We start from the raw sequence: 54,147 nt of genomic DNA on the forward strand, positions 1-54,147 counted from the left end.
CTTCCGTTTCATACACTCAAAGTAAATGTATCTAACAATACCTTGTCGACTCTTTAGAGAGAGTGAAATATGGGATATCTGTGAACCATGAGGCTGGGTTCCATGTACTATTTTGATCAGTATCTTTAAAGGGGTTATCCAGCACTACAAAACCATGGCTACTTTCTTCCAGAGACAGCCCAATCTTGTCTCCAGCTTGGGCGGGGTTTTGCTTCTCAATTCCATTGAAGTGAATGGAGCTTAAAGTGACTGTACCACCAGGCTCAGGCTGAAGAACTGGAGGCGGACCGACCCACCCTTAGTGGGAAGAAACCCCAGCCCCTCCATGACGTGACTCCATTAGAATCAATGGAACCCTATCATAGAGGGGCTAGGGTTTCCTCCCACTATGGGTGGGTCAGCCCGTCTCCAGTGCTTCAGCCTGGGCCTGGTGGTACCGCAGCTGAACTGAAGACCAGAATCATGTTGTCTGTGAAAGAAAGTGGCCATGTTTTTGTAGCATTGGATAATCCCTTTAACTAATGCTGCGTTTACACGGAACGATAATTCGCCTGATCGTACGATTAACGATTTCGAAGTAACGATTTTTTTTTTTATAATGATCAGCGTTTAGACGGAACGATATATTGTATGGAAAAATCGTTTTACGATCACTTAAGCCTATCTCGCACATAGGTAAAATCGGTGAACGACTGATTACACGGAACGATCTGCGAATTTTTTGCGAACGACGATTTTAGAACATGTAAGATCAAAATGAACGATTTCTCGCTCGTCGCTTGATCGTTCACTGCGTTTACACTTACGTTTATCGTTCGAATTCGATCGTTATAGTGCAAATTCGCACGATAATCGTTCCATGTAAACGCAGCATCAAACTAGTAAATGGTTCCGGTCCTGGATTTAGCTGAAAATACTGACAGTATACTATGTGTATACTCTGCTTTAGACTAGACTCAGCCATAGGGGGCGTTCACACATTCCGTAAACACAGACTATGGGGGAGATTTATCAAACATGGTGTAAAGTGAAACCGACTCAGTTGCCCCTAGCAACCAATCAGATTCCACGTTTCATTTTCCAAAGAGTTTGTGAGGAATGAAAGGTGGAATCTGATTGGTTGCTAGGGGCAACTGAGTTAGTTTCACTTTACACCAGTTTGATAAATCTCCCCTTATGTGCTACAGAGCGGAATTTGGAGTCCCTGGGGTCATAATAAAAGATGAAGCGGTGAACTCAGAATTCCTCTCTGTAGCACATTATCCGTATTTACGGACTATGCAAATAATGTGTGAATGCCCAGTTAACAGCAGTGGTGACCGAGTATGTGTTTGATACAGTTCCCTAAGGGTGTATCTAACTGTTCTGTAGAAGATTGATAGCAGTTATATTGCAAAACAGATCTTAGATCTGCACCTAAAATTAGAAGGCCACTAAAATGCACAGAGGACCCCGGTGTTGGGCACCTCTAAAACACAAGACCGTGAAAGGAGCCAGAAGCCCCCCCAGAAGCTGATCCCGCAGAAGCATCATCATCACTGTCCTTGTCAAAATCCTGCCACCACAGTGGGGACTTCAGCAGCGGAGAGATGTAGGCCGCCCTGTTCCTTGCTTCCTTCTCTTGCTCCTATAAAAAAGATACGGATAAAATATATACGTTTTAATAAAAATTTCACCTTTGTTTCCTCCTTCCTAAAACTCATAAATATCTTTATCACCGTCAATCCTGATCTTCCTGGTGCAGTAAAAAAAAAAACACACACTTGGTTGAAGTACAGCTGTGCAGGTAAGGGGGTATTAATGGAGAGGCATATGTCATTTAGGATCTGTGAAGAGCTTTTGATTGATTGATAACTTGAAATCATCCTTTGAAATCCATCTACAAACTTAGTGAACAAACCGTCAATAGAAATCAAAATCACACAGCTGACTACAGTGATATATATTATGGACGGTATAAAGTTTCTCCAAGCACCACTATGTATTATGGACTTGCACTGGCAATGCACATCACTCTCCATCTGTTGTTAGAAATGCATCAGTACTCTGGGAACCATCACACCATCAGGTTTTTAATCAACTGAAGATTAGCAGTGTTAAAGGGGTTATCCAGCGCTACAAAAACATGGCCGCTTTCTTCCAGAGACAGCACTACTCTTGTCTCCAGTAAGGTGTGGTTTGCAATTAAGCTCCATTCACTTCAATGGAACTGAGTTACAAACCCCACCTAAACTGGAGACAAGAGTGATACTGTCTCTAGAAGAAAGCGGCCATGTTTATGTAGGGCTGGATAACCCCTTTAAAGTGGTGCTATTAGGTAATTCGACTATATCTCGAACACTGGGCTTTATGGTAGAGTATTTGAGGAGAAAACAGGATTTATTGTACTAAAACGCATTTCATCCGCTGAGATATATTTGGCATAAAGCATATGGGGTAGTCTGTGCTCTTGCAGGACTTAACAGACTACAATGCAATTATATAGGCACAGAGTTGGGTTCTAGAAGGGGTGAAGAAGATGACTACCCTAACCTAAGGCCTCCATCCCTGAACGCATACATTATACACATGTTCTCCTATACTCAAGCTTGCTAACTTCAGCAGAGGGGAACTACACTTCTTGGCTATATAGAGCCCCCAAATGTCCAATGGCGGACCTGACTGAATACCTCCATTAGCTGGGCACTGCTATGTGTTCACTCTATGTTGATAGTATGGTATGGACACATTGGATGGAGGGTAGTTATTTGGTACTGTTTGGGAAATACCTGGGCCTTCTACAGATTTTTGGTGTAGGCAGATCTCCTCCCTCCCTAAATCCCTTGAACCCACCATTAAGCCAATAGTCACACAGTATGGGAACGTACCTGCAGATACTTGATATTGTCTTTCGAGATGGCTTCCATTAGCTCCTTGCTGAGGGCAACATCTCCATGCGACTTAAGTGACCCTAAGTCTATACCAGTGTCCGCCTGTCCATGAGGCCGGTGTCTGTAAAATAAAACATAGGCCGTATCCTTGGGGAAGAAGGAAGTGACGTTGCTGACAGATTCAAAGGATGAGAATGAGACTCGGGTGTCATTGAACAGATACCACTGGATCTCCATGTCTAGATGTTTGTCACTGGCAAACTTTTTAATCCCGGCACTTGCTGGTTTATGACCATCTTTGTCCATGCAGTCCCTCGAATAGCAATAATAATGTCCACTTTCTGAGGACAGTCCAGAATGCACGATGACGGTGCACAGGTCATAGGTTGTGGACTGGTGGGCGTTGGCTGAGATGGATCTACTGCTACTTTCTATACACACATTCTCCGTCCGATGAGGATTTATGTGGACTGGTAATTTGAGGATCAAAGGAATTTGCACATTGTCCAAGATCTTTCTTCTTCTCATGGCTTTCAAGTCGAAAGAGAATCTTAGCAAAGTCAAGATCAGATACTGTGGACCTGTCGAGAGCTCCACCACCTTCTCAGCATCTTGCAAGGAGGCACAGGTTTCACATCGATATTTATTATCCTCCGTCAGCATCTCAGGGCATAAGAAATGGTTGATCAAGTCCGATAGGGTGAGGGTGCATTTTTTTAACCCTGGTGCTTCACAAGATGAAGAAGAGGCCAAGCCTTGACTTCCAGCAAAAGAACAATTGTTCTCATCTTTGTCTTCAGAATTATTTTTATCCGATATCCCGACAGTTGTTACTTTTCCTTGGTCCTTGCTAGCTTTCTGTTTCCACGTCCCATGGTTGGGAGAACTTGTTGACCGCTGGTCTTGGCCTTCAAGATTTTTGGACCCTGTATTTCTAACTGTTACACTGGAAGGCACAGAAGTCTTGGTAAACTTGGTAGCCGAGTCATCTTGTGGTGGGAAAGCTAGAGACAAGTCAGTGAAGGCCTCCTCCCTAGCTGAGATACTGTGGCACTTCAAGCACCGAATTCTGGTGACGATACGGCCACCAAACATCTGCTCCACCAAGGTTCTGTTGCCCAAGATGGTTTTCTTCACTTGGAAACCGCAGTTGGTCTGGGCTAGAGTTTGGGATATCCTTTTGCCTGTTTTTTCCTCTTCATGAAGCCTTAGAATAAGGGGAATAGAGTGTAAGCTTAAAAAAGAAACTAATGCATCTAAAAGTATAAGCAGACAGTGGTGCCATTTGTTATAGAGAACAAGGCTGGTTTGATAAGTGAGTTGTAAATGCCGCTGCTATGAAGCCCTATAAACCTTTCCCATTTTCTGTCTGTGCCCATGGCTTGCAAAGCTTTTAATGAAACATTAAGAAGATCATCAACTTAACATATAACACATACAGCTAAACTAAGTATGTAAGAGATACAAAGCTGTACAACATGTCTGTCTCCACTCATCATTATAGGGAAATTGCACAGTTGTTTTCCCTGACAGGAGACACCAGGGGGCACCCAGGCTCTCCCAAACCCCCCAGACTTTATACCTACCCTGACTTCCAGCAGATGACTTACCGATCTAGAAGATATTTTAGATATTCTGAGCAGTCTTGCTGCACACCTGGTGTAAACCAAGGAGGCCAAGATGACGCCAGGAAACTTTCAGGTGAGATAGCCGGGCGCTAAACGAAGATAATGTTACACTCTGTATTATACTCCAGAGCTGCACTCACTATTCTTCTGGGGCAGTCACTGTGTACATACATTACATTACTGATCCTGTACTGATCCTGAGTTATATCCTGTTCTATACTCCAGAGCTGCACTCATTATTCTGCTGGTGGGGTCACTGTGTACATACATTACATTACTTATCATGTACTGATCCTGAGTTACATCCTGTATTATACTCCAGTGCTGCACTCACTATTCTGCTAATAACTATGTGAAACAGTCGACAATCTTGTCCTCAGACACAGCCCGAAAGGTTTGGCTGAGCTCCTATAATGAGGTTGATTGTTTTTCTTCCATTGGATTACTCTACAGCGCCTAATGTAATTCTCTGTGAAGAAACTAAACAAACAGAGAATTCTGGAAGATTTCAGCTCTGAAGCCAGTGAGTGCAGTTTCAAAAACTGTAAAAAAAAAAATAAACAAAAACAAATAGGAATAAAAGAACTGAATATTCTGGAGTCCTACCCACCTGACTGTGCTCTAGGAAGGCAAAGAGATGCTGCAGCTTCATCATCAGGGGCTGGGAGCTGCTGTCTCGTAAACAGAGGACCGAGTGCCTGAAACTGAGAGCAGGTGACATGTCAGACAGGGACTGTGCTGCAATCACACACATCTACATATAGCTCTGCCTGTGCTGCAGCTTGAGGAGTAACCAGAGTCACAGATGTTTTATAGAGTCTGCAAAAAACTGCCCCACTGCCACCCCTACGGTAAACATGGCCCAGGCATTGCCCACTAGCACCAAATATTCCTATTAGCCATGTTCTTGGTGCAATGAGCGCAGTTTAGTAGAAGAAGCCATCGCTCCCTTCCTGCTGGTAAAATCCATGAAGCTATTTTCAGCAGAAGTAAATTGTCATCTTAGAGTAAAATCGATGAACATGCAGCAGGCGTCCTACCATAGGGCTCTGGGGGATAGATGCCAGGGACTATTTAAAGGCGTATCGCTATTTTCATGCTATTTCACAAGGACATGTTGAACCTGCTGGGGTCTCAATTCTTGAAAGGGATAATATAAGGCTGAGGTGTATACATATGAAGGAGGCCCAATAGCCAAATCCAAAATTGGCACCACCCAGAAATATGCACCCTGCATAATACGGCATCCCGGGCCGTTCACTAAGGACCACTGTACACTTACTCAGAAGCCATAAATAAAGCCTGCAGGATGCTATTCATGTAACACGTGTTTCCCAGGTTTATCAGGCCGATCTTCCCGGTGTCTGACTTGGACACCAGTCTGGGATAATATGGCGCCAGCTCGTTCTTCTGTGATGTCCACGCATTCTGTCCAAGAAGTTGTTTTATCCGATCTTCATTGGGGACTGGTAACTTCTGCCAGAGAGAAGAACATGCAGTCAGTCCATGTCTCCACATGCTATTCCATTCTCCTGATACACAGGAGTGCTTAAGTGTGCTTAAAGGGGGTATCCAGGATTAGAAAAACATGGCAGCTATTTTCTAGAAGCAGCGCCACTCTTGTCCTTAGGTTAGGTGTGGCTTTTGCAGCTTGGTTTTTATTGAAGTGAATGGAATACAATTACAATACCACACACAACCTCTAATCCTGGATAACCCCTTTAAAGGGGCACGCCATCAAAAATGTTATTCTTTTAAATCATCTGGTTTTAGAAAGTGCCAAATATATGTTATTTATTTGTATTAAAAAAAAATCCAGTACTTATCAGCTGCGGTATGTCCTGCAGGAAGTCGTGTATTCTTTCCAGCCTGTGACAGTGCTCTCTGCTGCCACCTCTGTCCATGTCAGGAACTGGCCATAGAACTGTCTCTCCTGCTCTCTGAACTGGAAAGACTACACCACTTCCTGCAGGGCATACAGCAGCAAATACGTACTGGAAGACTTCAGATTTGAGATTAATAGAAGCAAATTACAAATCTCTGGAGCTTTCAGTTGATTTAAAAAAAAATAAAAAAATATTATATATATAATTTTATTTTTATTTTATTATATTGCTGGAGTACCCCTTCAAAGGGGTAATGTATAGTGCCCACCTTTATTGCTTCCATGACTGGCTCATACAGATCAGGATACCCCGAGAAGCGAAACACCATGCAATGGATGAGTTCTGCAAACTGCTCCACACAGCTGGTGGCTGAATTTGTGTTCTCATTGAAGAGGCAGGAAACCATCTGCGGGATGTGAGGAACGATCTGGAAGACAAAATGATGGCCATTCGGGTAATTCTGTCCAATGTTATACGGTATATATAAAGTATATGGAAATCTCTCATATGGCTAGCTAAAATGGTTTTCAGATTTTTTATCATTATAGACAGAGCGCAATTCCAGCATGCTCACATCCGAATGTTCAGAATTTGATTACCGGTGGCTGAAGAAGTTGGATGCGCCCTAGGGAGTCCTGGAAAACATGGATACAGCCTATGGCCTATAGCCATCCAACTTCTTCAGCCACTGATAATCAAATGCTGAACATTCAGACTCAAGTGTCTAATGTAGAGAGGGGGCAAATACGTTTGCACAGCACCATATTATGTTAGGTACCTTATCGGGAAAACATGTCTGTAGTAGTAAAGTGAAATGGTTGTGACTCTTACCAGATGAAAAGCTTCAGGTGAGTGCTGAAAGCTCAGGAGCATATACCTGAGCACAGACAGCGCCCCCTCTCGAACAACGGGGTATAATAACTTTGAGAATACCTGAAAAGAAAATATGTCAGGAATTGTCAGTACACGGGAGATTTGTGGTCATCTGTCACTTAGTGGAGCTCTCTAAACCCCTACCCGCATTGTGTCCCACACAAGCCCCATCTTAAATGAGAACTATGTTTGACAAAAACATCCAAAAAATATCCTAGGTTCATGATACTTGGACCTTTTGTATTTTCGATAGGGAAACTTCAGTCAGGATGCTGAACTTCTTCACAGCGGCGAGCCCCTTTAATAAAGCGATAATCCACTTGTCAATGTTCTTGCCGAGAGGCCATGACACCCAGTCAATCATCCTGCAAAGAGAAGACATTGGATGTCGTTTTATGCCTAACCTTTACTTTTCCTCTTGCCGTGCCTCCTCCTGGTGTGATGCCAGAACTGCCCTGTGTATCTAACCAATCAGATGTCTCGCCCTGCAGCTCCTCCTCCCCCTCACAGCATTCAGTCTCAGACAGGGAGACAATTTGCAGCTCCATACCCCTCCTCCTCCTCTCTATCTTCTATTTATGGATTTATTTGGTTACTTAAGTCAAAAAGCTAACAGCCACAGGCTTCTACAATGTAAAAAACATACTGCGATGGTAATACCTCTATTAAGGTATCTAAACCTCAATCTCAGTCATTCAGATCTGTGACATCACTACATAGCTAGGCCAGTAATTTATACCTGTTAATGGAGGTCATCATCTGGGCATCAGTCACGCTGTCTGCATTGGCCACGTTTCTTACAATGCCCTCCATGAGTTGTAGGGGTATATACTGCACCACGCTGGCCAGAGCATTGGATGGTGTCTCCATTTCATCTAGAAATCACAAGAATCGGCTTCAGAACAGACAATAAGGAATTACATATAGTTATATAATTGGAAAAGTGATTGGGTTGAACGGCACCGTCTACCTGCTTTATTCTAGTTATATAATTGATTACTTAGGCTGTTAAAGGGATTGTCTAGTAGAAAAACCCTATTGTCACAGAGGGGGATTCCCTGTTCTTTGCTTCCGAGGTCCGGTCTAAGGGCATATAGGGGAGTGCCTAGATAGTAACTAGTTTATAAAGCTAATAACGGCTAGCCCGTACTCTGGTGGGCATGGCATGTCCAAGCATTATATGGACATCCATTGATATCAATGGGTGGTCTGTAATGCCACCTACATATTCCCCTTTTAGCCAATGCAAAAAATTTTCCTTATACAGATGGAGCCAGCAGTAAAGATGCTGCATCTGCATGACATTTTATTGCCACAGCATATCGGCACAACATCCTTAGTGCTGGCTACACTGCAGAGCTCTACGCAGCTCCAGACATTGCCGCTCACAAAAGTTTCTGTGGTACCTATTTCCAAAATGGCCAATGAGGGGTGTTGCAGAGTTTTTTATTTCCACAAAGTTTAGGGTTTTTTTTTCTTTACTTATTACTAGCTTAGTAATGGAGCCATCTGGTAGGCAATGCCCATTAATAAGCTGGAGCATAGTGATAGCCCATAAAAGACTAGTACTAACCCTCTTATTACCCTGGTATCCAATGCTATCAGGGGATCTGAGAAGAGCCAGGTAGCATTAGGTCTTTGCTAGAGATGAGCGCAATTGGAAGATGTTCAAGTTCAATCGTTCAGCATTTGATTACCACTAGCTGAAGGAATTTGATGCAGCCCTAGAGAGTCTGGAAAATACATCCATGTTTTCCTGGACTCCCTAGGGCTGCATCTAACTTCTTTTGCCACTGGTAATCAAAGGCCAAACAATCGAACTCGAGCATGTTCCAGTTGCACTCATCTCTAGTCCTTGCATCAAAAATTATACTTGGGGTCTGGGCAGCAGCAGGCTGGTGTTATTTAGCTGGGAAAGGCAATGGATTTTGGTAATACCAGGCTGCTGCTGCTTGTATTGTAGCTGGCTGTTATGGAAAGCAGGGGGACACCACACTTTTTTCACCCTGTACTGCACTTTGTGATAGATGTAACATGTTAACTATCAAGTTGGCACTAGCTGCATCTGTGCAATAAAATTCTAAATAAATATTACTTGGACACACATTTGTGACTCCTTGGCTATGTGGTGACCTGTACTCTATATGTACTGTACTGCAGTTTTTCACTATGTTCTTACCTGGTAAAGATATAATAGTAAACAGTTCTTTAAGCGACGGAAGGACCAGGGAAGTCTGAAGCCTCCAGATACTTTGAAGGAGTGCACTGACTCTGTTCACTTGGTCCAGAAACTGTATGATCCCCTCCTCTCCTTCACAATGACAGTGGAACTGGCTGATGCATCTGATTAGCTGCTGGCACAACAGAAGTTGGTGGTTCCTATCTGGAATACACTGGGTGTATGAAGTCAGGAGCTTGCTGACCCTCATGCAGACCTTTAGACTTGGTCTTTCGCAGACAATTCTGAGGACTTCGATCCTCAAGAGCCTAAAGATCTCCTCTGTGGAAGGTTTGTCCAACACAAACTGTAGGCCGAGATGTATGTAATCCAAGATATAGGCATGTCTCTTTCCTAGAGAGCCATATCCTTCCTGAAGAAGACTCAGTATAAACCTAACATTGAAAAATTCTTCAAATTCTTCTGGGTGGTACTTGCCGTAGACTTCGAGAACTTCTCTGGCCGTTTCCCTGGCAAAGCGAGATTCGCCAAGAAAGAACAGCTTGGTGGAAAGTTCTAACATGGACCAGCACTGCTCAGTGTCAATAGGCTGCTTGGAAGCTTCAATTACTCTTCGTGCTAAGCTCTGCTTAACGTACATGGGATAGGAAGACTGCATGACAGCTTCTAGTATCTTATCCATAGCTTATGTTACTATCAGGCTTATTCGGTCTTATAAAGGGAAGATCAACAGAAGAGCTGGAACAAAGTTGGAGGAATAGAAAGCTTAAACAACAAACTTTAGAAAAGCTTAAGAAAAATCTGAGCAACAGTTCTACGCCATGACACAATCCACCACTGAACACATGGACCTGATGCTTTGTGGCATCAATAGGATCGAGAGGATTCAAGGAGCGGTAAGTAAATAGAGAGGTTTGGTCTGGGGTCTGAATATAGTTAGAGATTTGGCCCGAGGTGTAATTTAATGTCTGAGGTCTGAATTTGTTTAGGGTGTCTTAATAAATTTTTAGGAATTAAGGTACTATTACACTAAAGGATTATTGGCCTTACTTGGTTGACTACCTGCCATTCAGGCCGATAATTGTTCAGTGTAATAGCACATGTTGAAAGGCAACAATCAGCCAACTAGCACAGTGTCCACTGATTGTATTCTTCCAACATGCTGAAAGAACGCGATTTTGTCATCGTCGATCTGCAGCACTTTGCTCCACGTCATAGTAGTGGTGGCTGCAGACCACTGCTGACTTCAATGGGCCACCTAAACAATTTAAGGATTGTTCAGGTGGTCCCTCCCACTGCCTCTGTGTGTAATAGCACAAACAGCAAGGGGAGAACAAGGGGAAGCAAATGCTGAGCTGAAAGGTCCACACTCGCTTACCCCAGATTATCGGGCCGTGTAATAAGGCCTTTAGTCTGTATTAATTTTAGGGTGCGTCTGTTGTTATGAAATAATTTTAGGGTCTATTCTGCGGCATGGATTCATTTCAGGGTCTTGTCTGGGGAGTGGAATAATATAGGTCTAGCCTTGGGTCTGTAGAGTTTTTAGGATGTAGATTTATTCTTGGGTCTGCTTTGGGGTATGGATTCATTTTAGGCTCTGGTCTGGGGTATGACTTTATTTTTGATTTGGTCTGGATTAATGTTATGGTCTGCAGAAAACTGGGTTAATTTTTTGGTCTGGTGTGAAGTTTAAATTTGTGTAGTGGTTTAAAAAAAAATTCATTGATTTTAAGTTCTGGGCTGTGGAATAATAATGTAGTTTGAGCTGAGGTCTGGATAATTTTAGGGTCTCCTCTGGTGTATGGAATCATTTCAGGGTATGGTCTGGGGTCTGAATAATTTGTAGGCTCTGCTTTCGGGTAAGGTTTTTTTTTAGGGGCTGGGCTGGAGCATAGTAGATTTGGTCTTGATAAATGGGCTCTGAATTAATTTTGGGGTCTGGTCTGGGGTCTAAATACCGTTTAAGTCTGGATTTATTTTAGAGTCTGATCTGGGGTTATAGAATAATTTTAGTCTCTTCTTTTGGGCACAGATTCATTTTCTAATTCCAATTTTTTTTATCGGTTTTTATCAAGAAAAACCTCTATAAAAACTTCTTACAAAGTAAATAATCAAAGAAAACACTGAAATCGATAATAACATATAGAAATTGGTCAAACATAACCTAGCTGTCCTAAAATCTAACAATGTGTGATATAACATGAAGGTTATTAATACAAATATAAATTAACAGTAAACTAGAGTATGGATTATAGTGTCTAGTCTGGAGTATGAAATTATATCGGGGCCTGGTCTGGGGTCTTAATAGTGTTATGGTCTGGTTTCATGTCTAGGTTGATGTTAGGCTCTGCTCGGAGCTATGGATGAGATTTTGTAGTGTGCTGGTGCCAGGGTCCCTGTATAACAGCATCCGCAGCTTTTGGACCTTTAGGGTGAGTTGCTGCGGAGATAATTCTGTCTTTGCTGCGGTCGTCACTTCAGCCTTTCTGCACAATAATTACAATGAATAATAAAGCAGGGAGGGATCAGATTCCACCTTGATGCATATTTAATCAATTATTGCTCTGGATCCCAAAGGATCTGATTTTGCTGCTATGGTAAAGGCTCGGCCTGGTGAATATTGAATATTAGGTAATTGCCCCTTCAGCGATTCTCTAACCTATATCTGTCAGCTGACTCACAGCAGCCCTTAAAGGGAATGTATCAGCTACATTTTCAGTTTGTTTTTGTTTTTTTACTGATTAGACCCACATCCTGAAACAAGCTCTTTTTTCTCACCTGTTTCTATTTTCTCATTATAATTTATTTTATTTCATTTTTTGCACATTATTATGGGAGCAGCCATCTTGGATGAAGTGTTTTTAACAGTACTAGTGATATTCTTTACAGCAAGCCCTATAAACATAGTCAACAATGGACATAAGCTGTTAAATAAGTTTTAACATCTGGAATAACTCATGGTTTTTCTGGCCACTAGGGGTCACTGTGTCCCCTATTGTGTTTAATTAGGGAAAGGACCAGTACATATGGTGTAAATGCATTTTGACTGTAACACTGCCACCTGCAGGTAATTATCAGTACTACAGTGTTTTAAAAAATCAATTTAGAAAACTTAGGAATGTAAATGAGCCCCTACCCTTACATCCTTACATCTCCAAAGACATATGAGGCCACAATACTATACTCTTAGAAATGGATGGGGCCCTACTGCATATCTGTCTCTAATTTAGTACATAGACTAGCAGTCTTTTTTGTTGAAAACTGTAGCAGAGCTGAGTTTGTCCACACCATATAATATCACAGTGTGTCATTAGAGATTTGGCATAGGACTGCTGGTAAAAGGGCTGCATTATTTAATTGAATTTTGTTAATGATGACGAAAACAATAGGATTACAAACTTGGCTCTGCTACATCTGCAAGATGTTGGTGTTTAGTTTTCCTTTAAGAGGACTTATAATCTAACCCCCAGTTCTGTGCTAGTGCTAGTAGTCCCTCAATGACCTTGCACCTCCATGTTTTTCCCACTTTCTAAGTTAGAAACATATGTGCAGATGTAGCAGAGCTGAATTTGTCTAAACGTGTGATCTGGGATATTCCATAGGACTATAGATAATCCTTTCCCCATATACTCTGTAAACTCTTGGGCATCTGAGCGAGTAGACAATAGATAGTGACCCTTCTGTACTATATATATTCTGCAATGATGGGGTGACAATGAGGGGGTGACAATCTTCCGATGAGGGTGTGCAAGAATACAAACATAAAAATGAATAGAAACAACAAAAATTCAAAACAAATAAAAAAAAGGTAAACATGCACACAAATGAACAATTTAAAAAAAAGGAAAAGCAAAAACAAGGCAAATTTAAATTTTCAAATAAAAAAAAAAATAATCAGAATTTAGTATGCAAAAATGAATTGTTTCCTTTTAGTTAGTTTTTCGGGGATTGTTCCATGTGGCTCTGCACGCTCTGTGTTTACCAGGGGGACGGGCGGCTGAAACAATCGACTGGTTCCAGAATGGTCTGTGTCACATTCCCGCTGTAACTGCAGCCAGGGACATTGTGACCACATAAACAAGATTGTCTCCTATGTGCCACATAGAGATGCAGCAGAGCTGAACTTGCTACTGTGCTCATACCATATGGGGAGCATTTGTGTCATGCTGCAGTGAATGGATGTCATGGAAGCCGGTATGCTATTGCCATATGGTTACATTACAAACTCAGCTCTGCTACATCTTTATTATATATTCAATCTAATAATGTAAAAAAAGTTTTTATTATATGAAATCTTATTAGATGAAACTAACTTCTTTTTAGGTTCCAAAACCAATGGCGTATTTGTCCCACACTCATGGCTCGTGATTTGCTCCCTGCACCATAGATATAACAGAGATTACATAGGAATAGGTTTCAGACTAGATATTATTAGTTGTAGTAGTGCTCAGTTTGGTAAAACACATAGTAATATTGCTATGTATGTTATATGCTTAATGCTTAACCAACACTACATTCCAATATAGCTAAATGGCAAATTCAGCTCTGCTACAACTGCACATAACCAAGTTAAAAACAAATTGGAAAATCTATATTCGGAATGTCAACTTGTACTACTAGTCCCAGCACAATATTCCAGGCAGGATTATAATACCTCTTACCTTTAGGGTAGGTTGACACGGTTTTATTTTCTTTTTGGTGTTGTTTGTAATGTTACAGATGTAGCAGAGCTGAATTTGCCGGTTTGTTACTAGGATAACATAAACCAGGTAAAATAATGGAGCATGTTTACCTGCAACATCCCTGATGACACGTGGAGCGTTGTGCCCGATGACAAACTCTGCTCACCTACACCTGTATATAGGTAACTAATAACCCAATCAAATCTGTTATAGAACTACATGCCCCAGGACTGCAGAATTTTAGTTCCCAAGATGCCCAATAATTCAACAGCGTAATGGGATGTAGCAGAGCTGGAATTGTTATTTCGTTGTTTGCCCTAATAAGTCAATGAGATAGTATAATGGTTTAGTAGGTTTACCTGCAGTCCTACGTAAAACCACTGCTGGCATGTGCCAATGACAAACTCAGCTCTGCTGCATCTGCAGATGTTACATGCATGATGAGCGACCTCAGTCAGGGATGGTACTCACCACTAGATGAGGGATGTGTGCGGAGAGAATGGAGTGGGATGAGTGTGTGGGCGAGGAGATGCTGGTTCCGGGCAGGGGATGGATGCTGATGCTGGGAGGGACGCTGCGTCTCATCTATCTGCAGGACAGCACAGGCTTCTCCAGTGCCCAAACTTCCCCGATGTCTCTGCTGGTTGGCACAGTCCCTGGCATGCTGACCACACCCACTGCTATACTGTGCCACACACCTACACACAGCTCCATAGAATTACAACCTCCCTATGGGAATCAATGGAGAGAAGTTATACAGCATCCTGTACTAAACACATATATATCTGTATCTGTATCTGTAGCTGGGTAATAACATATAGGGCTACTAATGACAACTTTTCCAGAATCCAGAACGGCAAACCAGTCTAGGCAGCCAAAGGACTATTGCTTCTCCGCCAATATATATCTAGGAGGTAGGATTCATTATTGTCAGGATACTAGAAAAGTTGGGTGGCAATGATTTATGAAACAGTGACAACTTTTCCAGGATCCTGAATGGCAAACCTGCCTGCCACTCATGCAGCATAAGGTACACCACTCCTGCAGCAATATCTGGGAGGGATTGTTCAGGATTCTTAGAAAGCTAGGTGACAATGAATATGCATATCATGGTAGGAGGCTATTGCACCTTTCCCAGGATCCTGAATGGTAAACCAGCCAGTCTAGGCAGCCAAAGGTCTTTTGCTTCTGCACCAATGTATATCTAGGATTTATTTATTGTTCATGATTCTAGAAAAGCTGGGTGGCAACGGATATGAAACTGTGACAACTTTTCCAGGATCCTGAATGGGAAAACCCATCTGCCTATGGAGAGAAAGGTCCGACACTTCTGCAATAAAATGTACCAAGAGAGGAATTTATTGTTCAGGATTCTAGGAAAGCTGGGTACTAATACGGCAGCTGTGATAGAATCCCAAATAGCAAAGCAGCCTTGGTGTACAATGAAAGATTCCTGGTTGCTATGTGACTGTATAACTGGGTAGATTTATCTTTCAGGATTCTAGGAAAGCTGGGTTGTGCAGTAAGGGTTGTGATTTAACTCCTGTAACCCAGTTGTATAATGGAGTGACTTTATTGTAAAGGAAAGCTGGATGACTATTAACTAGTAAGGCTGCCATGACAAGTTGCAGTTCAGCTTTCCAAGAATCCCGAAAGGCAAATCTGCCTAGTTATACAGTGAAAGGTTCCTGCAATTCCATAGATGTAAAACTTGAACTATGTATCAATTAGGATTCCAGAAAAGCTGGTTGACAACTAGAATGGGGCTGTCCTGAGAGTAAGGCTGTGATTAAGCTTTTCCTGAATCCTGAATGGCAAAACAGCCTAAAATCATTGCATTACTACAGCTGTATAACAGGGCAAGCTGATCTTTCCAGATTCAAGGAAAGCTGGGTAATAATTCATTTGGCGGCCATGACAGTGGTCGTGACCCAGCTTTCCCGGAATACTGAATGGTAAAGAAGCCTTGGTTTGTATAGCTGTATTCTAGGAAGACTGGCTGGTATACCAATAGGGCTGTCATGACAGGTTCCTAGAATCCTGAATGGTAAAGCAGCATTGCTATGCAATGTATGTATCATTCAGGATCCTGGAAAAGCTGGGTGATACACAGATATGGGCTACACAACCCTATACACAGCAGGATGAGACGCGCTGTGTGTTCAGACATCTTTTCAGCAATTTGTGCCCCACAAGGCCCCACCCTGAAGAGAGTCACCTTTCAGTAGTGTCAGTGCTATAGCTGATCAGCGCAGTATATACACAATACAAGGAGAAGAGAAGAAGCTGCCTATTAATAGATCAATAACCAACATCTGTACATATCAATAAACTCCACCGCCATACACATATGCAAGAGAAAAAATATCAGAGGACGTGCATGAAGGTTATTCTATACCAGGAAGAAAGAAGAGAACCATCCAACCACCTCACCCCGAGGAAGAACATCTATTATTACTGCTCCCGGAAACCTCAGCCCTGGCCTCAGGAGCCCACAGTGTACTCAGCTACAGAGCACCATCACCAGGAGGATGGGGAGCTATAAAGATATGCTGCACTGTTATGTAGTACTCTGACTGGTAGAGGTAGTATTACAGTAGTTATATTCTTGTATATAGGGGCAGTATTATAGTAGTTATATTCTTGTATATAGGAGCAGTATTATAGCAGTTATATTCTTGTATATAGGAGCAGTATTATAGAAGTTATATTCTTGTATATAGGAGCAGTATTATAGTAGTTATATTCTTGTATATAGGGGGCAGTATTATAGTAGTTATATTCTTGTACATAGGAGCAGTATTATAGTAGTTATATTATTGTATATAGGAGCAGTATTATAGTAGTTATATTCTTGTATATAGGGGGCAGTATTATAGTAGTTATATTCTTGAATATAGGAGCAGTATTATAGTAGTTATATTATTATACATAGGAGCAGTATTATAGTAGTTATATTCTTGTATATAGAGGCAGTATTATAGTAGTTATATTCTTGTACATAGGAGCAGTATTATAGTAGTTATATTCTTGTATATAGGGACAGTATTATAGTAGTTATATTCTTGTATATAGGAGCAGTATTATAGTAGATATAGTCTTGTATATAGGAGCAGTATTATAGTAGTTATAGTCTTGTATATAGGGGCAGTATTATATTAGTTATAGTCTTGTACATAGGAGCAGTATTATAGTAGTTATATTCTTGTATATAGGAGCAGTATTATAGTAGTTATATTCTTGTATATAGGGAGCAGTATTATAGTAGTTATATTCTTGTGCATAGGGGGATCCCTGCCACAACACACATCCGTAACAAGTACAAATGTTTATATGGGGCTATAGTATTCTTTTTTTTAGAGATGAGTCTATCCAAACCCGAACTTTCGGCATTTGATGAGCGGCGGCTGCTGAACTTGGATAAAGCCCTAAGGCTATGTGGAAAACATGTAGTCATTGGCTGTATCCATGTTTTCCAGACAGCTACTCAAATGCTGATCGTTCGGGTTCAGATGGACTCGAACCTTAACCCGGTTCGCTCATCTCTATCTTTTTTCTTTAATTTTTCTAGTGTTTTTCACCCCCTTTAGAAGTCTATGGGGGGGATGGATGCCAATGTTTTTGTAGGAAAACACTGAATGCATAGTATTTCCGTCAGTCTTTTTCCAAACAAAACCAGGAGTGGAACTGACAGGGAAAATTATAATGGAAAGATTTGCACAGTTTCTGTGTTTTCAACCCACTCAGGGCTGTTTCTATGACCAGGCGGGACGGACCACCACACGGGGCTTCAACAGCTAGGGGGTGCCCCACGGGGCCTGACAGTCACCTGGAATCACTGCATCATTGGCAGGGGCACATTATTACTATGGGGGAACAGCAGGAGACATTATTACTATATAGGAGCACAGCAGGTGACATTATTACTATATGGAGGCACAGCAGGGGACATTATTATTATGGGGAACAGCAGGAGTCATTATTACTATATGGGACACAGCAGTGGACATTATTACTATATGGAGGGCACAGCAGGGGGCATTAATACTACATGGGGCACAGCAGGGGAAATTATTACGATATGGGGGCACAGCAGGATGCATTATTACTATATGCAGGGCACAGCAGGGGGCATTACTACTATATGGGGACACAGCAGGGGACATTATTAATAAATGGGCACAGCATGGGACATAATTACTATATGGAGAGCACAGCAGGAGACATTATTACTATATGGGGGCACAGCAGGGGGCATTATTACTATATAGGGGCACAGCATGGGACATTATTACTATATGGAGGGCACAGCAGGGGACATAACTACTATATGGGGCACAACAGGGGGCATTATTACAATATGGGGCACAGCAATGGGCATTATTACTACATGGGGCACAGCAGGGAACATCATTACTGTATGGGGGAGCAGGGGGCATTATTACTATATAGGGGCACAGCAGGGGGCATTATTACTATATGGGGGACACAGCAGGGGATATTATTACTATATGGGAGCACAGCAGGGGGCATTATTACTATATGGAGAAAGCAGGAGGTATTATTACTATATGGGAGCACAGCAGGGGGCATTATTACTATACGGGGGCACAGCAGTGGGGAATTATTACTATATGGGGGCACAGCAGGAGGCATTGTTACTATATGGGGCACAGCAGTAGACATTATTACTATATGGAAGCACAGCAGGGGACATTATTACTATGTGGGGACACAGCAGGGGACATTATTACTATATTGGGACACAGCAGGAGACATTATTACTATATGGAGGACACAGCAGGAGACATTATTACTATATGGGGACACAGCAGGAGGTATTATTATTATATGGAGGGCACAGTGGGGGGCATTATTACTATATGTGGGCACAGTAGGGAGCATTCTTACTATATTGAGGGCACAGGAGGGTATCCTACCTACAGGGGGCAACCCACATACCTACTAATTTTAGCGCACCAAAAAGAGGAATTACTACAGTTTGTGAGCCTATGAGTGGGAAAAGGGAAGGAAGTTGCTAGAAAAGTGCGGAGCCTGAGATGATTGTCTGGCAGGTTCTGAAGAGACGAATTGTAGCTGCAAGAAATCATAACGGTGGTCTCCGCCTGATGGAGAGGAAAAGGGAAAGTGCCGCCTCAGATCAAAGAAGACGTCACCTGTGAGTCACTGAATTATGTTTTTGTATTTAGTAGAACATTATTTGGTAGGGGTGCAACACCGCTCTATGCCATAATACACACACTGCTTCTTCCTAGTAACCCTAATCTTGATAAAAGGCCCCCTTCCTTCCCCCGGGCTGGGGGGGGGGGTTTATCAAGATTTACCCTGTTGCCAAAGTTACCTAGAAACTGCCCTGAACCTACTCATGGTTTTGATTAAAGGGGTACTCCAGCGGGGGGGCATTTTTTTCCTGGGACCGTGGAGGAGGCGGCTGAGGGAAACGACGTCCACTCACCTCCCCGGTTCCAGCGGCGGGTCACGCATCACAGCGCTCCGCTCGCTTCCTGGTGTCTGACGCGGCGTGACGTCTCAGGTCCGCTCAGCCAGTCAGTGACAGAGGCGGGATCCGTTTCAAGTCCGCTCGGATCCCGCCTCTGTCACTGACTGGCTGAGCAGACCTGAGACGTCACGTCTCGGGCCCGCGTCAGGCACCAGGAAGCGACCGGAGCGCTGTGATGCGGGACCCGCTGCTGGAACCGGGGAGGTGAGTGGACGTTGTTGCCCTATGCCACCTCCTACCTGGCCAGATCCCAAAATAGCCCCCACGCTGGAGTACCCCTTTAAGAAAAATACTGACTAAAAGACTGATAGAAACACTGTGTGTGAACATAGCCTTAAAGTGTAACTCTAGCCCTGATCTCCGGCCCATTTTGTAGATTTCAATAGGGAGTGATGCTGAACCTACTGGGTGGTGAATGGGTCACCAAGACAACCGTATGACGTCCCTTTAAGCTGTATCTAATAGATGCATGTTAAAGCTGGACATTTTTAATCAAATACCTTAAAAAGTCCCAGAATGCAATTAAAGAAAAATAATAAAAAAAAGAAACCTAAAACGCAGTATATAAGTGTATGGTATGGACGAGCTCCTGTCTCTTACTAGCGGTGCGCCCCACAGGTCACGTGACCTGCTGCAGACGGAACCTTTCATTCGGCGACTTCTATTTCCACCCGGAAGGAATAAGGTGTTCCTCCGCGTCCGGGCCTGATTGGTGTCCCCCGGTGTCCTTGGGCAGCAGAACCATGGGGCTGATTCCGGACGAGGCTCGGGCGTTACCGCCGCCCTCTCTGGTGAACAGGACCTCGGTGTACCTCGGCTTCCTCGGCTACTTGTCCTCCATCCTGCACAACGCCATCAACCAGTACCCGGTGCTGAAGGCGGGTGAGACGGACGTCCCGATCACAGGGCGCCCCCTCCTATCTATATAGCCAGCTACATCACCGGGGACCCCGATATATACACCCACCTATATAGTAACACTGACACCCCAACATTGTCCTAGCACCCCATCACTAACGTGTCATATATACACACCATATTACCTCTATAGTCAGACTGACACCCTAATATTATCATACCACCCCCATCACTATACAGTGTCATAAAACACCCCATATTACCTCTGTATACAGAATGACAACCTGATATTGTCATAGCACCACCATCACTATACAGTGTCACATATACACCCACCTCTATAGTCAGACTGACACCCTGACTATCATAGCACCCCCATCACTATACAGTGTCATATATGCACCCCATATTACCTCTATACAGACTGATACCCTGATATCAAAGCACCCCATACTATACAGTGTCATATATATATACCCCATATCATCTCTATAGTCAGACTGACACCCTGATATCATAGCAACCCCATCACAATACAGTGTCATATATGCACCCCATATTACCTCTATACAGACTGACACCCTGATATCATAGCACCCCATACTATACAGTGTCATATATATACACCCCATATCATCTCTATAGTCAGACTGACACCCTGATATCATAGCAACCCCATCACAATACAGTGTCATATATACAGTGTACACCCATCTCTATAGTCACACTGACACCCTGAGATCATAGCACCCCATCACTATACAGAGTCATATGTACACCCTATATTGCCTCTATAGACAGACTTACACCCTGATTGATATTGTTATAGCACCCCATACATAACAATGTGCTGGAGAGACCTACACCCCCAGCACTGTAATATTATAGATAGATATACACTGCATGTTACTTGAGACTAGACAGTGAAACAGACCCCTTGATATACTAGCCCCATATGTGTTCATCACCGCTTTGCTACAATTAATCAGTAACATACAAAACAGGCAGTGAATTGCCCTAATACAGTAACAGTACTTTGATAATACACCCCCATGTACCCCTATACCTCAGTCAGTTCTTTTGCCAGGTGATAGACAACTGTATATTATATATTGACACCCCAATACTTAGCTAGATGCCTCAATATTATCAGAGTTCTCACAACCCCCCCGCATAGGTAAAACATAATCCTCCTTCTTTATTTTTTTGGCAACCTGAATTCCCTATATTTTTATAATGTATCTATTTACATAGATACACTGTCTACTCTTTCTGTGGTACTGTGTGATGCAAACACCCCAGTATTACAGCTTGTCCAATAAATGTGTGCTGGTTCCCCCGTATAGGACAAAGTTGCCAGAAGGTGCAAGAGACACTGCCAATCATTATGCCGTATCACATATACAAAGTGATCACCCTATCATCACTGCTTAACATCTCTAGGCAGAGATAGTGTCGCCATATGTACCCCATCTCCACACTGTCACCCTACAACCTAAAACTCTGGCCAGGTGACAGTGATCACTGTAGTCTTCAGCCAGTACCTCTGTAGTACCCCAGTACCTGGTGGTTGTAGTATTGCCTCAATAATCTAGTTCACACACTTACACACCTCAGTCATTGAGTAACCACATAACTGAGCAGGTTTGCCATCCAGGAGCCTGAAATGTGTGTCCCTCGTGGTATAATATCTCATCTCTGACACTTCTTCTCCAGGTGTTCACCGCCAGATCCTGTTCACCACCGTTGGTATATTCGTTGGGTATCATTTAACCAAATATGAGAATTACAAATATGCCAAGCGGGACCGTGAGCTGTTTGACTACATTAGACGACATCCGGAGATACTGCCACATAAGGGTACGCTCACTGCTCATTGTACCTGGGGCTATGTTTTGGATTATCCCAGTTTATTAGTTCCTTGACTATAATTTAGCTTTAGGGATTTCGGATGCTGAGACTTTTGGGGGAACCTGGCAGTGATTTTTCTTTAGCACCACAAGAGGGTAAAAGATGCATTGCACAATGCTGGATGAAATCCTAGCCCTGTCCATGTAATGTCTGGATCTGAAGAGAAAAAGGTGCTTTGTGTAGCCACAGCTCTCTGCTCTAATAGATGAGGGTCCTGGATAGGGGATCCCCCTAGGAAACCTATCACCAGGTTTATGCTGCTGTGTAAATTACTTTTAGGGTGCCTTTACATGTACCGTATCGCTGCGTTTTTATCACTACATGTTTGGTGCGATTTTTTTTATTTTCACATGAAAATCATGTGAAAATCAAAACTCGCATGTAAAAATCGCACTAAAAACGCAGCGTTAAATACGCAGCGATACGGTATGTGTGAAGCTACCCTTGAAGGGCTTATCTAGGCTTGGGAAAACATGGCAGCTTTCTTTCAGAAACAGCACCCCTCTTGTCCTCAGTTTGGGTGTGTATTGCAGTTCAGTTCCATTAAAGTAAATGTAGTGGAGTTGTAATACCACACACAATCTGAGGACAGGGGTGGTGCAGTTTTTGCAAGAAATTAGCTGCGTTTGTTTTAAACCTGGAACCCCTTTAATACTATGGACTAAAGAGTACTCAAAGGCTTAGTAGGAGCGTCTGCTCTAGACTCCCCTTCCATCGATGAGTCACAGCTTTCTGTCTATGAGCAGTGTAGACAGAAAGCCGAGATCATTGGCCATATCTGACCATACTAGTGACTTGTTTTGTTAACCGCCTCATAAGAGTTTCAAAAGACTCCTTAAAGGGGTTTCCAATAGGGAAATAACAAACCTAAGAAAACTAATTAAATTCTGTCCCTCACCACTCCCTCCATTATGATTCCAGCAGAGGTAGATTACCATGAGCGTTACAGATTGCTGTGATATAGTTCACTAGTCTCTTCAGTGGAGACCCTGCTAGAGATGATTCCAAACAAACCAAATTTTTCCCTAAAATTGGATTAGTCTAAATCAGGATTTTTGGGGGGATTTGTTAAAGGTTGGAGCCTTTACACTATATGCCATAGTAACTTAGGAAACATTTGCTATGTGCATCACCCAAAAGGTAGGGGGTGATTCTGTATGTATTGTCACTGAACTCACTACATCTGTTGGGTTGGGCACTTAATAGTTTAGGGTGAGAACGGGAGATAAATATTGGAGCAGGGGCACCTATCAAAGACAGGAGTCCCTGCTCCTGTACAGAGTGATGAGAGGCACACTGTACTGTATGTCTAACAGTCACTTGGTCTAGCCATTCTGTGGAGCTGTCTAGAGGCAAATGACAATTCTTTATTCTTCACTCCTTACTGTACGTTCCATAGTACATTTGCTGGGCACCCTGCACACAGCCCAGTGAATTTGTACAGCTGAATCTGAGAGTGCTGTCAAATTCAAATTTACTTTTAATGGCTCAAACAATTCTGGACTCCAGATTCATACGAGTAGAAAGGAAATAGATTCACAGCTCCAATATTGTAATTTTTTTTTTCAAACCTTTTTGACTTTATTCAAACATCTTTGAACATCAAATGCAGTTAAGACAGGTGCAGGCGTGTTTCTGAGAAATGACTCCTTAATCATGGCATGCCATGATTATCGAGTCATTTTGCTGAGATGTGCCGGTGTGTTTTAATTGCATTGGATGTTTTAAGATGCTTGAATAAAAGTTTTACAATATTGGAGCTGTGGATGTATTTTTATGTCTGCTTGGATGATTGCCGGGGGCGGCCCAAGTGTGTAGCATTCACATGCTTTTTCCTGGGAACCAGTAACTCATTGGTACATATATGGTGAGCTGACAATCCTATATGGTTTCCTTGTACTCCAGACTGATACATTGTACATAGCCAGTCCTGCTCCCAGCTGAGGAGTGTATACAGCTGCATCCAGTCTGGGCAACACTCTGTGAGCTGCAGAGTAATACAGTGTAATACATATCCAGCTTTGTGCAGCTGCTGCTTATCTTTTTAGCTAATATATTTATACATCTTTTTTTTTTTTTTACAAATTCCCTCACATTATTTGTATCCCTTTATTTAGAGTCGAGAACCATGGCAGAAGTATACGAGAAGTTCTATCCTGTTCGCTAAGTAAAGATGTGTACTGGATAATTGATCCCAGAAGCAGCTGTAATGTTCCTTCTCCTCACTAGAGACCTGTTCCGAGTACTATCTTGTAGCTGTAATTTAAATCTGTAAAAATAAAAGTGTTAGAATTTGGACTTGTTGCATTTTTATTAACAACCAGTGATTACCATGTATGATGTTAACTTAAAGGGATACTCCGGACTGGGGTTATTTTCAGTGTATGGCCGGGGAGGGGGTGGATATAGAAGCCGCCAATCACTGGAACCGGGGAGGTAAGTGACTGGTGGCTTCTATATCCACCCCCTCCCCAGCCATACACTGAAAATAACTCCAGCCCGGAGTACCCCATTTAACTTCCTTTTTTTCCTTATATATGTGTCCTTTGTTCTCCCCTATTTCCATTGTTTCCTTGATTGAAATGCAGGCAGTACCTCTCATATAACTCTAAATACCTCAGTTGCTACTGACTGTGGCATCTAGGGAGTTTTCCAGCAATGAACTGATCTCTGATGCCGCCTACAGCAGGTGGCTGTCGGCCGCTGTATGGAGTGGCTTCAGCTCCTGAGCGTGCTCCATCTACCTGACGTGTGCTGCACATGTATGTCATACATCCAGAATAGGTTAAAGGGAATGTGTCACCTGCAGGTTTTTTTTTTTGTTAGAATGACTAGAGCCAAATATAAAACATGTTCCTTTTTCTGATTGTGATATTTCCTTTTTATGTATGGTTAGGGTGAGTCCTTTTGCCTGAAGTTTTTTTTCACAGCAAGCTCCGTGGGCATACAAGCAACAGAATGCAGTTGACCCTATGGAGTTTTGGGAGAGTTTTCTAGGCATGCTCTGTGCTGAGGTTAGTGTGCAGGAAGGAAGGGAGGTATGGGCATCATCTCTTGTGAACTGTGCATCCTGTGTTACCTATACACCTATATATACCTATACATGTCACCTTTCATTGTAATTTTGACTGTGATTATAGCGGGGAGTTTTGCACAAGGAAATAGAAAATACACCTGCTTGGAAAAATGAAGGAATAAGGAGGAGGGTCTTGGCCTGACTTTATGTAAGGGCCGTGTGAAGATGGGTCAGTGTTGGAACCTGCTGCCCTCCAGCTGTTGCAAATCTATAATTCCTATCATGCATGGACAGCTAAAGTTTAGCTTTTGGCTGTATAATGGGGCCTGTAATTTTGCAACAGCCGGAGGGAGGCAGGTTCCCATCACTGAGAGAGAACAACCTGTCATCTGAGCTCAGCACCTGTCTGATCGCTCTGTTACACTGGGCGGTAATCATCCTGTTATGCAAACAATCACCCCATAAGACAGACTGGAATTGCTACATTGTAGACCTGCACAGGGATAAATGAAAGCATATTGTATGATAGAAGTGTACAGTATGATGGAGATGTATGATGTGTATAGTATAATGGAGATGCATGTGTATAGTATGATGGAGATGCATGTGTATAGTATGATGGAGATGCATGATGTGTACAGTGTGATGGAGATGTATGATGGAGATGCATGATGTGTACTGTGTGATGGAGATGCATGATGTGTACAGTGTGGAGATGCATGATGTGTACAGTGTGGAGATGCATGATGTGTACAGTGTGATGGAGATGCATGAGGTGTACAGTGGGATGGAGATGCATGATGTGTACAGTGTGATGGAGATGCATGATGTGTACAGTGTGATGGAGATGCATGAGGTGTACAGTGGGATGGAGATGCATGATGTGTACAGTGTGATGGAGATGTGTGATGGAGATGCATGAGGTGTACAGTGGGATGGAGATGCATGAGGTGTACAGTGTGATGGAGATGCATGATGTGTACAGTGTGATGGAGATGCATGAGGTGTACAGTGGGATGGAGATGCATGAGGTGTACAGTGTGATGGAGATGTGGGATGGAGATGCATGATGTGTACAGTGGGATGGAGATGCATGAGGTGTACAGTGGGATGGAGATGTGGGATGGAGATGCATGATGTGTACAGTGGGATGGAGATGCATGATGTGTACAGTGTGATGGAGATGTGTGATGGAGATGCATGAGGTGTACAGTGGGATGGAGATGCATGAGGTGTACAGTGTGATGGAGATGCATGATGTGTACAGTGTGATGGAGATGCATGAGGTGTACAGTGGGATGGAGATGCATGAGGTGTACAGTGTGATGGAGATGTGGGATGGAGATGCATGATGTGTACAGTGGGATGGAGATGCATGAGGTGTACAGTGGGATGGAGATGCATGAGGTGTACAGTGGGATGGAGATGCATGATGTAGTAATTTTATTTATATAACAGATTCCGCAGCACTTTAGAATTCTGGATAAGAGCATGTAGTAGAACATTGTACAGGATAATAGAAGTGTACAGTATGATAGCAGAGTACAGTATAATGGAGATGTATGAGAGTGTACAGTAGGACTGTGTATAGGATGATGGTGCGTACAGTAGGACAGTGTACAGTAGGACAGTGTAAAGTATGATGGCGTGTACAGTATGATGGCGCGTACAGTAGGACAGTGTACAGTATGATGGCGCATACAGTAATACTACAGTATGATGGCGCGTACAGTAGGACAGTGTACAGTATGATGGCGCATACAGTAAGACTACAGTATGATGGTGTGAACAGTATGATGGAGCGTACAGTAGAACAGTGTACAGTATGATGGAGCGTACAGTAGGACTGTGTACAGTAGGATGGGCGCGTACAGTGGGACTGTGTACGGTAGGATGGGCATGTACAGTAGGACTGTTTACGGTATGATGGAGCGTACAGTAGGACAGTGTACGGTAGGATGGGAGCGTACAGTAGTATAGTGTACAGTGGGACTGTGTACGGTAGGATGGGCGCGTACAGTGGGACTGTGTACGGTAGGATGGGCGCGTACAGTGGGACTGTGTACGGTAGGATGGGCGCGTACAGTGGGACTGTGTACGGTAGGATGGGCGCGTACAGTGGGGCTGTGTACGGTAGGATGGGCGCGTACAGTGGGACTGTGTACGGTAGGATGGGCGCGTACAGTGGGGCTGTGTACGGTAGGATGGGCGCGTACAGTGGGGCTGTGTACGGTAGGATGGGCGCGTACAGTGGGGCTGTGTACGGTAGGATGGGCGCGTACAGTGGGGCTGTGTACGGTAGGATGGGCGCGTACAGTGGGGCTGTGTACGGTAGGATGGGCGCGTACAGTGGGGCTGTGTACGGTAGGATGGGCGCGTACAGTGGGGCTGTGTACGGTAGGATGGGCGCGTACAGTGGGGCTGTGTACGGTAGGATGGGCGCGTACAGTGGGGCTGTGTACGGTAGGATGGGCGCGTACAGTGGGGCTGTGTACGGTAGGATGGGCGCGTACAGTGGGGCTGTGTACGGTAGGATGGGCGCGTACAGTGGGGCTGTGTACGGTAGGATGGGCGCGTACAGTGGGGCTGTGTACGGTAGGATGGGCGCGTACAGTGGGACTGTGTACGGTAGGATGGGCGCGTACAGTGGGGCTGTGTACGGTAGGATGGGCGCGTACAGTGGGGCTGTGTACGGTAGGATGGGCGCGTACAGTGGGGCTGTGTACGGTAGGATGGGCGCGTACAGTGGGGCTGTGTACGGTAGGATGGGCGCGTACAGTGGGGCTGTGTACGGTAGGATGGGCGCGTACAGTGGGGCTGTGTACGGTAGGATGGGCGCGTACAGTGGGGCTGTGTACGGTAGGATGGGCGCGTACAGTGGGGCTGTGTACGGTAGGATGGGCGCGTACAGTGGGGCTGTGTACGGTAGGATGGGCGCGTACAGTGGGGCTGTGTACGGTAGGATGGGCGCGTACAGTGGGGCTGTGTACGGTAGGATGGGCGCGTACAGTGGGGCTGTGTACGATAGGATGGGCGCGTACAGTGGGGCTGTGTACGGTAGGATGGGCGCGTACAGTGGGGCTGTGTACGGTAGGATGGGCGCGTACAGTGGGGCTGTGTACGGTAGGATGGAGACCTCATACACCCCAAATTTTACAACTGCAGTTACAAGTGGGTGTGCTTTCCCAAAGACTTGGTGTGGTCTCCTGGTACAGGCCAGAACTTTGGTGCAGACATAGAGGGAGATTGATCAAACATGGTGTAACGTGAAACTGGCCCAGTTGCCCCTAGCAACCAATCAGATTCCACCTTTCATTCCTCGCAGACTCTTTGGAAAATGAAAAATGGAATCTGATTGGTTGCTAGGGGCAACTGAGCCAGTTTCACTTCACACCATGTTTGATCAATCTCTCCCATAATCTTTGTTTATTACAGATGTAAATTTATTTCTCTGCCTTTCAGGCTGGGTTCACACATAGTATTTTTGTCATTTTAACCATAACCACGAGTGAGTGCAAAACACAGGGAAAAAAAAAAATGCAAAGACTAATCCAACTAGCTGTCACCTATAGACACCCGTTCATTTCGGGGTTAACAGCAAGGCCAGATACCACGTGACCTGTGAAGGCAGCGATGCAGGGAGCAGAGCAGAGCAGAGCCGTGTAACCTGAGCTGTGCACATCTACCTGCAGGGGGAGCTCTGCCCGCAGCAGTGTGACGTCAGCACACGCCTACCGACTCGTCACAACGTGCTGTGAGCTGCACACCGGCTGCTGCAGGATCAGCCAGAGTGCCAGCTGGAGGGACAGGCTGCAGCCGCCAGGGAGAGGGACTGAGGAAGAGCCCAGGAGAGACTGTGCCCCTACACCCTGCACAGGAGGAGGAGAGACTGTGCCCCTACACCCTGCACAGAAGTGACTGCACCCTGCACAAGAGTAGTAGAGACTGTGCCCCTACACCCTGCACAGGAGGAGGAGAGACTGTGCCCCTACACCCTGCACAGAAGTGACTGCACCCTGCACAAGAGTAGTAGAGATTGTGCCCCTACACCCTGCACAGGAGGAGGAGAGACTGTGTCCCTACACCCAGCACAGGAGGAGAAGAGACTGTGCCCCTACACCCTGCACAGGAGGAGGAGAGACTGTGCCCCTACACCCAGCACAGAAGTGACTGCACCCTGCACAAGAGTAGTAGAGACTGTGCCCCTACACCCAGCACAGGAGGAGTAGACACTGTGCCCCTACAACCAGCCCAGGAGTAGAAGAGACTATGCCCCTACACCCAGCACAGCAGTGACTGCACCAAGCACAGGAGTAGTAGAGACAAGGAAGTGTAGGGACTGTGCCAACATATCAAGTCACCTGTGCCCCTTGACCCAGCACTGCAGCATTGGTGATTATACCTTGGACCCTGCACTGGAGGAGCAGTAACTGTGTCTCTGTACCCAGGAGAAGGGCACCATGCACCTGCTGCTGGGCTCTGCGGCCGTGGTTGCCTGCACAGTGTTGGTGTGTGAGCTGCTGCGCTCGGTGACCCGCTGGAAGGTGCGCCCAGGACTGGCACAGGATCTGCTCTTAGAAGTGGTGTGCACCCTTCAGCTGAGTTGCTGCACCAGAGAGATGATCCTGCTTGGCACTTTAGGTGGCATCCAGCTGTGGCTGGGACTGACCCTCACCTACCTGCTGACTGTGCTGCACTGTCTCACCTCCCTGGGCACAGCCTGTAACCCATGTGGCAGCTTGGAGCAGTGGCTGCGGGCATTGGCCCCTGGGTTACATCTCCCTCTAAAGGTGGCAGCACAGTTTGTGGGTGCTGCGCTGTCCCGGGTGCTGATGCCCAACATCTGGCTGCTGAGATTGTCCCCCCTACATGAGTGGGATGAGGGGTGCAGGAGCCCCCTGACTATAACACCCTGGCAGGGTGCCCTGGTGGAGATGACCTGTGCCCTGGGCCTCTACCTGACGCTGCACTTTCTTCCTCGAGTGAAATCCCAGTACAGGCCCCATGTGGTGGCGGTCACCATCACTGCCATTGTCTACCTAGGTAAGGAGCATAACACTAGGGGCGGAGTGCCAGTTTTTATGCCCATTAATGTAACGATTATGCACTTCCATTGGGAAACCTCCAGCTGTTGCAAAATTACAATTCCCATCATGCCTAAAGCCTAGACTGTCCAGGCATGATGGGAATTGTAGTTTTGCAGTAGCTGGAGAGCGAGAGGTTGCCCGTGCCTGGTATGTATGGTGCCTTATGGACTTAATATTACCAGATAAACAGGTTCAGCTCCTGTTTGTGTGAACTATGCCCTAAATCTGTCACATGACCCTAGATAACACAGATGGGGCCCTGACCTCAGTGACCACCTAAGTATATAGGCCGAAGCTCCCTCTTTGTCGTCATATAGTCATGGTATATCCTATCTATATCTGCACATGTACAAAATTAGCGCAACCTGATACGTGAGCCAGCAGAAATACCACCACATGTGCAAAGTGTCTATGTATTTAGGTTTAAAGGGGTTGTCCGGTGAAAATCTTTTTCTTTCAAATCAACGTTTTAGAATGTTATATATGAATTTGTAATTTACTTCTATGTAAAATTCTCAAGTTTTCCAGTACCTATCAGCTGCTGTATGTCCTACAGGAAGTTGTCTACTATTTTCAGTCTGACACAGTGCTCTCTGTTGCAACCTCTGTCCATGTCAGAAACTATCCAGAGCAGGAGAGGTTTTCTATGGGGATTTGCTGCTGCTCTGGACAGTTCCTGACATGGACAGAGGTGGCAGCAGAGAGCAGTGTGTCAGACTGGAAAGAATACATCACTTCCTGCAGGACATACAGCAGCTGATAAGTACTGGAAGACTAGAGATTTTTAAATAAAAGTAAATTACAAATTTATATAACTACGTTGTCTGAAACCACTTGATTTGAAAGAAAAAGATTTTCACCAGAGTACCTCTTTAATAATTAGGTAAACTGTATCCTATGTAATTATAATACAAGTAACTGAAGGTTGGTATACAGTCAGGTGTATGAGGATCCTGCAGGCGTATCATGCCAGCCGTTCCTGTAATAACCGGATACTGGACAATTGCTCACAGTGCAATTCCCTGATCTTTCATCTGGTGGATATCACAGTTCAGAGAACTTTGCCCTTTGTACATTATATCCCAGCACTATGCAGCAGGGGAGGATTACAGTCCTCTGTCTCTTGCCAGGAAGCAGCTTAGCCCCATGACTAGTATAATATGCAGATGATGAACTTATTGACTTAGCATTGTTAAAGTATAACTCCAGCCAAGACGTGAACATTTAGCCGAGACTGCATTAAAGGGGTTCTTTACCCAAAAAAATTTTCTTTTAAATCAACTGGTGCCAAAAAGCGCCAGAGATTTGTTATTTACTTCTATTTAAAAAATCTCAAGACTTCAAGACCTTTCAGCTGCTGTATGTCCTGCCGGAAGTGATATTATTTCCAGTCTGGAGAGCAGGAGAGGTTTTCTGTGGGGATTTGCTTTGGACAGTTCCTGATATGGACAGAGGTGGCAGCAGAGAGCACTGTGTCACACTGGAAAAAGTACACCGCTTCCTGCAGGACATACAGCAGCTGATAAGTACTGGAAGACTTGAGCTTTTTGAATAGAAGTAAATTACAAATCGCAGCATTTTCTGGCACCAATTCATTTGTGAGTTCACATTTTTTTGTGAACTACCCTTTTAAATCCCCACATCCTTCATCAAAATCATGGAAGCTTTGATACAAGGGGCTGTTTGTTGAGATCTACAAGTTTTAGTGTTATTAATTTTTCCTTATGACATGGAGGGAGCACAGTGACTGTCCGGAATTTTCCCTGTAAGAATGATGACCCATACCCAACAGCACCTCATATCTCAGCTTCTCTGACCTTGGGAGGTAGGGTGCGGAGGGGATTCAGGTGGATGGTCTTTTGCACCATATTTCCGCTAATATCTTCTTTCATTGTGACATTGTAGGTGCACCAAGGACAGGAGCCGTGTTCAACCCAGCGCTGGCCTTTGCAGTTGTCTTCTTGTGCCAAGGAAACAGCCTCCTGCAGTACGTCATTGTGTACTGGATCGGCCCGACCATTGGTGAGTACAAACCATCGGTACTGGGACCCCAAGGGGCTGCATTAGGACAGGGGTAAAGACCTTGGCCCTCCAACTGTTGCAAAACTGCAACTCCCATCATGCCTGGACAGCCAAAGCTTTTGCTTTAGCATATTGGGAGTTGTAGTTTTGCAACAGCTGGAGAGCCAAGGTTCCCTACCCCTGCATTAGGGGCTCTCCCATTGCATGCACCAAATGAATACTGGGATTAGCATGTGACTAGTTAGTCTACTGTAAGGGTGTGTTCACACAACTAAAATTTCCACATTAACTTTAATTGGAAACACCTTTGACTGTGCACATTAAAAGAAAAAAAGAAAGAAAGAAAGAAAAACAAACTGTGTTGCAGATTGTCACATTTCTGCATGGAATCCCTGCAGATTTATCCCACAGTATAGGTGTGTTTACACAGGCAAATTTATCTGACAGATTATTGAAGCCAAAGCCAGGTATGGATACGAGAAGAGGAGAAATCTCAGTCTTTCCTTTATAACCTGTTCTCTGTTTATAGTCTGTTCCTGGCTTTGGCTTCAATGATCTGTCAGATAAATCTGTCTGTGTAAACGCACCCTATGTAAATCTGCATCAACCCTGCACAGATTTTGGGGCTGAATTTTTAGCCACTTAAGGGTCCTTCTACATGGCACAATTAATTGAGTTCGTTAATTTATCGGTATCGGCCGCACGTATTTATGTTTGAACAGAAGATGTGTGGCCGACAGTAAAGGGAAACTGACAGCACGAATATGCCTATATCCGTGCTGTCAGGTTCCAGATCACACAAGCAGTGTATACTTACCTTCTGCGCTGCTGTGTGATCTGGCATCCCCCTTACTGAATCTCCCATCCTACTCACTGGCCGAAGATACAGCAGCGCCCGGAAGACCGGGAGAAAAGGAGAGTGGGATGCCGTATCACACAGCAGCACAGAAGGTAAGTATGCACTGCTTGTGTGATCTGGAAACTGACAGCCTGGATATAGGCACATTCATGCTGTCAGTTTCCCTTTTCTGTTGGCCACACATGTCCTGTTCACATAGTAGGAAATGCGTCCGACACCAATTTTAAAGCAGGTTTTAAAGATGCGATCAGGAATCTTCCAGCTCCTCAGCTAATCACTGTCATTTTTACACAGGCCGATTATCCTCCTCCCCCAGAGTCTCACATGAGAGTAGTGGAGAGAGCTGATAACACAGCTATCTCTTCAGGGCGGGGAGGGTAAAAATGCTGGTATGGCGCACCTCCCTTCTCATCCTCATATTAGACAAGCTGGTTTGGCCACATGGATTGGGACGTGGGATTTTCTAGGTTTCCTGGTGTTGGGGCAGACAGCTCAATGATTGGACGTTGTAAGACCTACAGAAATAAGGGCCCTTAAGCTTTTACATTAATGTTTGTCACTCTTACATGAGGAGCATCGGGGAGATTTATCAAACATGGTGTAAAATGAAACTGGCTCAGTTGCCCCTAGCAACCAATCAGATTCCATCTTTCATTTTCCAAAGAATCTGAGGAATGAAAGCTGGAATCTGATTGGTTGCTAGGGGCAACTGAGCCAGTGTCACTTTACACCATGTTTGATAAATCTCCCCCATGGTGTAAAGTGAAACTGTCTCAGTTGCCCCTAGCAACCAATCAGTTCCACCTTTTATTTTCCAAAGAGTCTGTGAGGAATGAAAGGTGGAATCTGATTGATTGCTAGGGGCAAGTTCCATACCTCCCAACTGTCCCGTATTCCGCGGGACAGTCCCGTTTTCGGGGTGCTGTCCCGCGGTCCTGGAACAGCCCCCCGTGTCCCGCATTATATGTGGCCCGACCAGAAAACCAATAAACCAGTAACTCACCTGTCCGCCGGTCCCAGCAGCTTCTCTCCCGGCAGAGCGCGCACTCCCGTCATCCTCCGGGGCGGGAGTGTCTGTATACTCCGCTGCCCGCCCCGGAGGATGACGGGAGTGCGCGCTCTGCCGGGAGAGGAGCTGCTGGGACCGGCGGACAGGTGAGTTACTGGTTTATTGTTTTTCTAGTCGGGCCACACTAATGGGGGATTGGCTACTATGTGGGGCGCTATATGGGGGATTGGATACTATGTGGGGCGCTATATGGGGGCATTGGATACTATGTGTGGCACTATAATGGGGGATTGGATACTATGTGGGGCACTATAATGGGGGATTGGATACTATATAGGGCATTTTTGGGGGGATTGGATACTATATCGGGCACTATTCAGTCAGCAGCATGTGGTGACTGTAGGGGAGTGGCTATGGAGGGTCGCCATGGGGGCGTGGCTATGGAGGGTTGCTATGGGGCGTGGCTATGGGGACCGCAGCGCACATGTCCCTCTTTGCTCTTTGCAAAAGTTGGGAGGTAGGGGCAACTGAGCCAGTTTCACTTTACACTATGTTTGATAAATCTCCCCCCAGATTAAGCCTGCTTGCTCCTCGTTCCCTGCTCACTGCTATTACACACATGAACAGTGAGCGGGTCAGAGTGAGGGGGCCGCGGTAAGCTGCAGAAGGGGCTCCCCAAGAAATCTTTACATTGTCCGGGGAGGCCAAAGCATAGATAGATAGTGGCGGTCTGCAGCCGCCGTTCCTATTACACGGAGCGACAGCCAGCAGATCGTAGTTATCGTTCAAAAATCTTTCAACATGTTGAAAGACAGGAGCTACTACAGGAGCTATTACACCAAGGGATTATCGGCCATAACGGCGATAATCAGCCGATAATCGCTTGTTGTAATAGGGCAGACGGTTTTTGGGCTATAACTTTTGCCATGGCCCAAAGACATCTATTAAAAATTAAAAAGTTGTCAATAAAAAAAAAAAAGGGGCAAAGAAATTGGGGGAAAAAACTGGTTTTTTTTTTTAACATTTAAAATAAGTCTCAAAAAGCAGTGTGTGAACATTAGTTAGGAGATCTTATCATCATCGTTGGTGAGCAGCCAGAATCCAGCCTCCTTTATTATCCTGAGTCTTCTCTATCCGCAGGCATGCTAATCTCCGTTTTGATACTGGAACGCGGCGTTCCCAGACTGAGGCGGGATAAAGCTGCTCCGCACCGCGTCAAGAGAGACTAGAAGATCCCCCAGGATCCGCCGCTCATTACATCCTAATAATAACGGATTGCAGCAATGTCTCCTCCTCTTTGTTGCTCATTTTTGGATGTTTTTGCTGGACCTTCCTTACCTCATTCTTATCCGTATAGAAGGGCAGGGCAGGCTCCTGCGCCCAGTGCCACCTTTCTTACCTCATCCATTGTCAGTGAAGGACCAAGCTAGAACCCAGCCTTAACCATAAGCTTGTGCCTGAGGTGCGTCTGAACGACCAGACTCGCCATATTTTATAAGAATGTCCTCCCCTATTGGGGTTTGTAAATGTGCAAATTTATAGGATAAGCTGGACTGTCCATCAATGGTCGGGCGATGCATGGATGCCGCCTATAGCGATATGCCAATCAAATGTCACTAGCATTTAGTGGTGTGTACCCTGGATATACTAAGACAGTGGTGTATACAATGCACCTTGGTAATCTAGGTGTATATATATATATATATATATATATATATATAGTATATACTGTGCCATGTCCCCGGTGTCCTAGGGTCATGTACTGTACTGAATATATGGAGACCCAGTGGTATGTAATGTGCCCAATCCAGAATCCTGTATACTGATCCTCGTTCCCTAGAGAGGTAATGGTATATAAAGTGCCTAGGCTCTGGTGTTCCATTGGTATATATAATATATACTGTATTCTACCCAGAGTAGCCACTAAGTGGCTTGTGACTCTCCCCCCTCCCCCCCCAAAAAAAAAATGCCAAGTACCCTTGGTTAACTCAGCACATCTGTGATCCCTAAACTGTGTATAGTGTGGGACATATACCATACCTATGCCATGGGGATCCAGTAGTATGTACCAAAACCAATTGACCATATGGTATGTGCTCAATTTGTTGTGACCCAGCAGTCATGCTGTGCCTAATATCTGGTGATCCAGCGGTATGTATTGTAACTAGGTTATGTGACCTAGTGGTATATACTCTGCCTTATAGATGGTGAACCTGTAATCTATGTACCTAGACATAGTATATGGTAATCCAAGTGTATATACAGTGACTTCAGTAATATTTGGTAATCCAGGTGTATATACAGTGATCACAGTAGTATCTGGTAATCCAGGTGTATGTATGGTGATTACAGTAGTATCTGGTGATCCAGGTGTATGTATGGTGATCACAGTAGTATCTGGTAATCCAGGTGTATGTATGGTGATTACAGTAGTATCTGGTGATCCAGGTGTATGTATGGTGATCACAGTAGTATCTGGTAATCCAGGTGTATGTATGGGGATTACAGTAGTATCTGGTGATCCAGGTGTATGTATGGTGATCACAGTAGTATCTGGTAATCCCGGTGTATGTATGGTGATTACAGTAGTATCTGGTAATCCAGGTGTATGTATGGTGATTACAGTAGTATCTGGTAATCCAGGTGTATGTATGGTGATCACAGTAGTATCTGGTAATCCAGGTGTATGTATGGTGATCACAGTAGTATCTGGTAATCCAGGTGTATGTATGGTGATTACAGTAGTATCTGGTGATCCAGGTGTATGTATGGTGATCACAGTAGTATCTGGTAATCCAGGTGTATGTATGGGGATTACAGTAGTATCTGGTGATCCAGGTGTATGTATGGTGATCACAGTAGTATCTGGTAATCCCGGTGTATGTATGGTGATTACAGTAGTATCTGGTAATCCAGGTGTATGTATGGTGATTACAGTAGTATCTGGTAATCCAGGGATATATACAGTGATTACAGTAGTATCTGGTAATCCAGGTGTATGTATGGTGATTACAGTAGTATCTGGTAATCCAGGTGTATGTATGGTGATTACAGTAGTATCTGGTAATCCAGGTGTATGTATGGTGATTACAGTAGTATCTGGTAATCCAGGGATATATACAGTGATCACAGAAGTATCTGGTAATCCAGGTGTGTATACAGGGATTTAAGTAGTATTTGGTAATCCAGGCAAATATATATACAGTGATTACAGTAATATTTGGTAATCCAGGTGTATATACAGTGACAGCAGTAGTATTTGGCAATCCAGGTCTATTTCACAGTGATTACAGTTGTAATCCCAGTGTGTATACAGTAGTATCTGGTAGTCCAGGTATATATACAGTGGCTACAGTACTACCTGATAAGCCAATTGTACATATAGGCACTGCAGCAGTATCTGGTCATTGGTACACGTGACCCAGTGCTTTATAATGTAATTAGTTCACATGACCTAATATTATATACTGTGACTAGTATCTTATAAACCAGTGGTATATAGAGTGACTAGTATATGGCAATCCTGTGCTATATACTTATGATCCCCATCCTGTAGCGCTCCAGCTGTTGCAGAACTACAACAATCACAATGTCCTGACAACCTGACAGGACGTGCTGGAAGTTGTGGTTTTGTGACAGATAAAGAGCCTTAGGTTATAATAGCCTACTGGTATAGAATGTGACCATTTCCCTATAATGGTATACATACAGTGCCTAGTTTCTGGTGCTCCAGTGGTATACAGAGACTAGATCAGGACTACTGGTATATGCTTTTCTTTTGATCTCCCTACAGTAACATAAAACATGATTTCCTCCAAAGCAGTGCCACCCCTGTCCACAGGTTGTGCCTGGTATTGCAGCTCTGTTCAATGCACTTGAGTGGAGCACAGCTGCAATATTACACACCATGTACACTACTGTAGTCACTATATATTTACCTGAAGCATTTCATCAACAAAGCAGACATGTTCTCTGATCTTGAATACAGATGAGCGAACCTGGAGCATGCTCGAGTCCATCCGAACCCGAGCGTTCAGCATTTGATTAGCAGTGGCTGCTGAAGTTGGATAAAGCCCTAAGGCTATGTGGAAATCATGGATATAGTCATTGGCTGTATCCATGTTTTCCAGACAACCTTAGAGCTTTATCCAAGTTCAGCAGCCACCGCTAATCAAATGCTGAACGTTCAGGTTCGGATCGACTCGAACATGCGCGAGGTTCGCTCATCTCTAATCCTGAACATCTCTTTTAAATGGGTAGTTCACCATTTTTTTAAATCAGCTAGTGCCAAAGATTTGTAATTTACTCCCATTAAAAATCTCAAGTCTTCCAGTATTTGTCAGCTGCTGTATGTCATGCAGGAAGTGGTGTATTCTTTCCAGTCTGGAGAGGAGTGGTTTTCTATGGGGGTTTGCTACTGCTCTGTAACAGTTCCTGACATGGACAGAGGTGGCAGCAGAGAGCACTCTGTTAAACTAGAAAGAATACACCACTTCCTGCAGGACATACAGCAGCTGATAAGTATTAGAAGACATGAGATTTTTTAATAGAAGTAAATTACAAATCTATGGCTTCTTCTGGCACCAGCTGATTTGAAAGAAAACATTTTTGGTGAACTACACCTTTAAGGATCAGATTACTGATTATTGATGTGGTCTTTCCTATAAGGTGAACCCATGACTACAGCAAATTCCCAACCTCGTTGGGGAGGCCACCTCACCCCGAGGGCTTCTTAGACATGGAAACGTCATGTCTGAGACTGAGAATCTTCCATGGACTGTGAGGGTTTAGAATAGCTGATGTATAGTCCTGCTGCTATTATTACGAATGTCGTACAAGGACTGTAGTGAAGCCGAATCAGCCGCCTCCAGATAGAACTGTGCCTTTTACCTGCTGCTATATAGATTGTATTTGGTTTATTTTACACCAGTGTTCTCCAGCTATTGCAAATGGCTATCCAGGCTTGCTGGGAGTTGTAGTTCTGCAACAACTGGAGACTACTTTTTTGTATGACACGAGGACTAGGGCTCATCTAACTGCTGCAGTATCACAGAAGACTGTGACAACTTTAATATTTTTTTATTAATAGATACATGTCAAGTTTTTGTTTGTGTTTTTTCCTTTACAGGAATAAAATAAAGTTCAGTTCAGGAGGATATAATAGGGGCTAATAACCTATTAACCCACCCACTTGCCTGTTGAGTGCTTTCTCTTCTGTACGCTCCATTTCACCAGGATCTCGGTGAAAGTATCCTCTATGGCAGTGATTTTCAACCAGTGTGCCGCGACACATAGTCGGGGTGTCCCGCGGGGAAAGTTCCCCAAACTATGGTGCCCCTGTGTTTTGTTCCCCGGAAATGCGTAGCGATCAGTGGCAGATTATGTGGGCGGTTGCGTGGTGCGCTGCGGCAGGCCATGATGCACGCATCCAATCAACGTGTGCACTACGGCCCGCCGCAGCGCACCACGCTCCCGGTCTCCACTGAATGGAGGAGCACGTCCGGGCCCTACGGGCGGCTAGTAGGTTAGGGGAACAGCAGCGGCATCCATCTCAGAGGAGGTGAGGAGGAAGCGGGGGAGAGAAACCTGGGGATGGGGGAGAGAAGCACGGTGGGGAGAAAAGCAGGGGGGAGAAGTATGGTGGAGAGAAGCACAGGAGAGAAGCAGGGGGGAGAAGGATGGTGGAGAGAAGCACGGGAGAGAAGCACAGGAGAGAAGCATGGTGGAGAAGTATGGTGGAGAGAAGCAGGGGGGAGAAGCACAGGAGAGAAGTATGGTGGAGAGAAGTATGGTGGAGAGAAGTATGGTGGAGAGAAGTATGGTGGAGAGAAGTATGGTGGAGAGAAGTATGGTGGAGAGAAGTATGAGAAGCACAGGAGAGAAGCAGGGGGGCTAGAAGCACAGGAGAGAAGCAGGGGGGAGAAGTATGGCGGAGAGAAGCATGGGGGAGAGAAGCACAGGAGAGAAGTATGGTGGAGAGAATCACAGGAGAGAAGCATGGGGAGAAGTATGGTGGAGAGAAGCATAGGGGAGAAAAGTATGGTGGAGAGAAGCAGGGGGGAGAAGTATGGTGGAGAGAAGCAGGGGGGAGAAGTATGGTGGAGAGAAGCAGGGGGGAGAGAAGCACAGGAGAGAAGCAGGGGGGAGAGAATCACAGGAGAGAAGCAGCGGGGAGAAGTATGGTGGAGAGAAGCATGGGGGAGAGAAGCACAGGAGAGAAGTATGGTGGAGAGAATCACAGGAGAGAAGCATGGGGAGAAGTATGGTTGAGAGAAGCAGAGGGGAGAAGTATGGTGGAGAGAAGCAGGGGGGAGAAGTATGGTGGAGAGAAGCACAGAAGAAAAGTATGGGGGGGGGAGAAGTATGGTGGAGAGAAGCACAGGGGAGAGAAGCACGGGGGAGAAGTATAGTGGAGAGAAGCATGGGAGAAAGAAGCACAGGAGAGAAGCATGGGAGAGAGAAGCACAGGAGAGAAGCAGGGGGGAGAGAATCACAGGAGAGAAGCATGGGAGAGAAGTATGAGAAGCACAGGAGAGAAGCAAGGGGGCTAGAAGCACAGGAGAGAAGCGGGGGGGGGAGTATGGTGGAGAGAAGCACAGAAGAGAAGCAGGGGGAGAAGTATGGTGGAGAGAAGCATGGGAGAGAAGCACAGGAGAGAAGCATGGGAGAGAGAAGCACAGGAGAGAAGCAGGGGGGAGAGAATCACAGGAGAGAAGCATGGGAGAGAAGTATGAGAAGCACAGGAGAGAAGCAAGGGGGCTAGAAGCACAGGAGAGAAGCGGGGGGGGGGGGAGTATGGTGGAGAGAAGCACAGAAGAGAAGCAGGGGGGAGAAGTATGGTGGAGAGAAGCACAGGAGAGAAGCACAGGAGAGAAGCAGGGGGAGAAGTATGGTGGAGAAGCACATGAGAGAAGCATGGGGGAGAAGTATGGTGGAGAGAAGTAAATGAGAGAAGCATGAGGGAGAAGTATGGTAAAGAGAAGCACAGGAGAGAAGCAGGGGAGAGAAGTATGGTGGAGAGAAGCAGGGGGGAGAAGTATGGTGGAGAGACGCACAGGAGAGAAGTAGGGGGAGAAGTATGGTGGAGAGAAGCACAGGGGGGAGAAGAACACAGGCCCAGGTTTCACACTGAGTGAGTATAAATACATTTAGAATCTATATTATTAACTATATGTATAATATGTACTGTTTTAGTGTCATTTTGTGCCATTTTGGTTGGTGGTGTGACCCGGGATTTTTTAAGTATAAAAAGTGTGCCGCGGCTCAAAAAAGGTTGAAAATCACTGCTCTATAGCACAGGTGTCACACTCAGGCCCTCCAGTTAGTACAAGACTACAGTTCCCATCATGCCTGGACCCATCACTACTCTATAGGAAAAAACTAAATAAGAGCCATAATTGTTTTCCCTTAAAGGAAAAGTCTGGGCAAAATAATTTTAAGATGCGTTATTGCCCAATAAAAGTTATGAAAATTACTAATAGACACTTATTATGGGAGATGCTCTTATAGTGCATTTTCCCCACACTTACTACAGCATGGCGTGGTCAGGTCTCTGTAAAGTTGGTGATGTCACGTCACATAAACTGCCAACTCCTGCTGCAGCAGTGGGACAGACTGGAGCAGCAGGTGTCGGCAGTTTATGTGACGTGACATCACCAATTTTACAGAGACCTGAACACGCCATGCTGTAGTAATTGCAGGGAAAATGGACTATAGCGTTTCACATAATAAGTGTCTATTAGTAATTTTCATAACTTTGTTGGGCAATAAACCATCTTAAAATTATTTTGCCCGATCTTCCCCTTTAAAGTGTCCCTGTCATTAAAAATAAATTTGAATATGTCAGGGAGTGGAGCTTAAAGATGTACATGCTTCGTGCATTCTCTTCTGCTGGTAGGTCACATGACCAGGAGGAATTCATAATGTAATGTACAGCACTCCCTGCTACTTCTTGTGTGTTAAGACCCCGACTAATATATTTTATATGTTTTTTGTTTTTTCTTATGTTCCATTTACACAGAAAGATTATCTGCCAAAGATTTGAACTCAAAGCCAGGAATGGATTTGGAAAGAGGAGAAATCTCAGGCTTTCCTTTATGACCTGATCTCTGGCTTTGGCTTTAAATCTTTGGCAGATAATCTTTCTGTGTAAATGGACCCTTATACATGTTTATCTTACAAAAAAAAGTGACGCCATCTTGGGGGTACATGTAAAAAAAAAAAAAAAACATTAAAATCCACAGTGATTTTTAATCTATGAGCTGTGATTTCTTTTTTTACAGTTGTTAACAGCAAGAATTTTTAATTAAAAAAAATTCTAGTTTTTTTTCAATTAAACTTTATTTTGTTCAGTTGTACTCCTTTTGGGAACAACATATTTCAAAAGTATTAGCCCCCCATTGTGCTATAGTTTAACAGGCTTAGACTTTTGGCAGATCTGAGAGGGGGGGTTGTTAGGCTCTAGCTGGCATGGAAACCATTTGGCACTCCATGATTGGGACAGAGAACCAACAACATGAACTCTGTCCCTTTCACCTTAGTTATCCACAATCTAAAGATGTTAATCTTCCAGGATCGCCAAATGCCTGGCTGTGTGTTTCTGCCATGCTGCACAAAGGGTACAAAGGGCACCATGTTCAAGGGTTTAAGGCTTATTCATAGCAGAAAATGAAAAAGCGTCAGAAAATATAGCTCCTTTGTTCCAGAAACAGCATTACTGTGTGTTATGGCAGCTCAGTTCCATTAATGTGATGGAGGACAGGTGTCACGCCGTTTCTAAAAGCAGCTAATCCAGGATAAGGAGTCATTCACACGCTATGTGATTTACAGACCCTACGGAGCGTGAAGCTGTATAGTGGAATAACAGACCTCCAGGCATCATGTATCCACATGATGCCGGCAAAGCTGACAGTGTTTAAATCTTCACAGGACTTCAATGACAGGCTGCGTGGATGATTTGTAACACTTGTGGTACCTAAACACTGTCAGCTCTCCCAGTATCATATGGATACATGATGCCTGGAGGTCTGTTATTCCACTACACAGCTTCACACGCTCCATAGGGTCTGTAACTCACAAAGCGTGTGAATGACCCTTAACATTTTTACATTCCACATCTCACAACAACCCTCTTGCAAAGGCTCCTAGATCACGAGACAGGATAGAGTGCCGCTATGTGAGGATAAGCAACAATGTGGTTTTCCACCATTGGTAGAAATGTTGTCAGTACTTTCCCAGACAAACGAGATCTTGTAATAGCAAAGCCGATGTGACAAGAGGTTCTTATGCATTATCTGTTTCAGCTTCAGCACAGTCTACTACGTATGTGTTCAAGGGACAAGGTACACAAAGGACTGAGTTACAATACCAATTCATTTTTTTCAGAACTTCTGCAGCTCTAGATATGCAGATTATTCCCATCTGATACTACTACTTAGAAGTCTCACTACTACTACTACTACTACTACTACGAGTTGTGTGTATGACTTACATGCTGCAGTTTTCAAACTGTCCACTTGGGGGCACTGTTTTACTATACTCTATGACAACTCCACTGCCCATAATCATGTGCCCATGCCCAGTACTCACTCCATGATGATGATTTGTATGCTGGTCCACATCCAGGGTGTTTCTAAGTAAAAAGAATCCTAGGAGGGGGAGCGATAGGAGTCTGTACTGGACACTATGGGGGAGAATTATCAAACATGGAGTAAAGTGAAAGATTAATTCTAATTATGGTCAAGGGATTTAATAAAATTTAGAAATAAAAGATCAAGTTCCTCCCTAGGGCACAGATCCTGCACTGCAGCCCAGTGTCTACACTTCTGTATTACAGAAGCATGGGCGCACCATCTGCAGCCATATTGATTATACAGCAAAGTGCGTGAGGCCATAGATGAAGTTTTGCCATGTGTCAGGAAGAGAAGACGCCACATGATACAAAACCCTAGTTTATTAGACAATATTAAGAACTTACAAATCCGGTCAGGTTCTAGTGAGAAGTGCTTTTTGCTCGTTTCCAGTCCAAATGGATAAGTGTTATAAGTTCCCAAATTAGAAAGTTCCAGCAGGTTATCCAAAAACAAAGCAGATACCCTGGTGTAATAAGCAAAGCAGTATGACAGACTACAGTCCTAATGCTCTCTACGAGCCCTAACAGAGGTTCTGGGCGTCGCTCTGCACCAGGGTCACTGGGGTCCACACTTGGCAGCGGCTGTTAGTTCAAGTCTAAAAAGAAAGCTGTGGAGCTTCCACGATGCGGACTATCCTCGGAATGACTAAAGTCTAATGAAATGACGATGTGTCGGCGGCACACAGTGATTGGTTCACGGCGATTCGTCTTGCACCTGGAGATACAGCAGTGGTTCAGTATATAACACAACAATCAGAACAAGTCAAGGGGAGGTTACTATGTGCTTAGTTAAGCTTTGTATTGTTGTTTTCGCTCTATAAAACTATATAACCACACAACTCTACTGCTGAGCAGCAGTGAGTGGAAACAAAGGTGTACAATGCTTGGCTGAGTACTGCTGCCTATTTAGGTCAGTGATCTGGCCATAGCGGGGGTCTAGGTACTGCGTCAGAACAATGAAGAGATTGGGGGGGCATATTAAGACAAGTTCTGTGGAGTTACAGTAACTAGCAGTATTCCCTGGGGCAGTGGATTCAGATCTACCCCAGGGAACATGCCTATTGTAGCAATAGCTGGAAACTTACTTTATGCAACATTTACCATGACATAACGGCATGGGGCCCAAATGTAGTTGTTTGCAGTCTAAGGGTCTGTTCACACGTACAGACTCGCTGCGTATTTATCGCTGCGAGTTTCTCGCACATAATTCCACAGCGATACTGATTGCTATCAAGTCAATGTATGTGTATTTTCGCTGCGTGTTTGGTGCGATTTTTACATGCGAGTTTTGATTCTCACATGATTTTCACAGGCGAGTTCAACACCACAAAAAACGCAGCTACTTTCATGCTAGTCTGATGCGAGTTTTACGCAGCCGAGTCTGTACGTGTGAACAGACCCTAATAGCGACTACATTCAGTCCTTTCCCAATCATACCTTTATTTTGTTTGACTCAAAGGTGTAGAATGCTGCACTGCTCAGTCCCACAAAGTAACAGGCTATATTTGGAAATGGGGAGAACAGTATCTAGCAGACTACATTAAAGGAGACCTGTCACCCCCCGTGCCGGGGTGACACGCTCCCGACCCCCCATATACTCACCTGTTCCCGCCAGGTCCCGGAGATATGAGCGCCTGAAGCCTGGCGCGCACGCTCACAGGAGAGTCCGGCGCTCCTAGAGAATGAATGGGGAGTCCGATGCGCCGTCATTCTCTATGGGCATCGGACTCTCCTGTGAGCGCACGCGCCGGGCTTCGGGCGCCGATATCTCCGTGACCTGACCGAATCAGGAAGCTGGACCCGGCGGGATCAGGTGAGTATCGGGGGCTGTAACGGGGGGCCGGGAGCCTGTCACCCCGGTACGGGGGGTGATAGGTCCTCTTTAAGACCCAATGCAGGTATGTGGGGAGGTATACGGGTCTGCTGGTACGCCAACATATATCTAAAATGTAGGTATTGTGAATCCAGGTTGTGCAAGGAGACACAAAGGGGTTAGATCAGCGCTTGTTTGCAGCGCCTTCACAGGGTATTAGCAACAGCATGGCTGAGCCACACGAATGATCACTGCATTATTAGTGCAGCCATTTAAATATATTGCTATCTGCTTACACAAGGAGATCTGCAGCTGATAGGGATCGATTTTGCTGCCACACCAAAAAAATGCTTTTTCCTGCTACTCTGCTGACCTTTAAATGGGCCGAAGGAACCTTTCTAGGAATTCTCCTTGCCGATAATCGGCCTCTGTAAAAGGGGCGTTCCTGTGATCTCTGATGGGTATTCTGATTGGTGAGATTCTAAAAAGCTGTTCAACCTACCTAAATATAACCTATCAGTGATCAACATCGGCATCTTCAAACTGTCCGGCCTCAGCAGGCGCAGCCTCCACGTCCATGCCGTCTAGAATAGAGAACCAGTTACTTTGTGAATAAATCAATAAACCTGTATAACATCCACACTGCAGGACATAGACGTCATTTTTTGTTTAAAGGAAAAGTCCCGACGCTGACTTTTTTTTTTTTTTTTTTAAACAGCCCAGATGGAAGTGGCTGAACATAACATCTACATACTTCCGTGGCTCCAGCGCTTGGGGTCCACTGTCCTCTGCTACGACCGCTGACTGGCTGAGCAGGCCTGACACGTCATGCCCCAGGTCCCCACTCAGACCAGGAAGTGGCTGGGGACCAAGAACAAGAGTGGAAGACAATGTACCCAAGCGCTGGAGCTGGGGAGGTAAGTGCATGTTGTTATGTTCAGCCACCTCCTCCTGGGCTGTTAAAAAAAAAAAAAAGTGTGTACACAGACTTCTCCTTTAAGGGGTTTTGAGATTACATGGTATGCAACTGCTGTCTTCCCCTCAGATGTCAGTGGTTGTTGGGGCATACTGACATGCTCCTGTAGTCCCCAGGACATATATATTATACACATGGAAACACACAGCCTATGTCAATCCATCACAGCCGCCTAGTATAATCAAATGCCCACCTCCCTGCAGTCACGTCTATTACAGGGCATCTGTCCTTCCACTGTACATAACACTGTCACAGAGATTACCTTCGTAATCCAGAGCAGAGCCTTCAGTGCGGACCCCGGCCATGGTGTGCTGACTGGCGATGGAATTGGCCAACATGCCTTCTAACCTCTCCAGAGTAGCCTGACCTTCAGAGGTGAGATGGGACAAGCCTTCCTCATAGGTATAAAATGTAGGGATGTCAACTTGTCCTAGTTCTAGAGGAAGAACAGGATTACATGAATCAGAAATGTCTGACATGTTTGCCCCTTTTAGCTCTGTAGCATCATTGCAGATTGAATTCATAAACTGCAGACACATCGCATCTTATCGCTATCACTTACACTATAAAGCCAACCCGATGTGATACGCTTCCAGGACACCTATTACCTGTGACAAATCCCCATCACAACAGATCAGACAATGGCTGCTGTAAGCCAATTCAGTAAAGTGGATAAGGAGGGAAGCATCTGGAGGGGAGAGCCGGACGTAAACTACTACAGGACAAAGCTGCAGATACAGCCAGCAAGGCACAAGTTCATGCCAGCATATATAAAGCAGGGGAGTTATACTGGGGCCTATTCATATGAACCAGTGACAATGCAATACAAGTCGTGCACAGCTGGAGCAGCTCCCCCCTCTGGTGTTGCTAGGTATTGCAGCATTAGTGAACAGGACAATGTTACAATATCTACAGGAGAACAGAGTTTGCAGCCAGGGAACTAGGTAAGCACTAGAGATGAGTGAACCTTGAGCATGCTCCAGTCGATCCGAACCCGACTTTCGCCATTTGATTAGCGGTGGCTGCTGAACTTGGATAAAGCCCTAAGGCTAAGTGGAAAACATGGATATAGTCATTGGCTGTATCCATGTTTTCCAGACAACCTTAGAGCTTTATTCAAGTTCAGTAGCCCCAGCTAATCAAATGCCGAACGTTCGGGTTCGGATCGACTCGAACCCGAACCCAGTTCGCTCATCTCTAGTAAGCATTGATTAGGGATGGTGTAAGAATTCAGACAAGAGGAGGACGGGGGCGCTCACCATGTGCCTCCACATCATACTCTTCTCCTTCAAAATCATCATCTGAATCCTCATCTTCTGGATCGGGGTGCAGGGCCTGGCAGTCACACATGGCGGAGAACATGTCCCCCACTAGAAGCAAAACACAGGAGACTGTAATATACAAAAAAAATGAATAAATCACATGATCTAAGGCCACCAATGGGATACGTACAGTCAGATTTATTCTCAGGAACAAACCGGATTTCGGTGATCGGCTCCTCATCGTCATCTTCATCATCGTCATCCTCCTCTTCCCCATTGTCCTCTCCCTCATCTTTCATCTTTGCTTCTTTTGCATCGTTGTCTACAAGAAACAGAAATTACCCAGAAATCACAAACGGAGCATCTATGATTTCACACAGAGGAGACAAATGGCGTCTGCGGGCAGGTTTACTACTGAACATGCGCCACAATGGTGTTTTGTGCCTCATCTGGCAAGGGGGTGTGGTTTTGCTAAAGAGTGGTGTGGCTTCCCATCAATGCCAAAATTATGTAAAATAAGCCGATTACTAGGTATTTAATATTGACACAAAAGTTGCTGTGTCCATGTTTTTTAGGACTCACTAGGGCAGAGTCCAACTTCTTCAGCCCCCGGGAATCAAACCCTGAACACTTGGGTTTAGATAACATTGCCGAACAAGAACATTTTCACAAATTCGCTTAAAGCGTAACTGTCATTTCAGGGTCATTTTTCTGAAAACAATAAATATCTATAGTACAAGCGATTTTAAGAAACTCTGTAATAGGTTTTATGTACTAAAAGAGTTTCCTTCTGTAGTGAAAAAGCAATCTCCCAGCCTCCCCCCTCACTTCAGATGAAGCAGGATTTCTGTCTCCATTATGTGGCTATGGAGAGGGGAGGGGCTGTTAGGAGTGACTGAGCACGGAGCAGTCCAGCACAGCACAACACCCTGCAATCTTCTCTCAGTAAGTTCATAGATAAGCACTGACCTTTCTGACACCTGAATTTAGCGTTTTAGGTGCCCAGAGAGTCTACAAACAGCTGGCCTTCATGTCACCTCATCTCCCTCAGCCCCTCCCCCCTCCATAGGCTTACAATGGAGAGAGCAGAGCCTGTCTTCACTGGCTTCTCTGTAATGAAGACGTGTTTGCCTGATAATGCACAGATAAGAAGTCAGGGCGGGAGGCTGGGAGATTGCTTCTTGAGGACAGAAAGAGGCTTTTTTGGCTGATAAAACCTATTACAGAGTTTCTTAAAATCGCTTATACTACTGATTTCTGCAATAAAAAAAAAACATGACAGTTACGCTTTAACAATAGTAACAGACACACATTCTCACACTGCCGTGCTCACAGAATTATAGTAAAACAATGTCAGGTATGTACAGATACTTATCCTGTACTTTACTCTAGTGCTGCACTCACTATTCTGCTGGTGGGGTCACTCTGTACATACATTACATTACTTATCCTGTATTATACTCCAGAGCTGCACTCACTATTCTGCTGGTGGGGTCACTGTGGACATACATTACTTATCCTGTATTATACTCCAGAGCTGCACTCACTATTCTGCTGGTGGGGTCACTGTGGACATACATTACTTATCCTGTATTATACTCCAGAGCTGCACTCACTATTCTGCAGCAGTATAGTACAGGCTGTAGGATCTCCGCTCACCTGCCAGCTTGGTGTTCACCATCACATAGAGATGCTCCTCGGGGTAGGCAGCAGTGTCCCTGGAGATGGCATGGAGACTGATGGAGGGATACTCCAAGGAGAAGCCCTCACCGGAGCCATTAAGCCACGACAACCGACTACAAGACAAGAAAGGAGCAAGTTATCAGAAAGTGATGAACTTCCCAATCCCTCATCTCCCCATCAGCCCTCTGTGTCAGCAGCCGCCATGTTCGGGTCAGGTCCTGTCTTTAGTTGGGTGACAGTGTCAGGGCCGGTGAGTACAGAGCAGGACACCTCCCTCCTCCTCACCTCTCGGCGATGTACAGGGTGCCGGTGCCCAGTCTCTGACCGCTCAGCACCGCCTCAGTCCCGGGCTGTAGCCGCCTCACCCCCTCCGCGGGCGGCGGGAAACTGCTCAGCACTCCCAGCATGACTAACCGAGCGCCGCCGGGCCGAACCACGTGACAATAGGCTGAGATTTCTACAGCTCCCAGCAGGCAGTGCGCCAAGAGATAACTGACAACACAGACGCAGCAAGGAAGTGACGCACAAAGTAAACGCCGGTCTGGTGACGTCACTTCCGCTCCCACAGGGGAAACCATGACAACGCAGGACGCCATCCTTAAGCACGCGATAAGAGAGGTCGGTGCTAGTTACAGGCTGCGACTTGTATTTCGTTTACAGGGATTGTTTAGTATATTCTAGTGAGGTAGGCAAACCATTGACAAGATCCCTGCTTGTTGTCAGTGACTAGAAGCTAAAAATAAACTAGGAAACCAAGGACTCCCTTATAGTTTATTTATTGAAGCCGCCTATGGTAGGTTTAAATGAAAATTGAATCTGTTACACAGGGTCAGGGATGGGAGGGGGAGCAAGGAGGCATTCTAGCTGGCAGCAGCTCACAATGGATTTTTAATTACAAGTCTCAGACCATTTTGCTTTCATAAACTGCAAATTGTAAGCTAATTGCCAATTAACCCTTTGAGGACCAGGCCCAAAATGACCCAGTGGACCGCGCAAATTTTGATCTTAGTGTTTTCATTTTTCCCTCCTCCCCTTCTAAGAGCTCCAGCACTCTCAGTTTTCTATCTACAGGCCATGTAAGGGCTTATTTGTTACAGGAATAGTTGTTCTGTGTAATGGCGTCATTCATTTTACCATAACATGTATGACGGAATTCCAAATATATTATTTATGAAGATATAAATAGGTGAAATCGTAAGAAAGAATGCAATATGGTAACGTTTGGGGGGTTCCTGTGTCTACGTAATATACTATATGGTAACAGCGACATGATACCATTACTCTATAGGTCAGTCTGAACACAACCATATGCAGGTTACACAGATTCTCTAATGTTATATATTTTTTTTTATGAAATCCTTTTTTTTGGCAATTAATTATAAATAAAATGGGCCTATTGTGACGCTTATAACGGTTTTATTTTTTCACCTATGGGGCTGTATGGGGTGTCATTTTTTCTGCCATGATCTCTAGTTTTTATTAATACCATATTTGTGAAGATCGGGCGTTTTGATCACTTTTTATTAATTTTTTTATATATAATGTAACATCAAATCGGTAATCCGCGCACTTTTTTCCCTCTCTTCGTGTACGCCGTTTGCAATGACGCTTGTACGGTATATTATATGTTTATTTATTTTTATGTTTTGTTTATATAATGGGAAAGGGGGGGTGATTTAAACTTTTATTAGTGGACTTTTTTTTTTTTTTTTAACACATTTGAAGTCCCATTGGGGGACTTTTACATTCATTAGTTTTATTTCTTCACTGATCACTGCTATGCCATAGGCATAGCATTCATCAGTGTGATAGGCGATCTGCTCATTGAGCCTGCCTGTGCAGGCTCAGTGAGCAGATCGCCGTTCGGACCGCACAGAGGAAGGTAAGAGACCTCTGGCAGTCCGATACAGCGTGTGACTGCGGGGGTCCCGATCAGTAAGTGACAGGGAACTCCCCCTGTCACATACACTTAAACGCCACGCTGCAGCGTGTCATTAACGGTGAGGTGTCGGCTGCTCACTGCAAATCCATTTAATTAGTAAACTTGCCTCTGTTCCTCCCATTGTTGACAGCTTATTTTATAAGTTACTGACCACCACTCTGCTCTAAAAACAGTGTTCTGGCTGAAATACATTATATGAGAAAGATCCCATGAGAGGACTGAAATGTATCATGATTGCTGTATTGGAATAAAGACTGCACCTTTTTGATCACTTGAACACTGGAGTGCTGCTACAGTGTTATATATATATATTACAGTATATAAGCACTACAACTCTATACATCTACATTATACACACCAGCCTGTCCACTGCTTTTAGAGTAGAGTAGTGGTCGGTAACCTAGACAACCTGTCAACAATAGCAGGAAGAGCAGCATATCAGGAGAAAGCTGAAACTTTGCTAAATTAATGAATTTGTAAAAACGTTTAGAGGGATTGTCCACTTAATAGTAAAATTGCTCAGTGTACAGTATTAGTAAGTGTACTCACTGCACTTACTGACAGCAGCTCCCTGTGTACCTCATAGAGCTACAAATCTGACTCCCCTCCTCCAGGCTGTGCTCTCCTGCTCTGAGGCGAGTCTGTCCATAAGATGGCCTGTGACCATGCCCCGCTCCCCAGTTTCCAACACGGAGCCTTTATATGCCTATGGTGAACACTGAGGGGCGGGCCTGGTCACATGCTCCTCCATGTCACCCATCTTATGGACAGACTCACCACAGAGCAGGGCAGCACAGCCTGGAGGATAGGAGTCTGCTTGTAGCTCCATGAGGTAAACAGGAGCTGCGGTCAGTAAATGCAGTCAGTACAGTTACTAATACTGTACACTGAGCTATTTTACTATAACGTGGCCAACCCCTTTTAATTTGATGAATCCTACAAGTTTCTCTATCTACATTCAGATGAGAATACCCCTTTAAATGCCTTAAATTGAGAAAACTGTTTAAAATGGATGAGGACTGGAGAACAAGCTATACAACATGCAGTATGGCTACCGTCACAAGAATTATCACCCAGCCTTCTCCTATAATGTAACAGATCCTGGGATAGTTGGAGCAGTACTGACCGTCATCTTGTCACCCTGTTTTACAAGAAACAGATGAACAGGATTTCCAGCAGATTGCCAGAAGGATCGTTCAAGGACTGTATTAGCTAGGGATATATTCACCGTCATGAGCACTTTCAGCAATTTTACAGTCGTCTTTGTATTATTTAGGAAAATACATTCTGGGGAAAAAAACAAAGCCGCCTGTGTCAATGATGAGTAAATCTACATAGGTTACCAAAGATCTAGTCCCATTTCTAGAACACTCTTCAGTTTGACACAAACACTTTATTTCCTAAATACAGTTAGTAAACTAGCCCCTTTGTCACCTATCCACACAATAGGAGAATTACAGAGGTATCCAGGCTTAGAAAACATGACAACTTTCTTCCACAAAAAGCTAGGGGAAGATCAAACTGGTGTAAAGTAGAATTGTCTTAGTTGCCCCTAGCAACCAATCAGATTCCACTTTTCATTGCTTACAGATTCTTTGAAAAATCAAAGGTGGAATCTGATTGGTTGCTAGGGGCAACTAAGACAATTCTACTTTATACCAGTTTGATAAATATCTCCCCTAGCGTCTTGTCTCCTGTTTGTGTGTGGTAATTAGACCCCATTCACTTCAATGCAACTGAGCTGCAAAACCCAAGAAAGGTTTTTGCAAGAAAGCGGCAAGGGTTTTTTTTAATGTCTGGTTAACCCCTTTGAGCAGAGCAGAACTCAGCAAGCAGACAAGTGTTTGCTAGCTCATCTGCTCATTACTATACCTGTTAGGGTAGGTTCACATTGAGGAATTCTTGCAGATAAACTCCGCCGGCTCCATAGACACCATTCTATAGGCCGTCTGATTCCGCATTCCGCCAAAGGAATTGACATGTCAGTTCTTTCGGCGGAATGCGGAATCAGCCGGCTCATAGAATGGTGTCTATGGAGCCAGGGGAAAGGCGCGCGTCCGTAAGCGCGTACAGACGGCGAAATTCCGCTGAGTTTATCCGCGAGTATTCCTCAATGTGAACCCACCCTTACACAGAGCTACATCAGACTAATAATCAGCCTGGGTAACAGAGCCTACATAAAAGGTTTACAGATTCTACTGCAGATTTTTGTTGTTCTCAGCGTTCATAGTGCATGCGCAGTATTCAAATAGTACCCTGTATCTCATATCAACATCCAGATGATAGATGATGACTAGATATTACCAGAAAACTAGATAGGGCAGAGAAACGCTAGGTGGAGGGATATACAATCAGGGTCTCCACTCTTAGGCCAAGTTCACACATCTTAAGGCACCAACCGTTCTATGACCCGGCCGGGGTCAGTGAAGATCATCCCCA

At 44.6% G+C, this 54,147-nt stretch overlaps 4 protein-coding genes across 8 annotated transcripts; 2 read left to right on the plus strand and 2 right to left on the minus strand.

Moving 5' to 3' along the window:
- Positions 1 to 1,157: 1,157 nt before the first annotated feature.
- USP35 (ubiquitin specific peptidase 35) lies at positions 1,158 to 20,283 on the minus strand. 5 transcript variants are annotated; one of them, XM_069969720.1, is made up of 13 exons: positions 20,140 to 20,262; positions 14,590 to 14,847; positions 13,750 to 13,812; positions 9,437 to 10,174; positions 7,997 to 8,132; positions 7,493 to 7,622; positions 7,216 to 7,317; positions 6,653 to 6,811; positions 5,781 to 5,974; positions 5,109 to 5,202; positions 4,481 to 4,587; positions 2,868 to 4,077; positions 1,158 to 1,627 (listed from the first exon to the last, which is right to left on the minus strand). In XM_069969720.1, exons 4-13 carry the CDS (start codon positions 10,116 to 10,118, stop codon positions 1,469 to 1,471), a joined length of 2,973 nt encoding a protein of 990 aa, XP_069825821.1. In that variant the 5' UTR covers positions 10,119 to 10,174; positions 13,750 to 13,812; positions 14,590 to 14,847; positions 20,140 to 20,262; the 3' UTR covers positions 1,158 to 1,468. The 5 variants fall into 5 exon arrangements, with proteins under 5 accessions (XP_069825821.1, XP_069825822.1, XP_069825824.1 ...); XM_069969721.1 differs by lacking the exon at positions 13,750 to 13,812 and having other exon boundaries at positions 20,240 to 20,283; XM_069969723.1 differs by lacking the exon at positions 13,750 to 13,812 and having other exon boundaries at positions 5,781 to 5,971.
- A 31-nt stretch (positions 20,284 to 20,314) lies between these two features.
- NDUFC2 (NADH:ubiquinone oxidoreductase subunit C2) lies at positions 20,315 to 24,706 on the plus strand. The gene is made up of 3 exons (XM_069969724.1): positions 20,315 to 20,521; positions 22,214 to 22,357; positions 24,526 to 24,706. The coding sequence occupies exons 1-3, from the start codon at positions 20,383 to 20,385 to the stop codon at positions 24,573 to 24,575; spliced, it is 333 nt and encodes a 110-aa protein (XP_069825825.1). The 5' UTR covers positions 20,315 to 20,382; the 3' UTR covers positions 24,576 to 24,706.
- A 4,411-nt stretch (positions 24,707 to 29,117) lies between these two features.
- On the plus strand, positions 29,118 to 35,685 carry AQP11 (aquaporin 11). The gene is made up of 3 exons (XM_069969725.1): positions 29,118 to 30,467; positions 32,417 to 32,533; positions 35,542 to 35,685. The coding sequence occupies exons 1-3, from the start codon at positions 29,885 to 29,887 to the stop codon at positions 35,628 to 35,630; spliced, it is 789 nt and encodes a 262-aa protein (XP_069825826.1). The 5' UTR covers positions 29,118 to 29,884; the 3' UTR covers positions 35,631 to 35,685.
- An 8,650-nt stretch (positions 35,686 to 44,335) lies between these two features.
- Positions 44,336 to 50,274, minus strand: CLNS1A (chloride nucleotide-sensitive channel 1A). Its single transcript, XM_069969742.1, has 7 exons — positions 50,052 to 50,274; positions 49,743 to 49,879; positions 48,274 to 48,405; positions 48,081 to 48,191; positions 47,084 to 47,257; positions 46,348 to 46,429; positions 44,336 to 44,747 (listed from the first exon to the last, which is right to left on the minus strand). The coding sequence occupies exons 1-6, from the start codon at positions 50,171 to 50,173 to the stop codon at positions 46,362 to 46,364; spliced, it is 744 nt and encodes a 247-aa protein (XP_069825843.1). The 5' UTR covers positions 50,174 to 50,274; the 3' UTR covers positions 44,336 to 44,747; positions 46,348 to 46,361.
- Positions 50,275 to 54,147: the final 3,873 nt, after the last annotated feature.

Source organism: Dendropsophus ebraccatus, chromosome 5, assembly GCF_027789765.1.
Source record: "Dendropsophus ebraccatus isolate aDenEbr1 chromosome 5, aDenEbr1.pat, whole genome shotgun sequence".
Lineage (NCBI taxonomy): Eukaryota > Metazoa > Chordata > Amphibia > Anura > Hylidae > Dendropsophus > Dendropsophus ebraccatus.

Coding starts and splice junctions, on each gene's coding strand:
- USP35 (XM_069969721.1), bottom strand. CDS start 10,118: ATGGATAAGATACTAGAAGCTGTCATGCAGTCTTCCTATCCCATGTAC. Junction 7,623..7,996: donor ATGATGACCTCCATTAACAG/GTATAAATTACT, acceptor TTCTCTTTGCAG/GATGATTGACTGGGTGTCAT. Junction 7,318..7,492: donor CCCTATCGAAAATACAAAAG/GTCCAAGTATCA, acceptor TTTTCTTTTCAG/GTATTCTCAAAGTTATTATA.
- NDUFC2 (XM_069969724.1), top strand. CDS start 20,383: ATGGGGCTGATTCCGGACGAGGCTCGGGCGTTACCGCCGCCCTCTCTG. Junction 20,522..22,213: donor GTACCCGGTGCTGAAGGCGG/GTGAGACGGACG, acceptor CTTCTTCTCCAG/GTGTTCACCGCCAGATCCTG. Junction 22,358..24,525: donor GGAGATACTGCCACATAAGG/GTACGCTCACTG, acceptor CCCTTTATTTAG/AGTCGAGAACCATGGCAGAA.
- AQP11 (XM_069969725.1), top strand. CDS start 29,885: ATGCACCTGCTGCTGGGCTCTGCGGCCGTGGTTGCCTGCACAGTGTTG. Junction 30,468..32,416: donor CACTGCCATTGTCTACCTAG/GTAAGGAGCATA, acceptor GTGACATTGTAG/GTGCACCAAGGACAGGAGCC. Junction 32,534..35,541: donor CTGGATCGGCCCGACCATTG/GTGAGTACAAAC, acceptor CTCTATCCGCAG/GCATGCTAATCTCCGTTTTG.
- CLNS1A (XM_069969742.1), bottom strand. CDS start 50,173: ATGCTGGGAGTGCTGAGCAGTTTCCCGCCGCCCGCGGAGGGGGTGAGG. Junction 49,880..50,051: donor ACCCTGTACATCGCCGAGAG/GTGAGGAGGAGG, acceptor CTTGTCTTGTAG/TCGGTTGTCGTGGCTTAATG. Junction 46,430..47,083: donor CTCTGCTCTGGATTACGAAG/GTAATCTCTGTG, acceptor TCTCTATTCTAG/ACGGCATGGACGTGGAGGCT.